At 42.3% G+C, this 72,089-nt stretch overlaps 1 protein-coding gene across 1 annotated transcript; it reads left to right on the forward strand.

Annotated features, from left to right (window-relative positions):
- The first annotated feature begins 417 nt into the window (after nt 1-417).
- On the forward strand, nt 418-22,945 carry ptp4a2b (protein tyrosine phosphatase 4A2b). The gene is made up of 7 exons (XM_085792181.1): nt 418-516; nt 17,646-17,946; nt 18,274-18,382; nt 18,473-18,565; nt 18,658-18,788; nt 20,849-20,923; nt 21,677-22,945. Exons 2-7 carry the CDS (start codon nt 17,942-17,944, stop codon nt 21,786-21,788), a joined length of 525 nt encoding a protein of 174 aa, XP_085648307.1. The 5' UTR covers nt 418-516; nt 17,646-17,941; the 3' UTR covers nt 21,789-22,945.
- The last annotated feature ends 49,144 nt before the right edge of the window (nt 22,946-72,089 follow it).

The raw sequence follows: 72,089 nt of genomic DNA on the forward strand, positions 1-72,089 counted from the left end.
CTTGAGAATAGAAGTTAACGCGCCTCCATATGCTTTTGTAGGCAGAGACAACAGCAAGCGTAAACAACGTCACGCCCGTCACTCTGTTGGGGACAATGTAGTCGGAAAAGTCAGGAGAATGTTACCTATTTCTTCATTTTACTAGAAATATATTGTCGGAGGTCATTGTAGCCTGGAATTCGCTGCGCGTGCGTAGTAAAAATATACAAATGAACAAATATACATTTAAATAAATTAAAATTACGCGGACGGAAGCAATTTCCCCAGTACTATCTCTGTAGTTGCCTACGGTGTAAACCCGCTGACAACTTGGACCGCCTTGAAAGTCACATTTCCGACAGTGCCTGAGGGTGTCGACAAACTGAGGAGGCTCCTCCTCAACAACAGTCCCGAGCTCCGACGAGAACTCAAGCTGCCACATTGAAGAGGAACAAAAAGGCGACCTGACAGCGCTTTCTGCACTCCCTCCACTTTCTCCGGAGAAGTCACGGGATTTCAATGTTCAGCTTGCTCTTTGTAAGTAGCTAAGAACCCGGATAACTTAAAAACTGACCTGTAGAAACTAGTCTCTGATGTGATCGTAGACGCTAGCGACACCACACACCCGCAAGAGCCCGATTAAAAAAGTTGGGGTTACATATGGTTGGATGTATGTTGATTAGCACAACACAAGGCAGCTAAAGTAAATTTCACCAGTGGTTGTCTGAGTGTATAACCACGTTAACGCTGAGCTCACTGAGCAAAGCTTTGGACGGTTGAGTGTTGGCTTTCGTACACTGTCCAAAATTGTGTAAACGTTTATCAATACTGATCATCATTGTTTTTTTATTTTGCTAATTGCTGCTATCACCCACCTCCATGCTAACTCAGTCTAATTTAGGAAGTGTTGACGTCTGGGCTGGTTACCAAAACGTTGCTTGGAAATGCAAAACTACGGAGCTGAGCTAACTAGCAAGCTAATGTAGCTACGTTAGCTTGCTGTCGGGGCTAAGGCTATTTCCTAGAAGGAGAGGAGGCACAAGAAAAATCTGTAACATAGCGACTCTTAGGCCATATATATCACCATGCTCCCACTATCTTGGTTATTATTCAGCAGCACAGAATGTTCGACGTCTTGTTGTACCATGTTATTGTCCAAACTGTGGACGTCGACTGCATTTTCATAAAATAAGAGGCGGCGTTACCCTTAGCTGTACAATGAGCTCAGGGTATGTCAATGGAGGTAGCATTTTGTCTTGTAGCTTGACTTGAACAGATACTTTGGTTTACGTTTTTACCAGCAGCCTCGGACTAGCGTTCACGGCTGTGGCATCACGTGGGTGTTTTAAGATATAACCCGTGCTGGTAATTTTTAAAGTATTTTCCATCTTATTTTGGTTTTGGGCGGTGTGGTGGTGTCGACAGTTAGTCAGTAGCTTGGAAAAGCTTGGCTAAAGGTAGATGGCGACTGAGCAATCTGCCTTCCGCCCTTTGTGACAAATCTTGACCCACAGCGTGGTTGACCCAATTATTTGAAGCCATATGCCATGGTAACGTTTTAACAACAGAGCAAAGTGGTCGACAAGGCGATATTTCCTGTCTGTTGATTATGCTGTCTTGGGTTCCCGTTTCTGTGTGATCATCATCAAACTGCTGCCTTTGTTGTTAACTAGCCGGCTTGACTTGGTGAATTCGATACGCTTCCATGTGGAAATGTAGCTAACACTGGGTTTAGGTAGGTCTATAATTTAGCCTTGTCTGGTTTCCTAAAACAGAAAGCACCCAACCATTTAGCCATGTGGGCTGAAGTGAAATGAGGAAATGCACTTGGGGAGGAAGTTGACTAGAGCAGCTGTGACACAAAAGGCCGCAGCACATTCCCATGCCTCTCAGTTTTCAATTTATGACCTTCCAATGGTTTCAGCCTCGACTAGTAAATTCTAGTGGCTAACTAATACAAAAGATTAGCTTTGAACACACCTACTAACATGGGCGTATGAGTCAATGATTAACTGGTGTAACAGGTAAGCTAATTACGCATTCCTACTTATGAGTCACTGCAAGGTGACCTAATTTGCTTGCAGTGTACAAGGGATGAGATGCCTAATGTAAATAGTTATCAAAACAATCAGAAGCCATAACAATATATAATAGAAGTGAAGGAAGAGATTTCATTTGTATTTCTTAAAAACATTTTTTAATACAGATCTTAATAATTGTATATTGCTTTCGGGTAATGAAGAGAATAATGCAGTACTCTCGCTTCTGAAGACGAGAGTTTTGCAACTCGTAGAAGACTGCTTGAAGTCTTTATGCTCTATTCACATTTTATTGTGGAAGTAGGTCACCCGTACTGGTGACCTGCTTTATATTATAGCTAATTGACACATGATGCACAGCCCGATCTAGAAATAGCATAGCTCCACTCTGTCCACTTGGAGCACGGCCTGCAGTAAAAAGGCAGGCCTATACACTGGCAGGACCTCATTCATGAGATACCGCACCTCAAGACAAACTCCCAGTACCTGTGGGTCCAGCCTCTGTATGTCATGTTTATTTTTGTTGAGTATACTGCAAGTCTAATCCATCATTTATTTCTGTTACACCACTAGATAAGTATAAACTTAGTATCTTTTCAGAAAATGTAGAATACACAATCTGTTGTAAGTAATATTGGCTTTGTATGCTTTGTGTTTGCAACAAGTAAAGAATCTTAAAGACCTGACCGACAGCATGTGGTACATCTATCTGTTCATCGCCCTGCTCTGCTTGTGAGTAAAGTGGCGATAGTAGGCATAAATATAGCTAGATGCTGACATGATATTTCACACCAACAAAAGGGTGGTTCCTCTGTCTACAGGCAGCATAAAAAAGGCAATGTGACAAGTGAGGAAGTTCTCAGCCTTGGTTACCGTAACCGTGAAAGGTGAGCCCAGTGTACAGTAACATGACGCCAACTTACCAAGGAGGGTAACTGGGGGAGAAGAACACCTATGTTGTAGCCTGCTGGCATTCAGCCCATCTAACCACAGGGTGGCTGTGAGTGTTGAAAGGTAGGGTTGGAGAGGTCTGTTCCACAGTGACTGGCTTAACAGATTTGGCCAATTTAAACTCCAGTTATGCCGCTGGGTGTCTGGCCGTGGTCTGAATGGAACACAAGTTTTGGTTTTACTGTGTTAGCTTGCTAAGACCCCGGGCTCCAAAGCAATTTTGTTGTTTTGAAACCGGCCCAAAGTGGAAAGCTAGGATTAGATGCCCACACTTTTTCCCCCTTTTTATTTGAAGCCATTAAGTGAAAACCCATATATAATTATGCATTAGTCGCCATGGGCACCTTGTGTGTTTCGTGTGCTGTGCGTTGGTTAATGAATCATGTCCTGGTCGGCACGGTGTTCGTTTACTGTTGTTGCCACAGCGCTAGGATAAAGCAAAGGCACAAGCTCTGTGGCACTGGCAGTATCTGACAGATTGACGCCTCTTCTAGATGCTGCTGCAAGGCTGCCTACTGAAACTATAGCAACAGGTAGGAATAGGATCTTCCTTTTGTTCTTAGTGTTTTCAGCTACCTTGTCTAACTACAGCTGCCAGAGCTGCAGTTAGCAGGAAAACACTGTCCTCTGCCAAAACACGCTATAGTGAAGGGTTTTGTTATTGTTATTAGAGCTGTTGTTTGGAGGTGTATGTACCTTTGCTGATCCAGAAGGTGTTCTGGTTTTGAAGCAACTGTAGTCTAGAAAATGCTGGCTTCTTGTTCATAAACAAGCTTGTCGTGTTTTCCTAAATTGCCTAGGCACTGCGTTGTTTCTCGGTGGAGCTTGACTTTTCCTTCATTTCCTTAAGCAGCTTATAAAACGCATGAAATGTGTGACTACCACTCACAACATGACCTCAAACTAATGTGTTCATTGTGGCCATAATCTTAAAAAAAGATGGATTTTCCACTCGGAGCTAATCTGAGATCACAGAGTATACCTAATGCTTCTGGGAAGGAGGTTGCCTTTCATAGGTTAAAAAGTTCCTAGATCAGTGTATAAGTGCAGCCGTCCAGTCCGAACCCTGACCCTTCTCAATACTGCACCTCCTACTGCTTCTTCAGCTTTGCCCCGGTGAATGTTTAAAGAGAGCACCATTGCTCTTCTGATCTCCTCACCGGGAACAGCAAAATTCCCTATAGGAGCACTTGTTGCTACTGCTGAGAGAATTGTTGATATGGCAACAGGCGTCCCCTGATGCTGCTGTCAGAGGGCCATGTTAGTTTTCAAATGTCAGAAGAATTGATGTCGCAGTGGGACTCTGCACCTCTCGGCAAAAATGTGAGCAGACATTCTCCTGTCACTTGATGAGTGTCGGCCTCTTGTATTGAAACTTATTTTTATCTTAGACGCTCATAGGGTGTTTGCATATCTTTTTCAAGTTGTTTTCTGTCTGAGTAAATCCGTTCTAAATTGTAGTGCATAATTTTGCCATTTGTAGAGTTAGTTTAATCCATAATCCAGACACACCTTGATACCTGTAGTTTATATGGAACTAGTTTAGCCTCGGTTGAAGTCCCTGTCAGTTATTTGCTAGAGGGGAAGTAATGATGAGGTGGAATGCGGAAGGAGCACCTTGAATTGTGATTATCAGCACTTGCAGGTCTTTGCTTTAGCTGCTAATTTATAGTGAAGGGTCAATTTCATTGACATGCTGGCCAACAGGTAGCGGTGACGTCCCCTGCTGTGATCCATGTGTCTGCTAGGCTAGGAGACGTCTCCCTGGAGCCGATTTTGACATGAGATTATCACTTATCAAAGGAGCTCAGAGACGGCTGAATATAGTCCCTTGACCCATATTCCAAATCAAAGTAGAAAACTTTACTGTCATGTCTGCAGTGATGCACTGGTACCGATAAGCCATAGACAATTTTTGGTAGACATTAATACGCACATATGTCAATGCAGTGCACATGGTTGCTACTAGTACTTGTGGGCTGGTGAAAATGTGTGATCTTCTTGTCAGATGCCCTGCTTTAAAATTTTAAATACATTATGACACCGTGTCCATGGTTGTTTTGAATGGATGAGTTTTAACAGCCATTTAGTGATCCATTATAAGAGCAGAAAAGTAACTTGGGTTCAAACAGGTTAATGTTTCGATCATATAGGCTCTAACTATGGATGTTTAAATTAAGTTCCTTTTTTAATAGGTAACCCCAACTGTAAACAAGTTGTTTCATAATAGTTGAAATGTATGTGTATGGCGTAAAATAATTAACCTTCCTCTACAGTTGCAAGACATAACCAAAAGAACTGGTCCAATTTTCCAGAAAGTGTGTATCAGATTTAAACTAGATAGTATCCATCACTAATACAGTTAATATTTGATATTGTTTATCCTTTGTCGAAGCACACTTTTGGCAAGAACACTTGTTCGTGTAGAGAGTCTATCTAATCTCATCTGACTCCATTGTCGGCAGATAATCGGTTTTCCTGTGTTCTCATGTTCAATCCTTATTCAAATCATAGTCAAATGTCAGTGTAATATCTGGCTTTGTTTCTCTTTCAAATGTCATCTTTCAAGTGCTTGTGTTTAATTTGGTGTTAAGTGTGATTAAAAAGTGCAATTAGGCCACAGCAAGGAAAGAACAGGCCTTTGTTCAGATATGTTTTCCCTTTTTCATTTCTATTTCTAAGGTACTGGGCCCTGGTCTCTTTTAGTCCTTTCCAGAGACAGATCAGTCCTTGTCCCCCTCTCCTCCCTCCCACTAAGCGCTATCGTAGGCCTTTGATCGTCACACTGTTTATCTGTGCTCACTCAAAGGCTGCAAAGCAGTGTGATAAGTGGGCTTCGCCGTGTGCGACTGCATGTGTAGGGGATGTTCGTCTGTTCGTGGAAATAGGGGGAGGTACATATTCTCTCACCTCCCTTCTCCAGCCTGGTTTACACGGACACCAGAGGCCAGAACAACAAGTACTCTACAGGAAGATTAGCTCCTGTCCTCTGGGAGCACAGAGAGGTAACCTGTTGTGCTGAATAGGGGCTAGAATTAAGATGCCCACTCATCAGGATGTCAACAACACTGAGCTGGACAATAAAAAAAAAAATAGATATTAGCATTAGGACTTTTTGATACAAACAACATAACGTGGACTACAAATAAACAATGACGTATTAACGATGGGTTTGGCACAGCAACAGAAGAAGTCCAATATGATATACGTATGTGACCAGTTAAGGTGGACACACAGTCACAATATTACATACTGTGCTCGCATCAGTGATAGGTGGATGTAATCAAGAAGAGCATTACAACATTCACATCCTCTGCAGTGTAGACATGGTTTTGCAAACTCAGTTCTGACAAACCACAGAACAAAACTATGTGTCATATGCTGATAGCAAGTTTAAGTATTTTACAGGTTCTGCATTGTTGGTATCCAAGGGCCACAAGCATTTCTGCAAAGACTAACTGTAAAAGTGAAACAGACCTAACAGTCTGTCATGGTAGTTTTAGTTAATTAGCTTTTAATACGATCCCTTGCTTAAAGTTCCGTGACCCATCTGTGTTTGGCTGGGAGTTCAACTATAAGGCAGCACAGTATCTTAAAATCTTCAATTTGATTTTGGTGAATAGATGCAAAGCCATAATTTTCAGCTGGCAGTTGCTTTTACTAGCAGATTTTATCAGCTGCACTAATTGGCTCTAAATGAAGTTGGGCAGAGGACAAAAAGAGTTTTGGCTGAGGTCTGATTAGGGTGCTGTCTGTGAGGCGGTGTCTGTGCTACAGTATCTATATGACCAAATGGTTTCCAGAGAAACAAACACCACTGTCTACTGTTTTGATCTTTCAAACGAAAGCTAGCAGCCTGTTGCTGGTGGGGAGAGCCGCAAGTCTTTTAGCAGTAAAAGTTACAGTTAACTTGAAAGCGCAGTAATATTTTGAGCTCGTCACATTAAACGCTCTGTATTGCTACTGCATAGCCAGGTTATTACCATCTCTGTCTTTATTTACAGCCATTCATGTGCTGTGAACCTTTATCTCAACCAGCTGGCTTTAATTTGAATGTATGCCCTTTTAAACACAAATTATCCCTCCACTTTTGTTGAGGATTTAGTTGGAGCAGAATGTGCATGATGGGAAACTGGGCACCGATCAGTTTTGCCCCACAACAGCTTTCGTTGTTTACAGACTCATTCACTCCTCAATACAGCATTCCTGTAAGACATATGTCAGATCATTGACCTTTTGATGTTTCTCTCCTTTAACTCTGTTCCTACTTAATAGATGTTTACTGTTGTTTTGAACAGAGAAAAAGCATGTGAACAAAGCTAGGTGATACATTGTGGTTAACCTGGAAACCCTTCAAACAGGTTTGCTGTGGCAGGAAGAATCCAACCTGTAGGCAGCCCTGAGGATTTTTGTGCATCTGTTGGGTTGGACTGTTACATACAGTATATAGAGGGTCATTATGTACCAACATATTTCTAGGCTTGATCACAGTCCACCCACACATATGCTATAACAAGAGGAATGTTTGTCTCTTTACAAGCAAGTGCAAAAAAAGCAAGCCTTTATCAAGTTTTTTATATGTCCTCTGAGTGTTTTCATTTCAGTTTACATTTTGTCAGAAATACAAGATCTTTGTGTGATTAAGCGGAAGTCTATCACCAAACCGTTTGCTTCAAGAGTTTTAAAGGTATTTCCCAAGCACACTGCTAAATGTTTGTGGTTCTATCACCACATTTGAATTTTGGACGGAGTGTACTATTCTCTCTTCCCCCATAGAGATGTCTTACCCTGTGGTTTTCTTTTGAGTCCGACTACCCACAGTGGGGAGTCTGTATATCTGAGGGGTCTGTGGCAATAAGTCTGAAAAATAAGGGTTTATTATATTTCAAACTGAGACACCGCAAGCCTGAGTCACAGTCTGCGCTTGGTTCTACCTTAAAACAGGTAAACACAGACATGACCAGTTGTGACTCATGTCCCAATTATGAAGCCCTGATTAGGTGACCAAGTCTAATGGGTGTGTAGTGTTTTTTATTTTTTGCTTGTATTCACTGATTCATGTTTGTCTGGCTATACATGTACAAAGGCACTGAAATGGCTTAGTGTACATTTCTCATTAAGAGAGGCTGCACAAACACATTCAATGTACATCACACTGGGGCAACCTTTTATCATTCATGTAATTTAATCTTTGGATTTTCATTTTAAAAAGTCTCATGTCAACAACTGTCTTTACAAGAATGAAGAATACAGACAACTTGAGCTTCAAATAATAGTCACAACATTAAATGTTTAAATATACGCAATTTATTCCCCATGTATGTGGTAATGCCTTCTGGTAGGACTTACCAATTAAAAAATGTATAGCAATTAAAATTCATGGTGTAGGCCTATATACAGGGTTTGAAATTAACTTTTTGACTTTTAAAACAAGTTACTCGTTTTTTAATTTTTTACTAGCCAAAACCAACAAGTTGCTTCACTATTGTATTTCGACATCACTAGTTATATAGCAGTCACAGCATAACCATATAACAGTCATCCTGTTCTTCTCAATCAATTGTGCTGTGTAGATGATGACTTTTTAACTTTTCTGGAATAACAGTATAAATCCCTATGCAGCAATAAGAAGACACATGAAGCAGATTATATTACCATTATCATGTCTTATTATAAGACATTTATGTAACAAGTCTCACATATTGCACTCTTGAAATGCTGTTCAATCAACCACAAAAATAAATAAATCATAAAAATATTATTTAAATAAATAATATCAACTGTCTGCACTAAAAATTAAAAAACAACTGCCTGATGTCTCCATTGTTAAAGTATAGTGTTATTTCTCAGAGATTTTTACAATCTGTAAACGTGATGTAACATGCGTCTTTTTCCTGTCAGTCGTCATGGAAACAAGACAGTCACGATCTACCAAAGATACTCTATCTACTGTTTGGACCAGAGTGAAAACAAACATGTGTAAACGCGAACCTTACGAGCTGAAAAATGAAACAATGGATCATTTTCACATCTGGTAAAAGCGTCTCGGCTCAAAGGAGTTCGGAGCTCTGACGCTGCAGGGGACGACGTGCTAACAGCTACCAGCTACCAGCCGCTACAGCAGCTGACTGAGCCTTTTGGAGCCGCGGCTCGGCTCACGCTAACGTGGACTCTGTGTGTTCATCTCGGTCAGCTGGTCTGATGAGCCTGATGTCCGTGACGTGTCCCGTTATGCGTGACGAAGTTGTGACGTTATAAGGTGATGAAAAAGACACCTAAGCTTATAATACACTGGGGGAAACCCTGAAAACAGTATTGGGAGTCTCTAGCTCGCCCTCGCCACAGAGGAATCTGGGTCGCAAATGGCGAGTGGCAACTGCTAATTTCAAGCCCTGTGTATACAACAAAGAAAGGCAGCAAATCCACATGTGTGAGATGCTGACAAAGAGTAATTTTGATTTAGTGGTTTGGTCAGGATGCCAGAAGTAGCAGCAGCATTCCCCACATACAGTAGCTATAATTACGCTTTTGCACAACCATCCCTCTTCCCCTGCCTGTATCGCAGGTGAAGTAAAGATGCTGCTCTCAAGAAAGTTTTGAATGTTTATGAACCAGTTCTTCCCTGATCCATGTCCTTCTTAGAAACCCAAAGGCATGTTATCAGAATTCAGTCGGAAAAGCATGAGGCCACACAGAATCTTTCTACCAACTAGAAGTATCACTTTCAGCCCGAGGCTCTTGTTTGCAAATCCCCGGAGTGTGCAGCTCATGGGAGGCACAGCAACAGTTAGTGATCACCGCTGGAGTTCGGTTTTGCATACAAGCCTCCTTCTTCTCCATCTCTCAATGCTGTCTTGTCCAGGCATGCCTCGGGATTTTGGTGTCTTATTGGTACACTAGATAAACTGGTGAGGCTCAGAAAAAGGAGTAGAAGCTTAACTAGTGTGGCTCTTTGTAGGTTTGTTTGCGTGTGTATGTCTTTGCTTTCATGTGCGTCTGTTTGTTTTTGTGTGTTTTCAAGTATGACTGATGGCAAGGGAGGACTGTGTACACTACTTCCTTTATGTGTACTGTTTGCTGAATGCTGTGGTGACCTGTCACCATACCCTACATTGATAGGCCCCTTCAGTCTTGGACTATGCTATGTGAATCTGCCCCAGGCATCTGTCTGCCACTTTCCTATGTCATTTTAAACCAAAATGTATTGCTTGGTAGATATTACTGAGGGTTTACTTTTGAACATGACCTGTGGGACTGATTGTGTAATAGGTGTCCAGGACAACGGAGTAGTGCCATCTTTGTCACACTAGCAAACACTGAAAATGTAAAACACACGTGTGTGGTGGGTGTGTGGGATTTCCCAATGCAGCTGCACCATCACTCATTTCTTTTGTTTATCATACCAGTGCAGGCTTTTACATAGCACATGTTTTGTTCTGTGGTCGTTCTGCATGGATGCATACTGTGAAAGTAAACTCTTTGCATTGTGGTCTTGGGTTTTCTTGATAGTTTCATGCTGAATCTGCACTGTAGAGCAGATGACTGCAGTGTGACACTTAAAACCAGTTATGATAATTAGCTTTCAGTGTGTGAAACGGTTGTCCTTCATATTTGTAAGTGGACACCGGTGGAGTTCACTGTCCATCTTGGTCACCCATGCCATTCTTTTGAAGTGGACCAGAGACTGCTTGTGTGGCCAACACCCAAGTTTTACACCAACTTTCACACTTCACTTAATGTTCCTTGGTCTGCATAATTACTCTAGACCCTTAAGAACCTCCTCAGTTGGCTCATGTGTGAAAACACCCTAGAAGTCCGGGTGTGTGTGTGTCAACAGGGCTTTTCTTATAAAGTTAGCGGCCTCTGCTCAACTTTTCTGTCCCTGAGCTCTCTCTGCCAGCCGCTGCTTTTTCTCCTTGTTTGAAGTGAATAAAACGTTTCTTCATCTCTTGTTGCTGTGAGCACAGTTAGGTCGAGGACAGCTCTAATTTGAGGTGAAATCCACCCACCCAGCCATCAACAGTCTTGACGTCACTGCAAATAACCAGCTGGATCCATGTTTTATCTCAGACGTAGTCACTGCCAAGCTCTTGGCTTGACTGTTGTTTTTTTTTCTTTTACTGCCTCTTACTTTTTAGCTTTCCTTTTCACATGTTTAATTTTGCTTATCCATTATGTCCTCTTGAAGGTTTTTCTCTCAGCAGCTTTTCTTTATGTTTCTATTCCTTTGTCCCTGACCTCCTTGACATTTGCAAGCCTCTCAGTTATCTCGTATTTGGCACTCTCAGAAGCCAAAGGAATGGAGGCAAGCCTCTGTGACACCTGGCCCCATTTCATTTCCCTCTGAGTTATGGTTTCTGTAAGTTTAAATGCAGCTGTCCATGTTTTTACACTAACTCCTTGTAGAATTTTAGATCAAGCACTTGAAAGAAAAAAACATTTATCTGGCACCTTGTATTTATGCATGTGTGTATTTTTGTTTGCGGAAGCATGGTGGTGGTGTAAATAGTCTAATTGAGACTGAAAGATGTGTGTGCTGCGTGTGTAGCAAGCAGGTGGTATTTTGGGCCAGTATATCAGCGCCCTTTATTTTCCTTGCGCCATCCGTACTGCTCTCAGTGCAAGCAGTACAGTGGCTTCCTCCTCCTCCTCCTCCTCCTCCTCCTCCTCCTCCCCACTGTCCATCCTGCCATGGATGACAGGCGCTCCCCCTTGACTCGGCTCTCACACAGCAAATTAGCCCTCCAGCTGCTTCAAGGCAGTACAGTCTGGTCATGCCCAGTCTGGCTCCAGACAAAACATCAGCGAGACTCAGGCACAACCTCAGACCACCAGACAGGGTTGGATGTAACACTAACATCTTTCACAAGGGGGGAAGTAGATGGACTAAGACATTCCACACTTTGCGTAAAGGTCTGACGTTTTACCACTATGCCCTTCGAGTCTGTATATGCCATGTCCAGATATTTGAGCTCATATTCCTTCTAATTTTAGAACAACCCCTTAGCATTTGTGGAGAATATATTGCCCCAGCCAGCTCAGGACTGTTTAGGCTTTCTATATACTGTAGTGTGAATAGTGACTATGTGCTGGAGGTGGTGGGAGAGTGATGGAGATAAGACACCTGACAGCTATCAGGTTTCCACACAAGCTGCCCTCTACAATTATAGAGTCCCATGGCAGTAAAATCCTTAATACAGTGAGGCTTTCAATAAGCGCGCCCACTATAGCAGATCAGTTTCTCCCCATGCACATTACCTGCAGTAACTATACTAAACTTCCACAGTGTTTCAATCTTTTGCTGCTATTATGACCTTAAACACTGACACACTGAATCAAGCCTAAAATGATGAGTTAGCAGTTGTAGGACACCTATGTCCTAGTTCTCATTATTTTGCTGCTTTATCACCTGTTTAGGTTTGCGTGCCCTTTTCTGAGCCGATACCAGAGTCCTTATCAGCCCGCACTGCTACTCTCTGCTCTCTCACTTCTCACTACCCATCTCTCCCTCTCTTATTCTGTTCTTTCTCCTCAGTCACTCTAGGAGAATTCTGGGAGGGAGCAGCTGATTTGGGAAGTTCTCCGTGTAAAGTCAGTCGGTCCCCACTCCCACTCGCTCCCTCCACTTGCAGCTCAACATTAGAACATGTGATGAAGAACAGGGCACCAAGGGAGTTTTCTCTGGGTCACTGTGTGGGCCTCTGCCTTTATTTCATGACCTTTCTCCCAGTTTAGTGCATATACTATATGTATACTTGTACGTAGACACACAAGGCCGGATGTAGCCCAGTTATGTTTTAACAGAAGCACATCAGTGTTTTTGTTTTTTTTACATGCACAGCTGGGAAATGAACCCCACAACAACACAAGCTGCTGTAAAGGCACCTGTCACTGTGAACTCCACCACTGTCAACTCTACTATAATAGGATGCTGCTGATTCGTTCTCACATTTCATTACTGCATTTGATGTTACATTGTTACTCATTTGGTTATTAATTTATCTAAAACTTGGAATAATCTATTTGTCTGTTTAGGGTGGAATTGCACAGCGTCAGGTGAGCAGAACCTGCCTCTGTGCTGTTGTGACTTCACGGGGCAACACCACCGACCTGTAGATCAGCAGCTCTGTCAAACACTGTGTATGATCGCTGTGTGGCTAAAACACTGATGACCAGTGTCTTCCGATCATTCATCTCTGCATAGCGCTGTTTCTTAATGGCATTCTCACACACACAGACAGAGAGAAGTGCACATGCATAACAGCAGTGCGCGGTGGAAGCGAAACTTATACGGTCCGATCCCCCCCGTCGGATGAACCGGTCTCTCAACGTTTACATCAGGCTTATCTGTCAGTGCTTTGTTATGTTGTCATGACATGATAATTAATACATGCAACAAGCCCAAACAATGTTTAATGAATCAAATATTGTGTTGGTCATAATATAGAACAGTTATTGTTTCTGTCTGTTGAATAAGGAAAATGATCGCATATTAAATCGCAATCGCAATATTGGTCCAAAAAATCGCAATTACATTAATTTCCCAAATCGTTCAGCCCTAATTTGAATTGTAAACTACTAATTTATGAATGTCAGTGAGTCTGATGGAAATCTCACAATTTGCGGACATCTAAGACCACCTAAAGGGATATTAATTGTTCAAACAAATTTCACTTACAGATAGGGCTGCCACAAACGATTATTTTGATAGTCGACTAGTCACCGACTATTTTTTTCGATTAGTCGACTAATCGGATCATACGTAAATTGAATGTAAAACATACAGCTTATCGCACCAGCATGCAGCTGCTCTTATATACCATCATTAGCTTTCAGCTTGAAGTGTTTAAGGTATATGCTAACTAAAAATAAAGACAATTAAGATGATAGTTCATTAAACTTTTAATGAAATATGCAGCTTTAACTGTAGCATAAAGTGCAAACAGCTCAGTAAAATAAAGATAAGGCACTGGCCTAAACAACACCAAAATAAATACTTAAAGGTTTTATAGGTTTTTCTTTCCTTCATTTGTCTCTGGCATTAAACATAGCTACATTTAAATAAAATGAGGTAGACACCTGAAACTAAGGAATTATTCACAATAATAAAGTTTTGGTAGGCCTATAGGCCTATTCAAATATAACTTGTGCTCAGTGTAAATAATAGGCTAGTCGTTCTGTTAAAAAAAAATTTGAATAGTTTATAAGACAATCGTCTTGTCTGAAAAAATGTAAATGTGCCTTTTTACTGTCACAGAAGGAGAAACATGGAAAGACTCAACAGAAAGTTCTGTGTGAAACTGTCAAATGAAAACAAGTGAAACTGAGGTGCAGCTCAAACTCTGCAAGGTGCAGACTGTGATGAGAAGCTACCGGAAAATATTGACGTAGATTTATACCGGTAGAGAAGACTTGCTCGTTAAGATGAGCGCTCATTACGTGACCAGGACGCTGTGACCAGACGCGGTAACATTCCAGTATACTCCAACACCGACTCTCAAAGTCCGCGATTTTATTTTTAAATGACGAACGGCTGTTTTTCAGTCCGTGATTTAAAACGATGGAGCGGCGGTACCGCTCCTAGTATCGCTTCTCATTTAAAATGACAGGAGAGAGAGAGAGAGAGAGGGAGAGAGGCAGAGGGAGAGGGAGAGAGAGGCAGAGGGAGAGGAGCGGCGGCAGCGGCGGCGGCGACGGCGGCGGGGGAGGGAGGGGGGCTACACCGGTGCCGCTTGATGAGGGACAAGACAGGTAGAGGGAGAAAAGAGAGAGAACACCTATGTGTACTCGCCTTGAATGAGTGAGTGCACGTGTGTGTGATGCGCGGCTGTGGGGGCGGGTGCGTGTGTGGACGGTGCTGCAGCAGTTTTGAGAGAAAAACAAAGTAAAAAAAACAAAACAACGACGCATCGACTATTAAATTAGTTGTCGACGATTTTAATAGTCGACGTAGTCGTGACTAGTCGACTAATCGTGGCAGCCCTACTTACAGATGACAGTTGCATGGCATATCACCCATTCATGTTTAAGTGGAGTTTTTAAGGCTTTTGAATGTAGTGACTCTTGTTTCCTGTGTGGTTTAACATGTACGCACCAACAGACTTGGTTGTGCATGTACGCATGTTTGTTTTGTCCTTCCTGCATCTGTGCAGTGTAACTGCAGAGCGAGTTTGCAAATTTCAGAGTGATTTGCATGTGTTCCCGACAGCGCTGTGATGGCAGGCTGGCAGACTGTGGCAGGCCAGAGTTTACTCACTTCTCTATTGACGAGCTCACTTGAGACACGGAGGACTGGTTTTAAGTCATCTACCGTATATGTCTCAATCTACCTGCTTTCAGTTAACTAATACATCAGTAAGTCAAAGTGCTGTTGTTGGTATTTCCATCAGGTTGGACCAGTATGTTTGAGTTTTAACAGTTAAACAACATGGGGAGGGAGGCTGGAAACAATAGAGATGTTCCAGTGCACACTGCAGGCACTAAAACTGTTGTTTTTCAGCCACTTCTCAGGTTTCCCACCTAACCCTCATGTGCTGTGGTTCATACATGCCTGTGTTAACTTTGAAATGGTGTTTTTACATGCAATTTTGCCTCACTGTAACTCTACCCATGGCTACATTTAAAACGCAGACTGTATGAAGTCACTCTGGGCATCTGGGCAACCCTCTGCAATTCTAGTTACTTTTCATCTTTTAACATAAGCTGTCATTGTGGTGGCCTTGGCGTGTCTGTTGGATCTTTTGTTCTTCAGTTTTTCCTCCACGTTTCAGTCTGTCTCTACAGTCTGCTCTACTTTCCGCTGTCCAGTTTCACAGGTGAGAAGCACATGTTGACTCCCCTCCCTCGCCCCTTGTCCATCCTTTTCATCTCTGGGGGATTAGAAGCTGATTGAAACAAGCCTTGAAAGTCTGTCCGGGCTCTGGTTGTGTGCATGCAGCAATGCCACGCTGTGTTCAGTCCTGCTCTGGGGTGGTAATTAAAGGCGTCACAAAGGATCTCAGCCGTCACACAAGAAAAAAAAGAAAAATCGAGGCTGTTGTGCGTGCACTTGTGGGATTTGCCGAATATAAAAGATGGAGGGGAGGAACAAAATTTAGAGAGGACAGTGTGTTGATACATCTCTTTGTCAGTGGCTCTGAGGTCAGCAGTTAACTGAGAGGGTAAGTGACAGCGGTGAGTGGGAGCAAGAGGCAAAATGAAAGGGTTGGCTCCGTTTTGGGTGACTTCTCAAAATGAAAAAAAGCACATATTGTCATACAGTTAAGTTAAATATCCTGGGTAAATTGACTGAGTGAAATAGGAATGGAGAGAGTACAGAGAGTCTAGTGTCAATCTCATGGAGGTGAAAAGAGGGAGCGTGGGACTCAAATACTTGGGCTGTTTGAAGCTTTGCCCACCCTGTAATCCTCACCTTGTGACTACTGCCTGTGACACGGTGCTAAAGTCCAAGCCCTTTCTCTCCGTTTCCTGCCCACTATCTTTTCTATGTGTTCGGCGTAGTGACGGGCAGCTTTCGTCATCCACCCCCCCCCCTTCCCCCTTCCCTTTCCTACCTCCCTCCTATGTTGCTCTGAGACGGTTCCAGCCAGTCTGTGGCGGCTCAGTTTAGACTGCAAAGGACTTGGCAGAGTTTGACTGCTCCCTGGCTGGTTACAGACCAGACATTACCTGTTCTGTAAGACACCCTTGTGTGCTTATGTGTGCACTCCATACTGCGCATATTATTAGTTTCCATTTTGGCGACAGGTTGTGAATTGACAGAGTGATGTAATCCAAAGGTGTAGTCAGTTCACGGCACTGTGGCAACAAGGTAGAAATGGTCATGGTCGTATTATTTTTAAGTTCCTGCTTTTCACAGCTTTATATTTACAAAGTTGACCAGTCAAATGGTCTAATTAAACTTGTAAGTTTAAAATGCAGCTGTCTACTCACATTTTGACCACAGCCTTGAGCATTCTGCAGATTATGTTTCAGTTTAGTCAACACTTGAGTACTTGAGTAAATAAAGGTTGTTAAAAGTTATGTTGAAAGATTAGCAGACTTTATTTATTATGTGTGGAATAATAATGTGAGGAAAAACCTGACATCTTATTCATAATTAATGCAAAAGAATTGGTGGTACGACAAGGTACTGGAAGGTCACATCACACTCCTGACTGCTGCTGTTAATGGCTCTGTACTGTAACTGCTTAAACTGATGCTGTAATTTCTTAGAACACTGTTCATTAGCCATCTTGACCATTAACATGACAACCATAAAGTGGCAACCTAACTGGAAGTGACATACGTCAAGCACCTGAAGTGCTTATGATTGAAAAGGCGTCCTAATCTATTTTCTGAGGAGCAAAAAGACAAATGTTGCTGTTCCCATTAACTTAACTACCAGAATGCAGATGGCATATCAACCAGACTACAGGCTACACCTCTCATGGTTTTGTTTGTATTTGTTAGCGCTCAAAATAACATTGGTGAACTACAATTTACCAGTTGTTGCTTTAGCACGTGAAATAACCGGTTTAAACTTGTTCATTTAAGACGCTGGCTATTATGTAATTAGGATAACACTTCCGATTTGAATGTTGTTAAAAGGCATAATAATTCAGGCGTGGGTGTGTATTATCCCAGTTATAATAGCATAGACTCATTCTGGCCTTTCTCTTTCTCCTCTCTTCACAGGGTTTCTGTGTTGACTTGAGCCGTACCTATATGGCGTGTGTGAGCGGAGAATTTTGCCAGGCACAGCACCTCACCTGCGTGGAGAAGTGAATCGGCCGCCCCCCGAGGGACTACGCTACCCAGAAGCCCCCCTGACTGCCAGCACATTAGGAACTGCAGACTCTACTTCCGAAGGCCCCCCCTCTGGGATATTGCGTAGTCCTTGGCCCGACTGCCCTGCCCTGTCCCAACCAATACGAAAACCCTTTGCCTCTCTACTTTCTCCTTGAACAGCCAATCACAAACAGCTCTCCTGAATGGGGTAAACTGATTGGATGACTCCTGGATAGTCTCTCCATCCTTTATCTTTTTTTTTATCCTTTTAAATTTTTGGTTTTGTATTAATTCATTTTTATTTTTTACATCTCGGAGTACTGTGTGGACTAGTTTATCCTTTTTGTTACCCTTCTGTGTACATCATCCCATAGTTGACACCTGTTGTCCTCCTGACCCATCTTCCTTCACGTGTTGTCAATTTTATTTATTCTACCTTTCCTCAATACATAAATCTCCCTGCAGTCTTTGCTGACTTCTGAGCCAAAAGTCGCTTTTGTTTTGTAAGAGTATTGTATTGTAATTGTTTTTTAAGCCGTCTCGCCAACATGAACCGCCCCGCTGCAGTCGAGATTGCCTACGAGTGCATGAGGTTCCTCATCACCCACAACCCCACCAATGCCACGCTTAACAAGTTCACCGAGGTAGGCCTTCATCTGTGTGTTTCTATCCGTGTGCGCCCTTTTCCCAAGTCCTCTGCCTAAAAGTACACTCTCTCTTTCAACGTCTGCCAGGAGCTGAAAAAGTTTGAGGTGAACACACTGGTGAGAGTTTGTGACGCCACCTACGACAAGGCTCCTGTAGAGAAGGAGGGGATACAGGTCCTGGTAAGAGATGACACACATGGACATTTGTGGCAGCCTGTCTTATTGTATGACCATTCCTCCCAAGTTATATATTCTGTTTTTGTCTCCTGTAGGACTGGCCCTTTGATGATGGAGCCCCTCCTCCCACTCAGATTGTGGACGACTGGCTCAAGCTGCTCAACACCAAGTTTCGAGAGGAGCCTGGCTGCTGCATCGCTGTGCACTGTGTGGCAGGGCTTGGCCGGTGAGTGGCCGGTTGTGTTTGCCTGTCTGGGGATGTGACGAAAACTTAGATGGTATAGCTGACTTTTTTCTTATGATTGTTGTCTGGTCTACCAATGTTAAAGGGCATTTCCAGTCGTAATCAATGTTTACCTCAGATATCAGGCCACCTCTGATCAGTTAATTTCATGCCATCCATACTCCCAGCTGCAGCGTTTGGACGTTTATATTCATTTTTGTTCAAGAATCAATTGTTTTTTCAATGTTCATTAATGGGCTCTGGACTCATTTTAAAATTGTTCTGGGGGCAGTGCGTGACGCAGTGGTTAAGGCGGCCGCCCCATGTAGAGGCTACATTCCTCAACGTAGGCGTCCCCGGTTCGAATCCCGCGTCTGGCAGACCTTTCCTGCATGTCATTCCCCCTCTCTCTGCCTCCCCCTTTCCTGTCTATCTCACTATGTACAATCAAATAAAGGCAAAAATGCCAAAAAAATATACTTAAAAAAAAAAAATAATAAAAATAATTGTTCTGTGGTCACAAGTAATGCCCTTTTGACCATCATTTAAATTTTAAAATTTTGCTTTACAATTAAATTAAATCAAAATTCTGACTTACCGCAGCTTCAGCATTGTTCCTTTCCAGGTCAGAGAACAAAGAGTCCCTCGACTGTTGTGTTCTCTGACCCGGAAAGGAACAATGCGGAAGAGAATTTTAAAATTTAAATGATGGTCAAAAGGACGTTACTTGCGACCAACAGCCAACCAACAGTACCGAGTCTTGAGAGAAGCGTACACTGTAATATGGATGTATTTTTCTTCATCCCCCTTTAACACGTGCTGCTTCTTCAGCATTGGTTACACAGTAAATGCTGGCTTGACTAAATGTGCTGCACTGTACCTGTATTTCCTGTTCTTGAGTTCTTGAGTATCTAATCTTAAAAACACACCGGTGATTCATCTAGTATCTTGAATGGTCATCTTCTCTTCCTGCTCCTGTTATTGCTCTGTAAATAGACAATCAGCTGGTTCGCTCCGTGTATTCATCATCAGCAACAACAGTGTATTGCATTGCATTGCCTCCGCAGGCTTGGAAAGTGAAGGCAATTACATTTGCATGTGATGTGGCTGTCGGTCATGAGGTTGTACAGGCGATCTAGAGATATGCAGTGTCATATTCACAGGCCAATGTGACAGGTTGTTTATTCTGCATAACTTGTTCGTAAAATTCACTAAGTGTGAAAACAGAAGACAGAAGCGCATGACGTGGGCGAGCCACTGTGAAAACGGCTTTGCTGACCACAGACGCACAATAAGCCAATCAGTTCTCAATGGCTCTCAGCGTTTAGCATTGCTGTGGCATTCGGGAGGTTGAATAATTACAAGGGGTGGTCAGACTGGCATTTTCTGAATTCATCTCCTCTTCTTTCCTGTCCGTCGTTTGCTGCAGTCATCTTGGGTTTTCCATCTCCTCACGGTCTGATCTGCGTTACACCAGTCGGTATCCTCTTAAACCATCATGGTGGGAGGCTGCAGCTCTTTGCGTTGTTGTTGTTGTTGTTGTTGTTGTTGTTGTTGTTGTTGTTGTGTTTGTTTCCCCCTTTCACACGATTGCACTGTTTCTCTTTTTCACATTTTCACTCTATTCTTTCTTTCACACATACTCTCCCTCCTGAATTTTGTGTGAGGTAGCGTGCTCAAAGAAATGCTCCGTCAGCGCTGGATATGACCTGCCAAGTTGTCTACAGAGTTTTTATATTTATTTTTTTCCCCCTCACTCTATCTCTTCTGGTGATAAAGGAGAAGGTTGTCTTACTGTAACTTATCAGAGTTATGTGTGTGAGGCTCAGGGTGTGAGCACAGGGCCCCAGCAGGGCAACGCTGAACTTGTGCACCCCTGTTGATTTCCCAGGCCTGTTTCCCAGGTTTAGGCACCCCCCACCCCCCACCCCCATCCTCGCCCCTCCACAATATTACTATGGAACCATGTGAACCTTGGCATTTAATCTTCTCTTCTCCCTCTCTCTTCTTTGATTCTCTCACTGTCTCCTTGAACTGGTCTACTGGATTTCTTTACCTCTCAGAGCTCCAGTCTTGGTGGCCTTAGCCCTCATTGAGTGTGGGATGAAGTATGAAGATGCTGTGCAGTTCATAAGGCAGTAAGTATCCTCCTTTCCTTTCAGATTTATGGTTTTAATAAACGTCAGTACCTAAGTTAAAAAAAAAAAAGAAAAAAGAATGTGTGAAAAATCTACTTATTATCTTTATTAGCTGGACTGTAATTTTAAATAGTTTGAGGTAAATAAGTCATGCAACACCACGTGCATTTTGGCATTTTTCTCTCTTTAGTTTGCAAATACCAAGACTTCTTAACTGTAATTCCAAAGTCTACTTCTTAACAGTCTAGTAGCCCCATTAGAAACAAACCGTACCTTGCAAGATGTCCGGAGTTAAATGAATCCTTGCAGAGACTCCAGGAAGTTACTGCACGAAGCCAAGAAATAGTCAGGCACATAAACCTCTGTAAAAACAGCACATCGTTGTTTAGTTACTAAAACATTTTAGTACAAATTAAAAGAACAAGCCATAACCTGTTAATTAGTGAGCTTTAAAGGTGCTGTCAGGTGGATTGGAGAGATCCAGGTTAGCCGTTTCCCCTTGGTGCCAGTCTTTGTTTTGAGCTAAGCATACTGGCTGCTTATTATAGCTTTGTATTTAAAAAAGATAAGAGTGGTATTGATCATCTCATCTAATTCTCTGCCAGCAAATGCGAGTGCATTTCCCAAAATGTCGAACTATTCCTTTGATCATTACAGTAAAGGCATAGTGTGTGGAGTATTCTGTGGTGTTGTGTGGATGGCATTGTTTTTAATCTTCTGTCCTCCTTTTTTTCCCTACTCTGCTTTTTAAAGGAAGAGACGTGGAGCCTTCAACTCCAAACAGCTTCTTTACCTCGAGAAATACAGACCCAAAATGCGTCTGCGGTTCAAGGATACCAACGGCCACAACTGCTGTGTGCAGTAGGCTGCCTGTCAGTGCATCTTTCTTATGCGCATCTAGTGGGGAATCTTCCAAGGGGAGATTTAAAAAAAAAAAAAAAAAAAAATGGAGAGTGCTATCAGTAATTATTGTGATGATTTGTTAACACTGAGTCATGGTTAATTGATCGGAGAGCAAGCGAGTGATGGAATGAATGAATCCAGATCTGGGGATCCACCAGCTGAACCAATGAATGGAAGGTCAAAGCACACAGATAGGCCCGCCTCCCGGTTATACTGTACAACCACGGGCCAGAATTCTTTCAACTTGAGTCCATCCTGTGTTTCTTTTTTTTTCAGTTGTAATCATGGGATAACATTTTCCATTTTGTGAATTTTTATTTTTACACAAACAGTGGTGATGAAAGACAAGTTCCAATGTCAAATGAGTTTTATTTCCACTAATTATTGATATTATGATTAGGCCAGAATAATGTACCTTTTTAAAAACATTTTTAAACTTTGAACACATTGTGATTGTCCCGTTTGGTATTGGGTGTGTGTTTTTTTTTTTTTTCCTTTTTTTTTTTTTTTGCACAAAAACTCAAAGGTTCACCTGAAAATGCAGTAATGTTTTTCTTTTACCCTTCACTTGCTTAAAGTCACTTTCAGTTTAGGGGCTCACTGAGTTTGAATATGTCTGCAATATTTATTCACAAGATATGCTATGTGTGACAGTTATGCATTTGGCAGGGGCAAGGACACTTTGTTATCCAATAGTTTTTTTTTTTTATTATTATTATTTTTTATTTTTAGCCTTTCAAGAGCCATGTTTTTTTTGTTTTTTTTAATCTTGTTGGAGTGCAATAATCAGTCCACCTCAGATAAGCCCATTGAACCCTGCTGAGCATCCTACACACATGCACACATACACATACACACACTCTCATCCAGGCAGTTAAACAGGAAAAAAAAAACTTAACTCCTACAACAGGTACTTCTCCTGCGCTCATTAATTCTCCCTAAGGGGGCAACAATAGGACTTCCCTTGATATGCATATTTTAACTCAAACACAAAGATCGAATCTGAAAGACAAGGTGGAGAAGAGTGAAAATGGTCAGTTTTTTATCATTGTACCCATTTTGAAAACATCCCCAATTCGTATTGGTTCTTACAAGATAAATAAATTGAAATAAAAAGCATTCATGTTTTTTGTGCCTCATTTGTATACAAGTAGTTGGATTTGCCAACCAAACAATAACATTGCTGAATGTATATCTATGAACCCCTTTTGCCTATGCCAGCTGGTGCTTTGTTTTTGTAGTTGAAATGTTTTTGTTGATCTTCTTCCTATTCACCATCATTCATAAAGTTTAAAAGGCCTCACAACAACATATCATTTTCACCCTGCTTTTGAAACTGAGCTAAAATGATCTCACCTTTCACGAGGTGATAAACATGCTAAGTGTTTCCCAGACACTGTGTCAATGGATGCCCTACATGTCCTTTCCCCGGTGGAGAGTGAGTCACAGCATGTGGAATGCACAGGACAACGTGGTACTGAGAAATTACTCACAACCTCAGCTGGTGATCACAACTCCAGCCATTATCTAAACCAAATGAAGGTGCCCCCTCTGCTGTTCAAATCCTGTCATGGCAAGTCAGAATGCAACATGTTGACAACAATGTCCCAATAAAGTGATAAGGCAAGTAGAAATGGAGATCAGACACAATAGTTCAGATCGGGGGTTTGCAACAAAAACATGTCTGGGGTCAAAGGCATCTGCTATTTTAGACCCCAGAAGATGTACAACATAGATCTAACATTATCATTCTGTTTTTCACCAACTGAAAGTATTTGAGGAAAAAAAAAAAAAAAAGGGAAGTTGCTGATTAATAAATTAAAATGACAATGAGTTTTGGGTTTACTGAATACACTCAGACTATGAAACAGTATTTCTGTTACTGTCACTGTCTATGTCAATGCAGCTGAGCCACAAACTCAGCCTGGCTTTGATAATAAATATCATCTACTTTGAAATATATGACAGCCGGAGGCTCTGATTTAAATCTCACTTTTTATCCAGTGTGCCAGTTGTGATGCTGTGTAGAAGCTTTATTGTAGTGTGACAGGATGAATTATAACATAATGGCACGAGAAGGTGGTGTACAAGAGTACAGGAGGCTGATTGTTTCATCTACATTGCTATTAAAGAAGCCTTAAATTTATAGAGTAGGTGGCTTTTATCTTGGGTTGTTGAAAAACAAATGTCATTGCTGGGTAATGGAATTGGTGGAGTATCTCCAGGTGTCAGTAAGGGCTAAAAGAATCTCCGTGCCTTGGTGTAATTGAAAGAGCCCCTAGATGAATAACTCAACATGTTATCATTGCTGGGTTAAATAACGATCAAAACTACAACATTTTCTGAAATGGGTTACCAGCACAAGACAAAGCAATGGCAAGTTGGCAACTTGGTGCTTTTGCCTGGTATTGTCCACCATCTTGGCCTTCGACTGAGTCATTCCAATATGAGAGACTGAAATAATATTTGCAGTTAGGATGACTTCACTGAAAGATCAGTCACCACACTTTTTAGGGTAGCCTTATGTTCCATGACTTAGTGAGGCTGGTTGCCATGGATACCTTTAAGCAAAGTAACAATTAACACATTAGGCTATTACTGAGCAAAAACAATAAACTTGGGTTACCTTGACTTGAAGCACACACTGATGCTCAAACTCCATACATATCTATCATAAATGGAATGAAGGCACAAAACCAACTGGAATGGCCAGGGTTTGAGTCAACCCATTTGTGCCATATGCCTGTTCTCTTTCCTGACTTGCCTGTCTCTCTTTTTCATTTACTCCCTTGACTGTGAATGACATTTTTTTTTTTTAAAAGAGGTCATTTTTAGAGTCTCCTGAAAAGACTCCTGTTGTGTTATGTGGATTTTTATTGATAAACATAGCTACAGATGTTCTCAGGACCACCATAAGGCCCACTAGTATTTTCAATAGGCTACTGTTCACTGAGACAAATGATTGTGATAAAAACAACTAACAACATAACACAGAAATAAACATTGTTAATTATAACTAGGAGAATAAAATAGTGTTTTGTGAGAGAGAATTATAAACATAGACACATACGTTATACAACATGTGACGTTTTTCACAAATGAAACTGGTGAAAATCCAGTGAATAATTCTATTTTTTTTTTTTTTAATTATTTAACCTTTTACCTCATTAAATGTAGGCTACATGCACCGACATGCACTGACTCTGCTCATGTATGTATTATATTCTTCTTCTTTGTTGTTAGGGGGTTTAATATGACTCTGCTAGCCCTTTACCAGGATGGCTGCACGGCCCTGCGGCGTCTACGCTACGCTCGAACGTCTCTCTGACGCTAGTCACTTCTGGTAGCCATCTTGGAAAAGTACTTATTCGCGCCATTTGCGCCATCCCTTTTGAGCGGGACGGTAGCTACTCACCTGTATGTGCTCTTCCAGGCGGACGTTAGACTAGGAAACCCACAGTTCTGTTACCTGCCACCGATTTAAGACTAGCATAGGTTGTCGGGGTTTTCTACAACAAAAATATATCTTTACGGACTTGTGAAGACTTCGAGGATTTGATACCACCACCTGTACGTCAACGTCGAGGGACTGGGACCTGGTTTGGTGAACATTTTTGACACAAAGGGTGTAACCGTAAAGTTTCCCGAGTTCAAGGAGGATGGAAACCCATGCCAGGCCACAGTAGACGTGTGTCGGCGCATGGGCAACTTGGTTTTCAAGAGAAGTTATCGACAAACAGTAAGTGTAACTGCGTTTTTTTTTTATTTTTTTTTATCAGTTGTGGTGTTGTACGGTCTTGTTTGCCGAGTCTCAGCCTATTTTTGAATGTGTGCCCACTCCCCAATGTAGCAGACTAGTTGCCCAGTGTGTCTGTATGCATCTAAATATGGGTTATTGTTAGTGTCTCTTGGCACGTTTGCGTTTGGTTGTGCAACTCTGTGGTATTTATTCGTTTTTCTGTATAATTGTTCATTATGCCATGGTCTGTGTGAAAACTCAATTCAGATTGGCTGCGAGTGTTTTACGGACTTCATGTCTGACGTGCGCGTAATCCATTACCTCAGTTGTTCTGTTTTTTTTGGCTACAAGTAGGCCTATGATAAAAGATAATATATAATACAGATAATGAGATCTGTGGAATTTTTTCGTATCTGCCTGTTTAATTGGTAGCTAGTCTTCACTTAGCTGAGACAAATTGAATTAACACCTCACTAAAAGTACACTTTTATTTCAGGTCTATTTTTTTTAGCATTGGTGGCTATAGTAAGTCCTCAGTCTCGTAGGTATTTGTTTAGATCTATTAACTCATGCTTAAACTCAGGGTTTTTCCTGCGTTCAAAATTGCGTGGCGGCCGCCTCCACCTTATTTTGTGCCGCCCCCAGCGATATGCAGGGTTTTTTCTGCATTATAAATTTTGAGGCGGCCGCGAGCCTGAATCTTGATTGAAAATCAATGTAGTTCTGTGGAAGCTCAGTAGCTGGGTCTCCATCCAAGTCGTATCGAATTTAAAAGCGGATTTTGTGAAAATGCGCAAAAAGCAAATGCGAATTTATGACCGTTACCATTCATTATTGTTTTGCGATTATTGGGAGAGGAGGAGTGCACCGTGAGATTACGTCATAAGAGAGCGTGAATGTATCCAACAGTTGACACTCAGCTGACACTCAACATCATGGACAATTTACGTACTTTCTGGACTATAGACGCACCTGTATAAGCCGCACCAGCTACATTTTAAAAGAAAATACATATAGCCTATAGGCCGCACTTGAATATAAGCCTCAGGTTTTCATGTTGTAACATGAGATATTTACACAGAAAGACAGTAGGGAACTGTGACAGTCTGCTCGCTTTTCCGCTGTTTTGGTTATGCTCCTCTCCTCCATGTGCATCTGTTTACATACAAAGCCGGTGAAAAATCAATAAGTTACATAACGATGTTACGGCTTGTGTTTGTGTAGTCTTAACCGTCATAAACAAAAGATTACGGGTTTACGGAGCACGTTTGTGTTGCGGTGTGCAGAGACGAGAGCTGGGAGACCGGGGCGTCGTTCCCCATTTGTTTGAACGTCGCTGGGTGAAGTCCAGCAGCGCTTCACCCACAAACTCTGCCTCAATTCGCATAATCTGTTTCCATCACAAAAACTTGCATTTCCTTTAATCGATACGCTGACAAATCCACCCCCTCCAAGCGTATAAACTTTTATGCGCATTTACTGCCTTTATTCGAATTTCTGGCGTTTCCATTCAAGTAGATTCGCAATTTTTGAAAATGCGAATAAAAAAAGGTGGATGGAAACGCAACTAGTGGCGCTGTTTTCAACTCGGTTCAACTCGACCGCAGCAGAAGGGGTGCGTTTGATTTCAACTCTGGGCCGGGCCGCAAGGTGACGTTGACGCGCTGCTTGTGTGCCCGCGGGGGCGGGGCTCATTGGGGCTCTGCTCTGTTCACACGTTGTGCTGAGCGTGAACCAACGCACCCCACCGGCGCCGAGCGAGAGAGAGAAGGAGATGCAGGGGTGTCTTTTGCAGCTTGGTGACAGGACTTCGGGTACCCGTAAAAGCCGACTCCCAATTTACTGCCGGTCCCAAACATCCGAGGTTACCGTATGAAGTTGAACAGCGTGTGTGTCAAAGACACCAGAGGCTACGAAGCAGGATTTGAGCTTATCCAGGTAATTTAAGGGTTAACTCTGGGTCTTCCATACTACGACGGTGGTTCACTTCTTACCGGGATAAATCTCCATGGTAAGATGCTGAACGACTAACCTGGTCCGGAGCAGGTTATGTTCAAGGGGGCAGTTGTCGGTCTGAGAAGTGAAGCTCACTTCCGCGTTCAAAAAACTGCAATCCCCTCGAATTCCTCTGGGGGCTGGTGTCAGAAGGGAGCATTCCCCATAGACCCCCATGTTAAAATCGCCGACTTTACATCCTCAGTAAACATGTTAAAAGCCTGGTGTCAGAACGTTTTTTTTCGTCTCAATCGATAGTTTCTACCCCCGCACACACTCTGAGGGGGGTGAATTTTTTTTTAACTCTACAGTTTTACTGTTATTAGGTTAAAATTCTGGCCAATCAGGGCGCGGAAACGTTGAGTGACAGGTCTGAGCAGCTCCGTGGACAGCTGCTTCGAGGCCAGTGGGCGGGTTCTCGGCCGGCCAATCCAACATGGCGCTGTTCAGGCCGCCATATTTGAGTCACAAAAACGACTCCCCAAAACCAATGGGTGACGTCACGGACGCTACGTCCATTCTTTTTACAGTCTATGGTTATGTTCTCTTGGAAAATGACGGGACAGTGAGCGCACGACATGGTTCAATCATCTGACACAGGTTTGTCAGTTTGTCGCTCCCTGAACACTCAGGATCCTCTCACGATCAGCGCTCCGAGTTTTTTTTTTTTTTTGACACTAGTGTGTCGCCGCAGCCGAAATTTTGGCCAGGAAAAACCATGGCTGAGAGTGACAATGTGTAGGCTAATACTACTAAACCTGCTTGATAAGCCTGGGATGATTTCATTGTCATTAAACTGGCAAATAAATTTGTCCATGAGATTTCTTAGCACAGTCTGCGATTCCTGCAGCCATAAACATATCACCTGGATCATCCCGTCTAGTTCTCTAAAGTAACATCCTCATAGCAATATTAGAAGCTACTTGAAGTCTGTGTAAACTCACTTTTCTGTGGTTTGACCACAAGTCTGCAGTATGCAGCACTGAACAGTGACATCTTCACTCCATCTTTACACAGATGAACCCTGAGAGAATGTTTAATTGTGCAGCAATGAAGCAGCATTTCCTGTAAATATCTTTCTCATCTGTCAATTGTAATTCAAGGAAATGTCCAAAATGGGTTACCTTATTATAAACATATGGTTGTCTTTCATTTTTGCATATTCTTTCTCTGTGGTGCAACAGATCATAACTAGACTTCTTGTACTGAATTTGATATATATATATATATATATATATATATATATATCAGAGGTTGCGCTAGACTTTTTCGTCGCCGGTCATTTTGACTGACGGGGTCATAAAAATTCCATCATAATCTATTTTTACCGGTCACTTTAATTTTTTAAAAATGATAATAATGCCATATTCAATAGCATTCAATTTTAATTCATGTTTAATTCATATCAAGTCCAAACAAATCGAACAGAGGATGCTCCGGAGCAGAGTCGGCGTCAGAGCACATCTAACTGTGGGGTCAGTCAGTGAATGCGGGGGTCACTTTCTGTCAACATCTAAATACAACGTTAGATGACATCATTTTTCTGTCAACAATCAACATGCTAATCCATGTGTTATACCAAAACATCCAAAGGAGCACGTTTTCACATAGGCACCGCATAGCGCACTGGCGTTAGTTCTCTCTCTCTCTCTCTCTCTCTCTCTGTGCCTCTCATTTCTCTTTTACGCACGCAGGCACGCAGCCACGCAGCCACTGCGCATCACTGAAACAACTGAAGCTATAGACCACACAGCCAGATGCAGCACAAATTCAGACAGGACAAAACCCACTCAGCTTTACGTGTTATAAACAATGCCACGGCGGGCAGAATACATTAAAAGAAGGCTTAGCGTTACCTTTGGAAGAGTTGTGCGCGGCGAGTGTGTGAAACGGTGATGTCCTGCCCCCACCGCTCTACCTGTACCGAGACACACCTGTAGCCTACAGCTTCAGTCTATGGACGTAACTTAACAGCTGACTACTGTCGGTCCCTCGGACACTGCAGCTGAATCTCGCCCGTTAAATCATTATCGACCGTCATATTTGCACTGACACGACTCCCATCAACATTTAATCCACTTGAAGGAGTTTGAATACTGCGGGAAGCTTTCTGTCTTCTTCTCTGTTGTTAGTGTTTCTGTGTGGCAGCGCTACAGCGCCACACACGCTCCACACAGGCCTGGGGTATGTACTACAGCGTTCTACTGAGCGCACCAGCCAGCTGTGAGGTTTTTTTTTTTTTTTTAATCTAATTCTCACCGTAGTGACTTTGTGACATTGTATATGTTTTATATCGTTATCCACCGCTCCATTTATTGATTATCCGCCGGCTTCATTGTAAACAAATGCACATGGCCAGACGGCCATGGCTGTGAATTGCAATCTGTCAAAATGACGGATGGCCTCAAAATCTTTCCGTCACCGTTTTAAAAAAACGGTCAATGACGGAAAATATCCGGTTAACGCGACCCCTGATATATATATATATATATATATATATATATATATATATATATATATATATATATATAGATATATAGATATATAGATATAGATATATATAGATATAGATATAGATATATATATATATATATATATATATATATATATATATATATATATATATATATATATATATATATATATATATATATATATATATATATATATATATATAAAAAACAGGTTAATTAAAAAGGAAAAAGTTCTGGTGGGAGTTAAGTGTTTAGAAGTCGGATTGAGGTGGGAATGAAACTGGATGATGCTCTCTTTGTCCGGAGTGGGAGTGACCTGTATCTGCGTGCTGATGGTAGTAGGCTGTAGTTGCTGTGTAGTGCGTGTGTTGTGTCTGTGGCAATCTGTGTGTCTTTGCCTACACGCATGTCTGTGCACGGTGTGCATGTCTGTAAGGCAAAATTCTCATAATGTATTTGTACCCTGCACTTTGACAGCTGGTTGCCTGTAGAGGGAATGGACTCGTATCTATTCAGCAGAATAGAATTTACAGTATACACCCATCAGTAAAGGTGGCTGACTTGGTAAGTCTGTTAACAAGTGAGGAAGAGCTATTCTCATACAGACGCGCGGGACTCGAACCAGGGACGCCTGCGTTGAGGACCGCAGCCTCTACATGGGGCGGCCGCTTTAACCACTGCGCCAAGCACCGCCCCAGTTGAATCATTTTTGACAGTATTGTTTGCAGACACATCTGAACACAGGTCAATGATGCCATAACTCTGCAATATTGTCTTTGGTGGAGGTTCCACCTACAGTGTATGGTGGAGATATTTAGCAGTTTTTGTTTCGAGCTCTTGCTTCTTTCCCAAAATCAATAGCACTGTTACTTAGTAGTGTCTTAGATGAAGCAAACAGCACACTTATGTCTTGCATTAGGGAGCTTCCTGTTCTCAAGCACAGACCCCTATCTCGATCTGTCTACTATAACATGGTTTACTGCCTTCATGGGCTTCAATGGATACTCGGCTACATACTTATTCCAGCCGGGCCTGATGGTCTGTCTCATTTTGATGGTTGTATGAGGGCTTACTGCCTCATACGAAGCACTTGTCATTGAAGTATGTATCTCTGCCATGCATTACACCTGTATAATTAGCATCATTATATGTAATTTCATCTCTAAGAAGATGAATATCCTTAAGGATTTATCTTAGTGACTGTAAGATGACTTTCTGTGTAAGGATTAAAAACAGTGGTGTAGTCTAGGGCTGTCAATCTTCCCCCCAAATCAGGTTCGAATTTCTAACCCATTTTATGTTAAATATTTGAATAATATTCAAATTTTTAATGTTTTTTTTTTTTATACCTCATTATGGGGGGGGCAGGGATGACAGTGGCGACAATGACACAGCAGAACAATCCTGCATAGTAGTGTTGCACCGATACCGATACTAGTATCGGTAGGGGGCCCGATACCGCACTAAAATGCTGGCATCGGTATCGACGAGTAAAACAAATGACGCACCGATGCCATTTACTGATATGAACGCTGCGCCTTGTGTCTTCTCTCGCCCGACACTCACTGCTGTGTGCAGGGCTGTAAACTAACGGTCGCCACTCGCCAAATGCGACTAAAATATTCCCCTGGCGACTTAAATTTGGAGGGCTACACGCCACGGGGGCCGGTAGATATTTGTCCCGCTTGTCCCGTGTCCGCGCACCGAGCCGGAGCCCTCCCTTTCACACCACTAGTGCATTTCTCCGCGCCGGTTGACAGCGTGTGTGTGTGTGTGTCCCCCTCGCGCTCACGGAGCTATAGACCAGAGATGAGGACTCAGTTTGCGAATCGAACTCGAGTTGCACTAAGTTGCATACACAGAGACTTCAGACTTGACTAGTTGGACTCGTGTTTTGGGACTCGTGAACAATTATTATTATTTTTGGCTGGTGCCAGAGTACAGCCAAACACAAGAGAGAGGGACAGCAGCTCCTCTGACAGCTCAGTCAGCTGCGGGTGAGTGACAGGTGACTGTGAACAGGCTTTTTTTTTTTTTTTTTTAATAGCCTATAGCCACACCGTCCGTACAGGTGAGGCACAACGTTTGTTGTCTGGCCCTCCTTCACGGGGACTAGCTGCTGCATAACTGGTCTGGCACATATCAGGCTACAGGATAAGTTGTTGTTGTTTTTTTTGCTGCGAAATATGACTGAAGGCCCGTATGGAAGTCTGCACGGGTCGACACGCCCCCATGAGTTGACTGAGCTAATTAAAAAAAATAAAATAACAGCAGTTCTTCTGTCAGCAGAGGGACAGAGCAGCCTTGATTCTTTCTTGACTCAGAATACAGTTTTTCTTTAAAGGAAAGCTTTTATTGTGTGTTTTCTTCATATTGCATTGCAATAGCTTATTTAAAGTGATCATAAACAACTAATCAATAGGTACTGTTTGCTAATAAAGGAGTGATAATAATACAGTAAATTCTTTGATATAGCTGTGCAGTATCCTTAGTAGACCGGATAGCAGCAGATGATAGAAGGGTCATTAACCAGAAGAGACAGGAGACTTTTATTTTTTAGAGACTTGAGACTTGACTTGAACTCGTGACCAAAGACTTGAGACTTGACGAAGTTTCACCCCACAAAGACTTGAGACTTGACTTGGACTTGCAAAAAAAGAATACAGAATAGAATAGAATAGAAGGAGTGTTTCGTTTGTTAGTTTTGCAATGTTAAGGTTTCCCAATTTGGAATGTTTTGATTATTCAATAAGATTACAATTTATTTGGCTTTGGCTTCTTTTCTAAGCATGTATTGCTATAAAATACTGTTACTGTATCTCAATGAAAAGTGCTGAAACTGATGTATATGTAACGAAAAGAGGCAACTTATTATTTGGCCGGTAAAAAATGTCCTTGGCCGGTAGATTTTTTCATCTACCGGTCCCCTTGGCAGGTGAGCCAAAAAGTTAGTTTACAGCCCTGGCTGTGTGATCACACGTGTTCAGTGCACGCCAAGCCAAGTAAGGATGTAAACAATTCAATTAATTGCAGTTAATCCTTTTCAAGGAGTTTTTTGTGAAATGTAAACAAGCAAAGCCGACATAAAGTAGCGGGATCTCTATTTAAATGTGTGCGCACCGCACTGAGCAGCGCACTGAGCACACACAGGGGAGAGAGGAGGTGAGAAGAGACAATAACACTGTTACCTGCTGTATACTGGCCTCAGCCTGTACCATCGCTAAAACACAGAGACCAGTGTGTAACGAGTCAAAAAGCCGCCGTCACTGAGCTGCCAAACCGACGCGGGTCCGGTGTGTTTATCAAAGCTTGTTCGCCGTGCTCAGACACCGTCGATTTGAGCTGCGTTCAGGCTGCAGTGACGGCGGCTTTTTCACTCGTTACACACTGGTCTGTGGCCAGTAGCCTATACAGCAGGTAACAGTGTTGTCTCTTTTCACCTCCTCTCTCCGTGTGCGGTGCGCACACATGTAAATAGAGATCCCGCTACGTTATGTCGGCGCGGTCGCTACCGGAGCTTAATTAAAAAAATAAAAAAAAAGCGCTCGTTGCGGTGCAGCTGAGAGCAGCGGAGTTTCCTCTGCTGCAGCTGATCAGCTGACATGTGGTCAAGACGAAGCTACAGAGTAGACCTGTCAGTAGCTGGGTTTCCATCCAAGTCGTATCGAATTTAAAAGCGGATTTTGTGAAAATGCGCAAAAAGCAAAGCGAATTTATGCCCGTTTCCATTCATTAGTGTTTTGCGATTAGGAGGAGTGCACCGTGAGATTACGTCATAAGAGAGCGTGACTGTATCCAACAGTTGACACTCAGCTGACACTCAACATCATGGACAATTTACGTACTTTCCGGACTATAGACGCACCTGTATAATCCGCACCAGCTACATTTTAAAAGAAAATACTGTACTATATAGGCCGCACTTGAAGACGCAGGTTTTCATGTTGTAACATGAGATATTTACACAGAAAGACAGTAGGGAACTGTAGCTGGGTTTCCATCCAAATCGTATCGAATTTAAAAGCGGATTTTGTGAAAATGCGCAAAAAGCAAAGCGAATTTATGCCCGTTTCCATTCATTAGTGTTTTGCGATTAGGAGGAGTGCACCGTGAGATTACGTCATAAGAGAGCGTGACTGTATCCAACAGTTGACACTCAGCTGACAGCTGACACTCAACATCATGGACAATTTACGTAATTTACGTACTTTCCGGACTATAGACGCACCTGTATAATCCGCACCAGCTACATTTTAAAAGAAAATACATATAGCCTATAGGCCGCACTTGAATATAAACTGCAGGTTTTCATGTTGTAACATGAGATATTTACACAGAAAGACAGTAGGAACTGTGACAGTCCGCTCGCTTTTCCGCTGTTTTGGTTATGCTCCTCTCCTCCATGTGCATCTGTTTACATACGAAGCCGGTGAAAAATCAATAAGTTACATAACGATGTTACGGCGTGTGTTTGTGTAGTCTTAACCGTCATAAACAAAAGATTATGGGTTACGGAGTGCGTTTGTGTTGCGGTGCAGAGAGGAGAGCTGGGACACCGGGGCGTCGCTGGGTGAAGTCCAGCAGCTTCACCCACAAACTCTGCCTCAATTCGCATAATCTGTTTCCATCACAAAAACTCGCATTTCCTTTATTCGATACGCTGACAAATCCACCCCCTCCAAGCGTATAAACTTTTATGCGCATTTACTGCCTTTATTCGAATTTCTGGCGTTTCCATTCAAGTATTTATGCGCATTTTCAGAAAATGCGCATAAGAAAAGGTGGATGGAAACCCAACTACTGTCACAGGTGTCTCTCATCTCATCTCATTATGATAGGACTTCAACCTCAGAGCTTTGTCTTCAGACCTGTCCCTGAACATCACACATAGACAGCATGGAGTTGCCTGTGTGATTGGTTACTGAGTTTATTAATGTTTACATCAGGCTGCGTTCAACCAACCAGTTTATGCTACTGTTATTTATGTATATACAGTAATCATTAGTGTAGTGGCAGTAAAGACCATTTCATGTATCAAATCTATTGTGTTGGTCAAGTCAGAGGAAAAATGTTTGGGGTGTGTTTACTGTTCCTAAATGTGAAAATGCGTTACATTTAGGGCTGAAACGATTCCTCGAGTAACTCGAGTACCTCGATTACAAAAAATGGTCCGAGGATTTTTTTCTGCCTCGAGGAATCGTTAATTTAATTGTAGTTCAAGCGGCCGCACGGACTTTCAATGTGGCACAACGTGCGCCGTAACGTAACCTATGAACGTAACCGTGCACGCCCCCCCCCCCGCGCGGCCGTTCGCCGCGGATGACGGCGGAGATGGGGAGGGGGGCGGCGGCGGCGGCGAGGCGATGGCCGTGATGACGGGGGGACGGTGGCGAGTGGCGACAACACAGCAGAACAATCCTGCCTAGGAGCTATCCATGGTTAGGCTACTTAACCAAAGTCTCTTGAAATATCAAACAAAGAAAAGGACTATGGACTGTGGAAGTTTGAATGGCCAAAATACTTAAGTTATCATGACGTGAACCATCTGTTGCGGTGAGACCGTTGATTAGGTAGAAACCTTAACGGGGGGGCGGACGTGGGTGTTTGACTGAGGGAGAAAAAGGCGACAAAAAGACAGAAAATGTCTCTCTATAGGCACTCTAGTTGTAACACGGCCCTTGCATACCACAGCAGCACGTCTTCCATGTTGCAGCATCTCCACAGAAAACATTTTTGATATCTTGAAAGTAATTTAATTTTATTTATTTTTGATATCTTGAAAGTAATTTAATTTAATTTATTTTTATTTGTGTTTTATTTATTCTTATTTATGTTAGCAGCAGTCGCCTCTTTAGTAATGTTTCAAGACCAGAAAATACTTGCTTGTGAATTTAAGAAATAAAAACAGTTGATTCTACAAAAGGAAACCAATTGGTCATTCATTATTGAGTGAAATATGTTATTTTCTCTTGTGTATTCATAATTGCTCTTTAACCAAGCAAAAATACGTTTTATCCGATTACTCGATTAATCGATGTAATTTTCAGTAGAGTACTCGATTACTAAAATATTCGATAGCTGCAGCCCTAGTTACATTGGACCCTCAACATTATTTAAAGGTTAAATAACGTGTTACTTAAACATTTTTACCAGGTAGGCAATAAAAAAGTTCTACTGGATTATAGTATTAGAAGAAAAAAAGCTCTTATATATTTTTTTTTCCAAACTGTGTGGTATCGGAACGGTATCGGTATCGGCAGATACTGCACAGCCGGGAATCGGAATCGGTATCGGGGGCCAAAAAATGGTATCGGTGCAACACTACTGCATAGGAGCTGTCCATGGTTACTTAACCAAAAGTCTCTTGAAGTGTTGAACAAAGAGAACTATGGACTGTGGAAGTTTGAATAGCAAAAATACAGAAGTTATTTTGACGTGAACCATATGTTGCGGTATAAAAAAAAAAGAAAAAAAAAAAGAGGATCATTGATTCGGTGGAAACACGGCTTCACAGGCGGGGGCGGCGTCCCCCCACTCCCCCCCCTCGCGGGGGCGGGGTTAGGGCACAGAGTAAGGCTGAACGATTTTAGGAAAAGATCTAATTGCGATTTTTCTGGCAGATTTTTCGATTTCGATTTGTTTCACGATTTTCTTCAAATCATGTTTCAGTGCAATATACATGATGTACAGTAACATTAACAGATATTACATCATTCCATTCAAAATAAATGCCATTACTCTAATGCAAGAATGAAAACTAAAGTTAAGCATTGATTAGAAAATTATTTATTAAGAAACATGCACAAGTTAAAGACACTACTCTTTCATTTGTGGCTCAGCAGCACACAAATATTTCCTTTTATAGCATTAAACAAAAAAATTCAAACAAAGCAAAAATAGTGAACACAGAAACTCTTAAAGGCTGGTACAAGTCAGGGTGAGGTGCATAACAAATAAAATCTCCAAAGTGCTAAAACAATGCTACTTGCTTCCCTGACGCCTCTATATCTTTACAGATTTTTGGTTAAGAAAACCAGCATGTCAACTTTTGACGGTTTAAGACATGAACGTTGGCATGTCACAACATTGCCACTTGCACTGAACAGTCTCTCCGATGGTGAACTGGTAGCAGGTACACAAAGGAATTTACGAGCCAGTTTGCTCAGCCATGGAAAGTTCACATTGTGCAGTCTCCACCAGGCCAGTGGATCTTCCTCTCCATCAATGGTAGGAGTCATCAGGTAGCTGTCCAGTTCAGCTTTAATGGCATCCTCTAACTGTGTAGTGGAAGCTCGAGGGACAGCCTTACCCTTGAAGAAGCTGCCCAGTGACCGCTTTCCCTTCACTGTGGTGGATGGCTCTGCCTGTGCTGCATCATGAGGCTTGGGATCTGTGGTGCTGACACGAGCTCTCTTTTCCTGCAAAACACAGAGATAAGAGCTGTCAAAAGTTTTGTAGTCGGTGTGATTTAGTGTGATTGGGCATTCTATTTAAACCTTAAAAATGTCAGTGTAATAAAAATATCACTTGTATTGATGTGGCATTTTGTATTACCAAACTACACAGAGCAAGTTACCTTTCGTGCCACCTGTTCCATTTCCGTCTTCACTCTCTCTTTGATGTCTGGGACATTTTCTGCACTGATGTAGTCAGTCTTGAATCTAGGATCGAGGAAGGAAGTAATGTCCAGTAGCTCCTGTGTGGCTGGGTCACTGTATTTATCTTCAATGTAGCCAAGCGCTCTTGACTTGATCTCCTTGGTAAGATCTGTGTCCTCATCATTTTCAGCCAGGGTTGATGTTCTCAGGAGATGGAGAACTGGCTTCAGGTATGACACACTTACATAGGCTTCACCGGACAGGGCATCTGTAAACTCCTGAAGTGGACCAAGGGCATTGTTCATTGATTCAAGGACATCTATGTCCTGCCAAGTGGGGACCAGGTGACGTGTCTTCTTGTCTTCAGACAGAACCTGAGACAACGCCTTGCTCTGCTCCAACATCCTCCCAATCATTTTTTGCCTTGAGCCCCATCTTGTTGGACACTCAGTTATCAGTGAGTGCTCAGGTAAATTTAATTCTTGCTGTGCCTTTTTCAGTGCCGTCTTCTTTTTCCAGCTATGAGAGAAGACACCAACTATCTGTTTGCACAGTCCGGTGGCCCTTTTAACTCTTGCATCATCTTTAACAGCATTTTCTGGACAATAAAGAAGAACATAGACAGTTAATTAGAATTAAAATGTAAGGATGATAATGGTGAACTTTGCAGGCAGATTTTCTAGCAAGAGAATAAAGTAAATCCAATAAAGCCATATTACAAACAGTAAGAAAATCAATGATCAAAAGCACATAACAGTATCCATCATCTACCATTGATGATGAATGATCTGTTCCCACAATATTAATTATACAAACTAGATATTTGTAAGGGCTTTCAAGAAAAACATTAAGAGAAAAACTGTACTAGACATAGGCACACATGAATAAGTGAATAAATAAATAAAACACACACTTAAAACACTTTTTACACTTACCAATTGCAAGATGCAATCTGTGTCCAAAACACTGAAGTCTGGTCCACTGATTAAGTTCCATAGCTTTGATGACGTTTGCCGCATTGTCGGTTGTGATGCACGTCTGCTCCTCTTCGTTCAGACCCCAGCTTGACAGACACTCTCGCAATCCCACGGCAATATTCTCTCCGGTGTGGTCAGTGGGAAAGTACGCTGTTTGCAGGCAGCGACTTTTCAACTCAAAGTTGTCATTTACAAAATGCACAGTCAGGCTGAGATAGGGCTCGGTTGTTCTGCTTGACCACATATCAGTAGTTGTAGCATAACATTCAAGGTTTTTCAGCTCTGTTACCACCTTTTCTTTACACTCCGCGTAGAGCTGTGGGATGGCAACCTGGTTGAAGTAGGTCCGGGAGGGAATCGCGTATCTTCTGTCGAGCGTGCGGAGGAGATTTTTAAATCCGTCTTTGGTGACCGTGTTAACAGACACCATGTCCTTGCCAATGTAGTGTGTTATGGCCGTCGTTATCTCCCGGTGTCTTCGGCTGCTCTTGTCATAAGGAGTTACACTGGCAAAAGATGCTGTAATTGTAGTCTGTTTGCTACTATGGGCTTGAGCATCAGCGCCGCTTTGACTTTTCACCGGACTTTTTCTTCATACACTCGTCGTGTAGATTGCCGTGGTGGTTCTTCAAGTGCCGAAATAGATTGGTAGTATTTCCACTCGATGTGGCCACTTTACCGCGACATGTTTTACACAACACCTGAGACTGCTGGACGTCTGTGGCGTCGAACCCGAAATAGTCCCAAATCACCGACGTGCTGCTTCTCTTGGAGATTAAATCCCCGAGGTCGGCGTCTGCCCCGGCTGCAGCCATTTCTGAAATTAACGAGCAGGTGGTGCAGGTTTCACTGATTGGTTAGCCTGACCTGTCCACGAGCAGCATGCCGCTTCTGATTGGTGAGCTTGGCAGGATGGCACGGAGACGGCATGCATGTGTGAAATAGTCGAAAACAGATCCTAGGTCAGTCAGGAGCACTGAAAAAAATCGCAGCTTTGACGATCACGTGATCGCGCTGTTTGAAATCATGATTTCGATCAGAAAACGATAAATCGTTCAGCCCTAGCACAGAGTGTGGTGTAGTGGTGCAACAGATCACAGCTGATCTGTGATCGGCACACAAGTGGTCCGCGGATCTATCAATTAAAAAAAAAAAAAAAGGTGTGCGTGTAGTGTGGGGACACATACGCGCACCATGGCAGCCGAATGAACAGGCAATTTAAAAAAACTCTGCTCGTATATTTGAAGCTGCAGCTTTACCTTGTGCACAACAACAACTGCATTTTGTTTTATCAACATGTGTACTACTCCGAACGTCGCAACGCACTAGGCTACGTTAATTTGCCTCGTTACGGAAGGCAAACGTTTGTCAGTTTCCACCTTCGAATGTTCTCATTTTGACTAACATCCGAATTGTATTCGAATAGCGAAGTTCGTTCTGACAGCCCTAGTGTAGTCTAGTTTTTTGTTGTGGGTATACTGTCTATCCACCTTTTTTTTCCGCTGCTCATCTCCGTGGCGGAGTGTTTTTTTTTCTTTTTTTCCCCCCGTCACCGGGACCTGTCAGCGGGACATCGGGCCAGTGTTTCACATCCCTCCATCAGCCGAACCATGCCAGCGGTACTGATGGTCATAAAGTAGCGTTCGCAGCAGTAATATGCCTATGATTTCTCCTCAGTCACTTGTGTTTAGTAAACTGCAGGAGCATTTCATGAGATCGCTGGTTTTCCTGACGTGGTCGGTGACACGTGCGTCTGCAGCCTCCATCCACCGGGATGACGCTTATCAATCACAAAATCTATCAATCTATCAATGTCCAGATATTTAATGTTGCCGCCCTCTCCCTGTTCAACGCGGTAATGTCAGTAAAGTCCCTCTTCTTGGCCGTCTTCCATGTCTCCATGTCGTAAAAGGGGCAGGGCGACGCCTCTAAAGCAGGAATATATCGGGGCGTGACATTTAAATTACGTTAGTTTTCAGCCGCCGGCTTTATCAACACCACACCGGTTCTACGCCGAAATCAGCAGCGTACACACTTTTAGTAAATCACACGTGACACTTGGTGTACACTGATATTTACACCAGAATCTACACCAGATCCTGCGCAAGTTTGATAAATGAGGGCCTATTGAACCTAAAAGTAACCAAGCCTGTAAGTTATTGCATATAAAACAACATTAATCACTAAAGCAGAAGCAAGCGATCCGGTCGTTTTGGCTAACTTCTTGTTAGCATTCCCCGCCCTCGTCCCTACGTCACCACATGCACGTGCATCCCTTGGCTGCACACACAGAGTGGACCGCCCCTTTATGCCGTTCTCTCTCCTCATTGGATAAAGGTTGTAGGATACAAGGAAAGTTTTCTCCTCGGCTCACAGCAGAGCAGAGTGACTGACAGACCCGTGTTTCAGACCAAACATTCTATATAAGTGATTGCCGTCGGAAGATATAACTATTTAAGACTTATATTAACACAAATATTCCGCTTACTTCTGCTTTAAATAAATAAGAAACATTTCTAATGGCTCTATCTGCAGCTTTCGATAGTCATTTCTAATTAGGGATGCACATGATTTACCATTAACCAATATCAAGAACTTTGACTGATTAATACTATCATTAGCCTAATATTTTTTTTAGCTCATTATGTCGGCAACTTATGAGGGCTTGCCGACATGTGCAGACTTACACTCGTGCCTTCAGTCATATCAGTCACCTTGCAACAATAAGTTACACAGGAGGACTGACAGCCTGTGCCAGTTATGCAGTGCAGTCCAATGACAGATGGTCGCATGACAAACGTACAGGGACGTCTGCGTGTGCATCACCTGTAACAACTGCGCTGCTAAAAAAAAAAAAAAAAGTACGTATTGTGCTCTGCAGCTCACCTACAGCTCCACAGACGAGCCGTCAGAGGAGCTCTGCTGTTCCTCTCTTCAGCCTGGTGTTCGGCTGCACTCAGGCTGTGTGTTTCATAACAGCAAGAAAGAAAGAAAAACACATCGTCGATCGTCTTCTCAATCGACAACAGAGGATCAGGTTGCCAGTGCTGATGAACAAGTGGGACAAGGACTCGCGCGTGCGACCCCCCAACGCACTGGCAGTACACTGTGGGGTTTGTAGTAGATTTGTAGTGTGTTAGTGGTACGTGCAACATACCGGTGGGCCAGCTCTGTTAGTAATTAGATATTATCACGCGGGCCAAAGATAATAGGGCGGTGTGTGGTGCAGTGGTTAGAGCGGCCGCCCCATGTAGAGGCTACAGTCCTCAATGCAGGTGTCCTCTCTCTGCCTCCCCCTTTACTGTCTATCTCACTGTGCTATCAAAGAAAAAAAAAAGAAAAAAAAAAAGCCAAAGATAATTCCATCGCAGGCCGGTTTTGGCCTTGAGTTTGACATATGTGCCCTAGCCTAACTTTCACTCCACAAGGCTGGCCGGGAACTCTCATATCTCTCAACATAATGTTTACCGGTATATCTCCTTGTTTCAGATGATATGATAGACAAACACAAAGTTATCACTCCTTTTTTTATTTTTTTTATTTTTTTAGATATCGTATAACAGATCATAGTTCTGTGATTTCCCTGATGTTCATGAACGTGACCAGTGTTGAGACTAACGCCGTTAGAATAAACGCGATTACGTAACGCCGTTACATTCCTCTGTAATTTGTAATCTAATTAATTACTTTATCCAGCGTTACTAATGCCGTTTCCGTTACTAACATGACTTGTGTTGCCGTTACTAAAATCGGGGCCCCAGCGCGATCATGGTAAAAAAAAAAAAAAAAAGCCTGCAGCCAGCATGAGTTCTAGGCTATTGTTTTTTCTTTTCTTCCTTTCCTCCTCCTCACTTCATAAGCGGGCTGCAGAGTAGAGAGCACACTAGTACAACACGGTTTCGATAAATACCAAGGATAAGACAGGTCATGTTTTGCGGATATGGAACAAGGAAGTAACTGACTTGACGATGTATAGCTGCGTGACATCATTGACGAATCCTTGTAGGAGTTTATTTTACACACAAACCGACGTAGCTTCTGTGCGGCGCACACACACAACTTTCGACCGGTAAAACCAAAGTGATAGACAGAGAAGAAATGGAACAGAAGAGGAGGATAAAGTGGGAAAGTCGGCGTTTAGCAAGTGGAAATATAAACACTACTTCACCATCGTTGAGAGAAAGGGGAAGAACTTGTATTTGAAGTGCACGTTATGCCCGGGAGGAAAGCGTTTGTCCACATTTGATATCAGGTCTGAAAGGGATTGTTATGCCAGTTGCTGATGTGTCAGTTTCAATAAATATTATGTTGATGAGCAATAAATTGAATTATTGAAGTTCATATCCCCCCCCATGGCAAAGGATATTTGTTTAAGGTTAATTATCTCTCTATGCTGTTCTACTCTATGAAACTGGCGTGTGAAACATGCTTCTAAAAAGCCGAATTCTTTGACATATTACTTTGTTTTAGTAACGCAAAAATTACTTTTCCTAGTAATTAGTTACTTTTATAATAGAGTAATTGAGTTACTAACTCAATTACTTTTTTAAGAAGTAATTTGTAATTGTAATTAGTTACTTTTTCAAAGTAATTTGCCCATCACTGAACGTGACATACATTTAGGGGCTGAGAAGCCTGTCAGTCATTGTCATTCCCATGAAATGGGTTGTTTGGAGGTGGGTGGGAGCTGGGGATGAGTGTGTAAGCCGGCGAGTGAGAGAACCGAGCTAAAAGTTTGTCAGCTGAGTTTGCTTGTTTTGGTGTTAGCTACGGCCCACAGAAGCCTGATTGTTCACGAATAAAGCATTGAGAAACCAGCTGATGGTATGGTTGATGTACCAAGACACTGCAACATATTTAAAGATACCTACAATCCCCTGCTATGCTAATTTCACTGGCCTTGTGGTAGTATTGGGCTCCTTCTCTGGGGTATCTAAAGAAGTCTTGGCTTCATCCTCATCTGGCTGTTTTGTTTTTTCTCCAACCTCTTCTGCTGAACCTGCAGTGTCACCCGAAGTGGCTGTGGGTTCAGTCGCACGCTTCGGAAAACAATGAAAAAGTGTTGATTTTGTTTCATCTCTTTGTAATTTTCAATACTGCCGCGAATGCCCGCGAATGAAATGTGTTGCTGTTGTTGTCACGGGCGACGGAAGCCTCAGAGGTCCATAAGTCATGTAAACACAAACTGGATTAATTTAATGAATTAATCAACATGTGAAAGCTTTCACAAAATTATGTTGTTACATATGCTTGCGCATCAAGTGGGAAAAAAAAGGTTTTCTAGCAAGTATAGGGAGTATCCATTGTTGGAGAACATGGGTATGTTCAAGATTTTATAGACATAGCAGATAAATGATCAGTGGTTGCTGTCCCACACATAATTCTTTCACACTTGAAAGAAGCATGCACGTATAGCCTACAGCATGTTCACTGACCTGAGAACACTGTTGAAGATCTACAAAAGGCACCAGAGTGGGGATGATAGTTTGAATAACCCCTACAGATTTATTGGGCCAAGGCTTCTTTTAACTCTTTTTAAGAGCTACCGGTACGTTAGTTCTCACCCTAACCTCCTAACTGGACATCAAGAGCCCAAGGACTACTTGGAGGGAAAGAAGACCTTGATCTCATGCAACACTCAGCCTTCTGCATAACTGATCTAGGCCACACTACTAAGCAGCCAACTCTGTGATATGCCATTGTGAATCGTGGCCCTTTAAAAATGCATGTTCGCTCTTGGCTCTGTATCTTTAATGAGGTGTGTCTGAAATATTTGATAGCCTTGTGCTCATTTGAAAAACAAATACGTTTATTTTCATTAATATTTGATACGGAAATGAATATATGTAAAACACATACATTAATTAGTCTGTTTTGATCAATTGTCTCTGTCTAATGCAGACCGAATATTTCCGCACAGTAACTCCCCACAGGCAACACTGGTGCATATCATTCTCTGGTGCTTCAGAGCAAAACCATTTAATTTTAAAAGTGGGATTTAGCATCTTTTAAGACTATGCACACTCAATGAAATTATCAATTTTCACCGAGCAGTGAGGCAAAATTGTAAAATGGATGTTTGTCACATTAGAATGTTTTGCTTGAAGGATGAAATAATAGTAATGTGAGAATCACAAATATGGCATTACAGATTGTAACTGACAGCTAAGAACCGATATAACCATAGAGGTCCAGGGCTGTAGTGTCAAATGAGGTTACTGAAGTTAGGTTATCTTCAACCATTAGGTCATATTTTATATGTTCTATGAAATAACACATGCTGGATGTTTTATAGGCCAGTGGGAGACTCCTGTATATTTAAATCTGACCACGTTCATGATGACAAATAGTCAGTACGTTTACATGCAGAGCTTAATCGAGCTATGCTCAAAATTCGATTTTGGCGTCAAGTCGGACTTCTGTCCTTGTCTCAATATACATGCAACTGAGAAAACCGAATAACTGACGGGGTCCGCCACCTCATGCGGCGTCACCCGTTGCTTCAGCGGGTTAATAGGCCCCCTGGCCTGTTGACGTTTCTGTCACCTCCTAAAAAACTGAATATAAACAACTTACTAGCTTAATAATAAATTCTCAACTGCAGTTCCCGACCAGACGCGTCAGTCTGGGCTGGATGCGCGGAGAATAGGATACGGGCCTCTCTCTCTCTCTCTCTCTCTCTCTCTCTCTCTCTCTCTCTCTCTCTCTCTCTCTCTCTCTCTCTCCTCTCTCTCTCTCTCTCTCTCTCTCTCTCTCTCTCTCTCTCTCTCTCTCTCTCTCTCTCTCTCTCTCTCTCTCTCTCTCTCTCTCTCTCTCTCTCTCTCTCTCTCTCTCTCTCTCTCTCTCTCTCTCTCTCAAAAAAAACACTCTTGCTGGTCGCACTGTGTGAAATGCATTGACTCGGCGCTGATGTTGGGTTTTTTTCTTTACTTTGCCGGTTTTGGGCGGCTTCTCTGCTCCACTTGGTGCCGTCTCTACTGTTGTGGAGCATGCGCACATGCATTGTCCAGTTATACTCCGACTAAGGTGTATACATGACGGAGAAAATCGAATTCCAATCGCATTATCTGGGTGTCTTAATCGGAGTTCTCAACTCCGATTTCAGTCGGACTAAGGTGTTCACATGCACTTCAGTTGTCCAGTTATAGTCGGATTAAGGCAATAATTCGTTTTTTTCAAGTGTCATGTAAACGTACTGACTGATACCATTTACACCTTCACATTAGAGTGAAAATCGTAAAGGAAAGTTTAACCAACAGGATTATGAATGGATGCTATAAGTTTGAGTTGGTTGCAGAAATAACACCAAATGCACTGCGTAATTGCCAGGAGTTATAAAATGTCACCTTCATTTCCTTGAAAATAAACTGTCAGCAAGACTAAAGATGGCGAAGAGTTCACTACTCAACAGTGGCTCGAAAGAGTAAGTTGCCCTTTGTTGTAAATTGCGCTGAAATAATCTTTCTAGGAAATACTTTTGATTGTTGTCCTAAATCTCATTTTGGACAGTTTTTTACAATCCTAGATATGTTTATCACATTGCCAGAAGTAGAAGAAGTGAAGTATTTTTCTAGAAACATGACCGGGGAATGTGATACCATGGAGCATGTGAACTGTGGATGTATTGGGACATTATTAGTATGCTCTCTTTCACTGATGCAAATTCAGGCTCTGTTTAGCAACAACAAAGAAAGCACTCACCTTCCACTGTGCACACACCGCTCACTCTTGACTGCTTTCAGTGCTTACTTCAGCCAACACTTAAAGAAGTGACATCTTTTAGTTTGTACACTTGAACTTGCACTAATTTCCCTCAGGACCTCAACTGTCACCTGAGCTTAAACTCTTGTAAGTGCTTTGACTTCGAACTGAATCTTCAGGTGACCTTTCATTCAGACCTTTTATTCAGCCTCAGTGTTACTCAAACAGCAACTACAACTTTTTTTGTTGGGCTTTTCACGTCTTAGAGTGACAATTTAAGATTGTCAGGAAATCGTGGTGGTTGGGAGGGTGGGGTGAATTGTTGGGGTCGGGTGTGCACTCTAGGGTGAGCCACTGGGGTGCTCTGGTAACTGCAAATTTAACTCTTCCAGTATTTCTTCAAATGTTTTAGCTGCAAATGTTTCAGCTGTGGATAGCCCCCAGCTTCATGCTGTGATTGTCCATCATTCCACTGATTTCTGTGGACCACTGACCCACATTAAAGACATCACTGTGTATAGTATCAGATCTTGGTGTCATTAACTTAATATACTTCTTGGCTCTCCTCACCTCAGTAAACGCAGATTGCAGTACAGTGTCTGTGTAAATAGTTACACGTCACCCCTGTCTCTACATTCAAGTACAGAAGGGCTTTGAGATAGAAATGTGTAATGTCTCTGATCCCCACCAGATGGTGATGGAGACCTATATCAACAGTGCAGTAATCCACGCAATGGCCACTAGAGCACAGTGCTAAAACATCCAACCCTCTGCTGCCACCGGTGGGCTGCATTGTTGAGAAGTGTGATGTATTCTCTCTGGCAGCACCTTGGACAGCGCCAATCTGGTGAGTCATTCTGCCACTGTATTCAGGATGTTTGGATTCAGCAGCAGAGGCTGTGCTGTAATTAATAGCCACATATTTACTGTTTGTGGATCAAGGAGAGAAGGAAAATGGAGCGTGTTTAACTTCTCTGTGACTCACTCTTACCTAGACTGCAACAAGAAAAATGTGTGTCTGATCTTGTGAACTGAAGCTTGTTGCAGGTTGACTTGGCACGTGGAAATATTTACTTTTTACAAGTTAGAGAAATTGCAAATTACTCGCAGAAGCCCTCTCTAAGATGACAGCAAATGTAATGTTTTGTTTGGATCAGAAGTGGTTGACACAGTTCGTTTTCAGATGTCTTGCCAAAATAACATGTATGCTTATTGAAAAAGAGCTGAGCACGGGCAAGGAGTTGCATATTTTAAAAGCTGCTTTTATATGCAGCGCAGCCGTTTGGCATGGAACAGCATTATGAGGGTGAATCTTATTGTGCAATGCTGCTTTCTGCCCTTGGCTCTGTCGCAGGGAGCCCAGCCAGTGTTGATGAGTGTGAGTGGATGGTGAATGACAGGCCGCGACACTGCCAGTCAATCAGCAGGGTTGTCTGGACCCTCTCCTTCACTCTCCAGGGGATAAGATATGTGTCATCTTCCCACGAGGCATCTCACTATGGCACTGCCTCTATCTTCCCTCTATACTGTGCCAAGTCCTCCCACCCCACTCTGCTTCTCCCTGCTAGTCCATCTACACTATTCATTCCCTCTTTTATGGGTCTCTTCCCCCCCTCTTCTCACCTGCCTAGCTCTCATCTTCAACTGCAACTGCTTATCTCCATCTTCTCCGTTACCTGTGGATTTGCCTTTAAGCTGTATCCATTTCTGCACCGTGTCATTCATCTCTTTCTCTCAAAGCTGGTAACAGACTGAAATAATGAAGCTGAAAATACCTTTGTGCTGTTTATTTAGATAACCTTCACTATTTCCCACATTTTGTTATGTTGCAGCCTTTTGCAAATAAAATTATTTTCCCCTCATCAATCTACATTCCCTCTCTACTTTATCATGTCTTAAATGTTTCTACACACCTTGGTCGTATCCCCACCCACAGTCTCTTCAATTAATTGATTTTAAAGGGGCACACACTTGTCCTATGGCTGACAGTACATATCAGAGCAAAAACCAAGCCATGAGACGGAAGAACCCACCTGCAGAGGTCACAGACAGGATCAGTGAATGAAACATCAGCCATTAGGCTGCAATATAACAAAGTGGAAGGTTTTGAACACCTTGCAGTGCACTGTATATTTCCTTTTTGGAAGTCACAAGAGAAGGCCACAGTAGAGAAAGGGTCCGAGTTAGGCCCAGAGACCCCCCCCCCCTCTTTTAATGCACTCGTCAGGAGCTATATCAATAGCCCCAAAGCAGCCATGAAAGGCCAATCTATCCTGACACAGCATGCGTTAAGTGGCCGGTTTAACAAGCACCACTACTAATTGGCTGTATTTGAGCTCTCTATTCATTAGCAGTGAGGGTCATGCCATTCCAGTAGGCAGGTGTGTGCGTTTCTTTTGTTTTTAATCTCTGTCTTATCTGTCTCTGTCTCTCTCTCCACTGCTTTCTGTGATAAGCAGGAGTTGCCTTGCGTCACCCTGAGCATGGCCTCTACTTCAGCACACATCTGATTAGCCTTGGAAAGAAACAATGTGCAAAAAGTGTCATGTGGCTCCACGCTTACACACAGATGATATGCTGTCTAATTAGCAGCCATTCGTTATTTCTTCCCCACCTGTGAAAAAGTAAGATGGTGGGAAGCCAGTGTTGACCTCTGCTTCAAACAAGCAAGTGACTGTATGGTAGCAAACATTTCACACAGAGCTGAAATGAAACCACCGCACATAATTTATTTAAATCATAAAAAGATTATTCGTTACCATTATTTATCCAAGATATTTTCTTGATAAATTGAATAATCATTTTTTCTATAACACATAAGAAAATCAGTAAAATAAATGTGAATTGTAATGTTGTAGGACAAATGATGTCTGAGGACCTCTTGTTTTTCTCTTATTAGTAACAGTCCAAGCCACCAAAATATTTTGTTTACCCAAACTGAAGATAAAGAAAAACACTGGATTTCCACAATGAATCACAAACATCAAACATTGGACAGTTTTTCTTGAACATCAACGTAATCAATGAATTGTTTATCAAAATAGTTGCCAACTAATCGATTAACATTTGCAGCTCTAATATATCTAGCAGAGGACAGCATCTTAAAGCCCCTGTACGGAGCTTTTAACTGGATACGCAAAAGTCTCTGGTTTCTGCTGATGTGTCTCTGTTACCTACAACAGCAAGTCTAATTCTATACCTGTGGAAGGCATGGTCGGGTCGGACCACTGACGAAACAATACGAATAGACACATTACGCAGCAAAAATAATAAAAAAGAAGCAAGTCCCGCCTTCTTTCCGACTTTTACAAAATAAATCTACACTCGCCGGCCAGACAAACGTCTTCATGACAGTGGGAAATGCAGTCTTCGTTCCGCCGCTTGCGTCCACAGGGGCCGCCAAAATCAGCACTAAATGAAAAGTCTGTACAGGGGCTTTAAGTGGATATCCTACAGTTAATTTACTGATATGTTTATATGTTAAGAAGCCAAGATCTGATAGAATCAACCGGTGGGTTTGGTTTATATAGAGAGAGATTATCAGTCTACGTCACTGACATTCTACTGCGCATGTCGCCTGCAGAAAGAGAGCAGTAAGAGCCGCGATCATGTCTTATTGTGCTGTTGGTTGCAGATAAAAATAACAAAACGCGCAAATTTTACAGAATACCGTCAACTCGCACCCCTTTCAAGGCAAACGAGAGAGAAAATAGTACGTACATTGGAGATTAGTTTCAAGCAAAATAATGTAGACACATTGGTTTGAATGGTGATAAAGCTAGATATTCCCGCAGGCACAGCTGTGTAATTGCAGCAAATGAGTTGTTAAATGTTTACTACGATAACAACAGTGACTGAAGGTGAGGTTACATAGTAACGGAAAGCAAGCTAATATTAATTAACGCTAGGCTATATTATTTTAAATTACATACTCAGCCATGCAGGTGCAGTTCGCGGCCCGGATGCGGTTGTTCTCCTTGTTCACAATGACCCAGACTTTATACATGTTTGTCCTCTTCCCTTGTCTCTGACTAGGCAGCACCTCTGTCCTCAGACAGGGGTAGACAATAAGGGAAATTTTGAAGATCACTGGCCCCACCATTCTAACCACTGGCCCAGGACAAAAGGTATCGATCCCCATATTAACGAAAAACAACATATCCTAGCCAATTCCTGCGGTCTCGCCATCGAGGCTGGAACTTTCTTATATACCGATACCAATACTAGTAAATTTCCATGATTCTTGACAATTATTCGATACCACGGTTTAAGAAGGACAAAAAAAGTGCTTCTAAATTCATCAGGCTACTTTATTTATTAAATAAATAACTGTTTCACATTAGACTTGTACAGTCAGTATTTAGCCTCCACTGTGGTTTAACAATTAAGTAAAAACAGAGTTAAAATGGTAAATATGCCTCAACACAAACATGAAGTTATGTAGCCATTACTTTTATCCTCCAAGTAGTTCAGTGATATAACTGGTGTTCTCATTCATTCACGTTTTTTTTCACGTGTTTCCACAAATTGGTGCAAAACTGACTCATTGTTTCATTTTCAGCTCAGTTTTGCGTTTACACGACGACGTGTTCAGGGTTTCCCGCAGCGCTTTCCTGTTAAGGCGGCCGCCTTAACAACAAAGAGCTGCCGCCTAAACAAACGTCTTAAAAAAAAAAAAAAATGTAGCGATATTCGCCGCTGCCGCCGCCCCCCCCGTCGGACGATGGCCGCATCCTCTCACACACATACACACCACCACAGAGAAGCGCGCATGCATAACAGCAGCGCGTGTTGAAAGCGAAACTTAATACGGCGCGGTGCGTCCCCCCCCACCCCCGACGATCGATCCGCTCCCCCCCCCCCCGACAGATCCGCGCCGCCACACACCCCCCCCCCCCCCGACAGGTCAGACACCACCTTAACTAACTAATTTTCTGGGGGAAACACTGGTGTTGTAGTACACTGACAGCATAGCTAGCTAAACTTCAAGTTAACCATGACAACTGGTTCTTTCTGCAGTCAGGTTCCAGGCCTAAACCGATGCCTTCATATCCAATCGTCACACATCAACCAATGATAAATAATAATATTAATAATATATACTGATATTAACTCTTCCCCTTTTTTCCGCACTGGTGTTTTCCATGAAAGATCACCTTTTTAGTTTCAGCTGTCAAAACTCTCCGGAAGTGGCGTCAGTATCCCCAGTATCCCCAGTGTAATCTGTTCTGGCAGACAGCTGATCCCTGCTGAGTGAAACGGCTGCCAAGGAATCCGATCTGAATGCCAACCCTCCCCTCCAGTCTCTCACTGACAACAAGTAAGCCAAGTCCATCTCTTGGGTCAAACTGCTAATCAAAACAAAGGCATTAGTTATTCTTTTGCAGCTTACAACAAACACTCCTCCTGCTGACTTACAACCTTGCCTCACAAGAGTGTGTCTCTGGGATAGTCCTTATTTAGACTGCACATTGAACCACGTAATTTAAGTCAAGTTAATCTCTCATTAATGGTCAAATCGTTGACTCAATAATACTCTCTTTTCAGTGCTGCCCTTTTCCACTATTGACTCGTAGTACAATGCTGTGCTCATTGACTACTGCCAAAGCGATATACCAGGGAGTGGATGGAGAGGTGATCATACCATTATCCCTAAGCTACTCCCTCTGTTGTGGGCAGATCAAAGTTGTATTAATGCAAGGTCTCTGTATATGTGCATGCCATGTGGCTGTGGAGAAGATGGATACTGAAGTGTACTATCAAGCTTCTTGATTAAATGGATGGAAGACCTAACTCATCCGATGGATGCTCAAAGGAGCGAATTAGACCCTGATCAATCTCATGAAATGTTATCAGCAACACAAGAACACTCTGTTGCTAAAGAAGTAGTTGGGCATTTTGGGAGTCTCGTTTTTCCTCTTGCTGATCTCTCTCTTGACAAGAAAACTACTTTAACATCTGTGTTAGGGATATGGCCTAAAAAACAAAAAAATCATATTTTTTTCACAAAAAATACGATTCACGATTTTAAATCCCACTCTGAACTATAGGAGTCCAGCAGGGGAGCGTTGGTGGTGCCGTGGCGGGTGTTAAACAGAAACTTGATTTTCATGAAAACTAATCGACCTGAACTACACATTCCAGTTAGTTGACTAATCGCCATAAGTGACGACTACTGGTCGACCAACAAAATCTTTGGTCGGGGGCAGCCCTAATTCCAACTAATCGATAAAATAAATGTATCGCCCAGCCCTAATCTGTGTGGTAAATGCAACTACAGCCAGCTGTGTGTGACCATACTTAAGCACAAAGGCAGCAAGCAGGGTCACCAACACCTGTAAAGCTTGCTAATTAACACGTTATGGTAAATCCATACAGAAATCTAGGTGCAAAAATTTCACTTCTCCTTTCATGGCAATGGTTATAGAGATGGCATATTTCACCACCTCACTGGTTGTTAGGCAACCAGAATCTGGCCTAGAAATGTTGCATATGTAGATCAACTTGGTTTATTTGCTGGGAACTTGGAAACGGTAATCTTGGTGAGTTAACATATTAGGTTTTGCTTGTTTAATTTTACCAAACTTGTCTAAATAAAACCAAAAATTTAGACATACGGGCACATGGACAGGTTGCGCTGTAACGGCAATAAATGTTAAATGAGCGAATGTGTTAAAATTACACCGTGATCGTAGCCCCCCCCCCCGCCATAGTCTCCTGAAAACCTGTGGGAAACTACTGATGTACTTTTTGGCTCAAGACATATTATGCACACTGTTCTCACACTTGTTCAGCAAAATGGAGAATTCACCTTTCAAAGTTTAAAGTTATGGATCAAAGAATTGAGTCAATGCATTTGTTCAGATTGCTTTCATCTTGAGCACTTTGCTATTGAAGAGAAACACATGTAGTAAATGAATTGCTTAAATAACAGTACACTATACCAACCTAAGTACACTAATCCACTCAACTGTGAAACTTTGCTTCAAAGTTATTTAAATTGAGGTTTGACTGTAGCCTGAGCAGTTGGAGGTACACGTTGAGCCCATCAGTGTATGAGATTGAGGCTCCTGTACGAACTCAACAGCTTCTTCTGGCAGCTGTGATCACTCTTGATGCCTGCCTCTTTCACAAGATAAAAGTGTAGGTGTTAATGTTTTCATTAAGTGACAGGCAGCATGCATCTGCCTGAAAAATACCTTTAATCTTTGCAGAACCGTTCCTTGAAAGAGTTTTAGACTGCAGTCTTGTGAACCTGTCAAGAAACACAGCTTTCCTGCAAAGATTCATAGAATAAAAATGTTAAATTTCAATAATTTTCAATAATTAAAAGTATTATGTTTAAATTTTTATATCCCAGGTTTGGCTAAATCAAACGTTCAAGAGTGCAGACCCCCGTGATTTGAGATTTGTAAATTGGAGTCTTGTATTTAAACTTTATTTTTACCTCAATGTTATTACAGGGCTGTGGTTGTGTAGTGAGATGATAGCGTTTTTTTAAATTTTTGTTAACCATCTGAGTTGCACAATGGCAAGAGCGTATGCCTTTAATTACATGCTTCCCTGTCTGCCTGCTTTCATTGACAATCATTGCTTTATATATACCCCCGCCCCATCAGTGTTCAGTTTTCCATCTGTTTGCATGTGTTAGATTTTTTTCATCTGCTCTGTAGGAAAAAGGAAAGAGAAGGTGGCATTTGCTGATTGCTGATAGCGAATGCACCGCATGCAGCAGGGCTTGCATACTTAATGCCAGAAGGCTGGAAACTCTGACTGTAATCAGGGGGACTGAGCAAAGAGAGGTGGCAGGAGGGAACAAATAATACATCCAAATTCAACAAGTGCAGTTGACAGAGGGAACCAGAGACAGGGATAGGAGTGGGTGAATTGGGGGCCAGCATAATTGACAGCTGATTCTACATAGTGGACCTCCGACCTTCTTGTGCTTTGTTTTTCTCTTCCTCTTTCCCTCTCCACACACATTTGCAGTGATCTCCAAATGCATGTATAATTCAACCCTGTTTTTGCAGCAGAGCCCATATAGAAGCATTGTACAACCCTATTTAGCATTCCAATCGTTTACTGTGCTGGCACGCAGGCAAACACCCGTCACTGTCAAGATGTATAACAGGTTTTCTGCTGGTGGTGGTAATAGGAGTGGCCAGGAAGGAAATCAGAGGGTGACGAGAGGTTGAGGAACTGATGAACTTGTCTTTATGCAAATGCGCTAGTCCACTATTCTGTGTGTTTCCTCAAATGTGTTTGTGGAGCTCCACCTTGATGGTAATATGCACAGCCCATGTTAGTCTTGGAGGCAGTTTTCCCAGCAAGCAAACTGCAGGATGTAGAAATAAACTGAAGAGGTCAGGAAAGGCATGTGGGACTGTTTGTGTGTATAGAGTGTATACGCACACACGTGCACACCCACGTATTAGGGATGGGCAGTATGACCTTAAAGGGATAGTTCACCCAAAATTCAAATTCCACTCATTATCTACTCACCCTCATGTCGACTACGGGCTGGGAGAATTTTCAACACAGTCCTCCGTGCCTTCTCAGAGTTACATGGGGGTCCGTGCAGCAGTATTTGTCCATATAATGGTTGTGAATGGTGCTCACTTTTCTTCGTCCAAAAAGACACACCAAAAAACATCCAAATACCTCCATACTGCTCGTCTGTAATGTCCCTCAACAAGCTTAAATTTTTTAAGAGGACTGCCCCTTTATGCCGTTCTCTCTCCTCATTGGATAAAGATTGTAGGATACAAGGAAAGTTTTCTTCTCGGCTTACAGCAGAGCAGCGTGACTAACAGACCCCTGTTTCGGACCAAACACTCTAAGTGATTGCTGTTGGAAGATATAACTATTTAAGACTTATTAACACAAACCTTCCGCTTACTTCTGCTTTAACTTGTCTTGTGCAATTATAAACAAGCCAAAAAGAACATTGTAAACAACAGTGAAAATGTAACTTTTCAATAAGCTTTCTCTAGTTTCAAATTGACAGTGACACACCACTGTTACTCTCTCTTTAGCCTGTTGCTGGCTGCACTTTGTATTGAAAAAAATAAAGTAAAAAATTGGAAGATCTAAATGTACAGCTCTAGCAGCTTGTGTGTATGTGTTTTATAACATTGGCAAGAAAAAAAAACTACCATTGATCATCCCCTCCATTGCTACCGGTAATTGCCGTTCACAGCACAAGCCCCGGCAACAGTGGCGATCAGGGCTGTTGCCCCCTGCCGGCCGTGCAGCCCACCACAAGGCGCTGTGTTTGGGTGAGAGGAGCAGGGAGACTGGGCATTAGCTGACTGGGCAATGGCAACAAATTCACATGCTACTCGATACGCATCTCGATACGCTGCCACCAGTGGAGGCTGGTCCATAGAGTCAGAGGAGGTTGGTCCTCCTCTATTTTTGAGAGGCAAAAGGAAGATCAACATATTTTTAAGAAAGAGTAACTGGTTGAAATAAACCATTACCAAATCATTTATAATATATTTTTAAATCTCTTTTATGGAAGAAAAGCCACTAAATCCACTTAAAACGGTTCAACAGCGCCGACTGCAGGCGGAGGAGACAGAGTAGTCTGTGTGAGGAGCAGTGAGCAGGAAGGTGGGGGCTTAGGGGAGGACAGAGGGCTTCTGTCCTCCTCTAGACGCCTCGGGGCGGGATCTCCTTCCATTCACTCAATGCATTTAGGATTTTTTCATGCTGATCTATGATTGGCTAAGACACGTAAAATGACGCGCTAAGGGAGGACGTCCTCCCTTACCAATCAGCAACCAGAACACAAGATTGACATCAGGTCGGTCCAATGACAGTTCTCCAACCCCCCTTGGTTACTGTTGCTATGTGCGCCAAACTTTTACTCCCAGCCGTGCTGCTCATGGTGCTCCTAACCCAAGAAATACGGAGGTTTCAGCGATATTGGCATCGATTTTAAAGGAAATATCAGCAGATTTCTGGATAAACTGTTCTGAGATACCAGAGAGAAGCAGTCAGAGGGATTGTTCATAGTTTTCAGATACGTGACCTGGGCAGCTGGAGGGTAAACAAAGACACGACTGGACTTTTTTTTTTTTTTTTTTCTCCGCTGTAACGTTATGTCAGCTCAGGTAAAAGCCAAATAGCCTATGTAATTTGAGTGGAACACTTTGCTTTGTTATTAATAATTACAGATTTTCATGTTTTTTGTAGGCCTACTTCCTTTTTAAATCAGAGGGTGTGAAATCCCCACTGACATTTACAGGTGTTGAACACTGGCCTGCTTTTTTTTTTATATATATATCCCACATCCATGATAAATGCTCTGTCTTTTTCATTAGGCCTGTATTAATCTTGCTTTTAAGAAATCTTGTAAGACATTGTTTTACTGTTTAATTTTCATTGAATATAAGAAAGTAGGGATAAGTAAGTTAGTCAACTAGTATAAAATAACATGACGCCATGTACTGGTGTTCTGTCCTCCCCAATTTTTTCAGTCACCAGCCGCCACTGGCTGCCACTGATATCATCGATGCGATGCGATTCAAATGCGATTTGATAACGATATGACTTAATTACAAAGAGATTTGGTTCGATATGATGTTTGATACAGATGTGATATGAGAGTTTCTTCCCACATCAAGTTTATTACCTCAATACCACTATTCTGCTTTACTGTCTGTATCAATTTGAGGGATGTTGCCTATATTTGGTTAATTTTTACAGGGCAAACCAATAAATCATATACAGTCTAGAGGAAATAAATAGTAGACTTATACAAATGAAATCCAGCTTAATCATATGGGCTAGTCTTGTGTGGTGGCACCTCTGCATTTTGGTCTTTTGCTGTTATAATCTAATAATAACTTTATATAGCACCTTTAAAAACACAAGTTTACAAAGTGCTTCACAAAACAACTTAAAAGAGACAACTCACAGATGTTTTGTTGTGCACAGGACATTTCTGGGTGAAGAGTCGGTGTTTTCTCTCCAGCCAGTGACAGAGCTCAGGTGAAGCTCTGTGCAGCAGAGTCATCTCCAACAGTAGGAGGACTACAGTACTAGCCAATATAATACATCCATGCTACTAGCCCTGCTACTGTAGCTGTCCCGGATGCTAACCGCTACCGCTAACTAGCGCTTAGCATCCGCGGCTACCACCGCTTCCCAGCTCACTACAACCAGAGCCACTACCACGGCCCTTCTCCTAGTTACAGCCGCTGACGGTCGAGTATTGACCTGCCGCTTCACTCGGACTGTTTACTTTTCGTGGCGGCTCTGACTACAGCTGCTGCTGCTGCTGCTACCTGTCAGGGGTAGGAGGCTGCGCACAGCTTCCACAATGGTGCATTCAGGTTGCCTCGGAAAATGAAATGATCGATTTAACCATGGAATTTACCGATGTAGAAGGCTAGAAGATATTCATCGCAAATTCAACCATAAATTATATCCGATGTACCCTGAATCTACCGGTGCAGTCGCATCGTATACGTTTATATCGGACCACCGATATGAATCGGTGAATCTTCGTAACTTTGCTTTGCTAACAGTGAAGGGCTCCAGACTAACAATTTTCACTAGAAGCACAGTGGCCCCTAACTTAAAATTTTAGGAGAGCAAGCAGAAAATTTAGGGGCACTGTAAATCGACTTGTAAAGCAAGTATTCACAATACTCACACACATTGACCTGCCACCTGTAATAATTAACATCAGATTTTTTGAGTCTCCCCTTTCATGTTTCACCAGCATTACAAAACAAACGACAAACAAATTCGCTGGTTGCACATGTGCACAAGTAGATGAAAAATGTAAGCACTGTCCCAAATTTTAGGGGCAAAATGCCCCCATTTAGGGGCAGTCTCGTCTGGAGCCCAGTTTAACAGTGAAACACAATAATCAATAGAGTTATTTAAAAAATACTTTGTATGAGTGTTTATTTTGCACAATTAACCTATGTTATAGGCATATTTAATTTGAATGTTTAGTTTTGGCCTGCGACCCTCCACCCCGATTCATTTTTGGCCCTTCACTGAGAAGAATTTGGGCACCCCTGCTCTACAGTATCCCACACTTAAGATTACTGTACAGTTAGGGCTAGGCACCTAAGGCTTTTTCTTCAGCTGTCGCTAGAAGCCAGTGAAGGAAGACAGGAAAAGGTCTCTGAAAGGTCTGCTAAGGGCTCGACTTCTTGTAGATAATCAGACTCTCTCTCTCCAGGCTGCTTGTCCATTCAAGGTCCTTGCCTCAATCTAACTACATACAAAGACTTGTTAGGACATGAACTCCTGTTGACAAACTGTGCCGTTATGCCCGGCACATGCACATGAGAGGTTGTGCATAGTTTGCACATAGTACACTCAGTCAAGCAGAACGACAACAGGATAACCAGTGGACGTGTTTTTTCTTTTTTCTCACGCTACCTTTTATTCTTGCCTACCCTTGAAGCATCCCTATCTCTGCCTGAAAAGACTACATTTCCCATTCTTTCTCTTTACCCATCTTTCCTTCAGCCTGCATTCTATCCTCTTGCCCCATGTCTTGTGTAGCCGGAGTGATGTGGACTAATCTTGAGTGACAGGATTCAGAGTCTTATGTCCTGAAATGCCCTTTGCTGAACCTTCACAAAGGGGTGCCACAGTGTGTGTTGACTTGATTGAGTGCGGCTCTGACAACTGTAATTATACCAGTGACAAGTTGCCTATCAGTCTTTTTAAAGGACAGCCTTTTGAGGAGAATGTTCCATTCAAGCTTGAGACATGATTACATGTTAATGATTACATATAATTGCAAAGAGATTTGGTATTGTGAAGATTAGTGATGTGTTGTGGGGATGTCTCACAAGGGCCATCTGCATTTCATCAAGCTATGTGAAGTGAGTCCAAATTAGGAAATCTGCAACACAAAGCACAAAAGTTTCCATTTGCTTCTTGCAAAACCACCATGGCTTCTCCAAGAGCAGCAGTTAATAAATATCTGAGACAATCTCCCAGTTCTTCCTTCCTTATATCAGGCAGACTCTAAATCCAGTCTGGGTTGTATTCTCTGCTATCTGATCCCTTCTGTCACATTCCCAGCAACACAAACTTGCACACACATACACATGCACATCTCGGTGCCAACACAGTACCTATACCCTGCTTGCATGCTTGCCACTATATTTCATAATGCGTCATGTACCAGTGTGAGATATGGTCCCTGATTTAATTTATGTGGAGCAATGGTGGCTCTCTTATCTGTGCTGGAGAGAAATAGCTTTGGATCAATGTCGTTAATATGTCAGTCTCAAACTGATTGAGTGTTTACATGCCGGAGAGAGCTATGGTGAAGCATTTGCAAGCTGCGACAATTCAGGAAAGTGTCAGATAAATGCAGCCGTTTCTTTGCTTTTCCACACTGATGTTCACTCTGAACCTGAGTTTCACCCAAGTCCTTGGTTCAACCGAAAGCTGGGACTTCTGGGTTTGATTCGTTTGATATCAAACTGAGATTATGAGGGGATTTAACCAGTGGTTGATTTTCACATACTCGTGGAAGTCCATTTACATTCTCCTTGACCAATTGCAAGTCTGACACCAGCCAGACACCTGAATGTCACCAAAGACTGAAACTTTGTTTTTACACTAAGACTGCCCTTATATTTAGATTATTAATTAATTTGGTAACACTTTATTAATCATAAACAATAATTAATTTGTCTATTATAAAAAGTTATAAATGATGATGGGTTATACACTTGATAGACTCACCCATTTTACCAGTAGTGGTCGAATAATGAGCTTGCACCTATGAAAACTGTGTGTTACTAATTGTTTTATGATTTACAAAGTTTTCACCATTGAATATGTACAATTTGGGTTTACCATTTATAAACCCAATACAAGTGGTGTCTCATAGTAAAGTGGTGCCGTATATTTTGTTTAAGTATAAAGAAATGTTTTTCAAATTTACATGACTCTCTAATAACACAAACCTTTCATGTGTTGAGTCAAAATTTTTGTTCTGTTTCGATGTATAGATCCGCGGTATTTAGCCCCTGTTACTAAGGCTTTTACTGGACCAGCTCTCCGTTTAAAGGGTAAGTTCTCAAGTTCTAACGGTCACGGACCAGAGTAGAATTTCTAGAGAATGTTTAAAAGAATAGTTCACCCAAAATTGAAATTGCACTCATTATCTACTCACCCTCATGTCGACTAAGGGCTGGGATAAGTTTCAGAGTTATCTGTGAGTTACAGGGGGTCTCGGCGTAGCAGTCCAAATCTCGCGCGATTTGCGCCGGCGTCAGTAATCGCACTGGCACCGGAGCAAATCTCGTGAGATTTGGACAGACCAGGAAGAGGAGCTTCCGTTACAATATAGACTTATTTAATTTTTTTCGGAACAATTTCGCATTTCGGGGCTTCAATACAAGACGGACATTACATACAAGCACTATGGAGGTATTTGGATGTTTTTTGGTGTGTCTTTTTGTTACGAAGACAGTTGGTATCCATTTGCAACCGTTATATTGACATGCACTGCTACGCCGAGACCCCCTGTAACTCAGAGAAGCCATGACGAATAACTCTGAAACTTCTCCCAGCCCTTAGTCAACATGAGGGTGAGTAGATAATGAGTGCAATTTCAATTTTGAGTGAACTATTCCTTTAAGCTGGTGATGAGGAAATTCGCCTAGCTTCTAGGCAGTCAGAAAGGTCACAACCAGCCATAAACAAGGCCAATGACGGCTTCTACTTTTCATTCCAATTTTTATTTTCCCTGATTAGAGTTGTGTCCATTTTCAGCAGATTCACAGGGACAAAATTATATTTGGCTCTGGCTGTGAGTAAGAGCCTGTCTTTTTACTTGTTCATTTATTTTTCAGATCTTCACATTGCTACAAATCATATAGAAATAAAAATAGGATAGATAGAAAGATAGATAGAAAGATAGATAGAAAGCGTTCATGATATTTTTCAATCAAAATACCTCACGAGGCATTTCCAATATCTCTGAGTTTTCTTTTGTATTATGAAATCATTATTTATTTTCATCCATTATTGAATGCTGTGGCTCTGTGCTGCTGTGGGCTTTGTGCTCAGTAATTGAATCTGATGGTCTGGTCCAGATGGAAACTTTGCATTCTGAGGAACAACAAGCAGAGCTGTTGGCTTGGGTAGATAGCGAAAAAGAAAGCACAGACATCCAATGAGCCAGCCAGCCTTCCCAACCCCACAAGTGTAACTAATAACCACACAGCCTACTGCCTCCCATCAAAGTAGCAGAAACATGTAGGGATTTTAAAGCTGACTGTAGTTGAAGTGTTTCTCTGTGAGATGTGTAAGCATCAGTGTGAATTCCCAAATATAGAGTGGAGCTTGGTACACTTGCACTAAATCAGTCAGCTAAAATCTTGGTTCCAGTCTGAGCTACAGAACCCTGCTGTGGATATAAACATCATCCAGATAAACATCCAGACATGTGCCTATCTGTCAGGATCGGCAGCAAGCTTACAGCTGGATCAAACTCCTTACAGTGTCATACAGTGAAATATGACAACCTGTCAATGTGCATGTTGCGCTAGAAATCACTTTTGCTTCAAATGGACACTGAGTATTCATAGCATTCCATCCTAGTTCGACTCAAAAGACCTCTTTCTTTTTCTGCCACTTTTTGGTTTCTTGCCATAAAAACCTCCACTACATTCACTAGTTGTCCTTCTTGTTCTACAAAAGCAGTCCACTCATTCCCTAAGGTTCAAGCAAACCATATAATAATGAATACCAGATATGGAGTTTTAACATTTGAAATTATTCCATAATTTCTGACTAATGCGTGACTAATAGCTTTCTCGCTCTTTCCGTCTTCTAGACTATCTTGTCCCCTCCCCTCCCTCCTTCCTCCCTCACTTGGCTCTCAGATTCTAATAGCCTTCTTTCACTGCATCTTTCCTGCAGTTTGTTAAGAGATGTGGCAAAAAAAAAAAAAAAAACATCGCAAGGGATAAAAAGCTGCCATTTTGCCAAAGGAAGTTTTAATTGGGGCCCAAGGGAAAAGAGCTCCTCCTGTTTTTTGCAAATTCTCTCTGCACTTTATGGAGGAGATGAGCAGCAATCTGATGCCCAATAGGGATGCAGTAACATTGACCAAAAAAAAAATTTTCAAAAAGGATGCCGCTGTGCATGTTCAGACTGTGCCTGCTTGTGTTTGTATTTATAAAACAGCAGGGCTTTCTTTCCCTTCCTAAATGATGCAGTGCTTTTGAAATGAGCCATGGTGTTCCACTGCCACTCAAGATTTCATCATGCAGTCGCAGTCTCTCTGAGGACTTGGATGGGGCTAACTGTGGAATAAGATGTAGCATGTAAATAGAAATTAAAAGACACTGGCATGAATAAGCTGTGGCTGAATTTCACTACAACCTTAGAACAATTTTTTTTCCCTTCAACTTTATGGGAGTCTTTTTTTAAAAGCTGTCTCCCTCTGTGTCACTTCTAAAGCTGTTGTCTCACTCCCTCGCCCTCTGTTGCTTTCTTTCCTCCTCCCTTCGTCTCCCTCTCCAAGTTCATTCATACAAGTACTGGCCTGTATTGAGTTTCTGTCCAGGCGCAGCCACAAACTGCCAGCAACGCTCGGTCTAAACTCTAAAGAAATGTCTATCAAAAGTCGGCCGAACGGGAGGAGCAGTGCATAACAACAATGGCGGCGGGAGTGACCCCTTGACAGACTGACATCACCAAGAGTAATTGCCTGTCATGTGCCGTACTGTTTCACATTTCACATAAAAGCCCCCTCTGTTATTCATTTAAAGTTAAGCTGGGGTGGCCAAGGTCACCACACTTGTCCTGTAAAGAGAGGGATAATTGAACACCACACCTTCTCTCCGGACTGCCACAGGATGGAGTGACAGCCGTGTCGAGAATGACCAAAGGTTAAGAAGAAGCATTTGAGTCGGAATAAAGCTTGCGAGATGTGTTGGTGTTGCTGGAGTGTTTACACAGATATGTGAAGACTCGGATGACTTTTTCTGTAACTCTATTTCTCATTCCCTCATTTTCCATGCAGCCCTGCAAGTAGCAAAACCAAAACAAGTGAAGGAATTTTGACCATTTTCTTAATTAAGAATTTCATCATTTCACATGGGAGGAGATGCATTTCTTCCTGTACCTGTACCTGCCATGCCTCTCTCTATTTCTTCTGTCTTAGCCACAACGATAGACATGCCATCTTGTAGGGGTGTCAACAATAATCGATTCGGCGATGCATTGCAATGCGGGACATGCACGATTCAGCATCGATGCGGCAACGTGCCATAATCGATTATGTCACTGTTTATTTTCTGGCCTCAAATAAAGTTGTGAAGTTTCAATTACCTCCGGGGGCGTTTCCGGAGCAACGACATGCGCAGCCTGTAGCTACATGCTAAGCGGCAGGCGGCAGCACCAGCAGTAGCAGTGTTGCCGCTGGCTTTCTTTTTCCTTTTTTTTTTTTTCACCCGCGGTCGGGTTGAGAATTAATTAATTAACGCTCGTGAGTCCGGCCGTGTTGGGTCCGAGACTCAACAAGCCGGTCGGGTTTTACCGTTACTACAGGCAGTATGCCCGTTTATCACCAATAAACACAGTAGAGGAGGGGGAGTGACTGAGCTCAGGCTGTGTATGGGGGTCTCTGATGCAGAGAGAGAGAGACCTGCCGTGCCATGTAAAAACAACCACAACAGAAAGTGTCATGACTTCCTGTATCTGGCCCTTCAAAATAAAAGCCCCGTAGTCTTTCATATAGTTAAGTCATATTGATTTTGAGTTAATATTGACAAGACACGGCTCCAAAGGTTTGTTTGTTTTTTCCTGCGACCAATCGACCAATGAAATTTGGCTAATTTTTGGGGGCAGCCCTAGAAGTGATTTATGTTTTCTTTTTTTTGAAAATCCCATATCCTATACCCTGTACCATTCAATTTTATTTTATGACATTTATGTCAAAGATACAGGAGAGTGATAATACATAGCAGCCGATAAAATCTGTTGTTCAATATTTCATGACTGATGAAAAATTTGCCATGTTGTGTGCAGTAGAATTTTGATGCATTGCAATGCATCGTAGAATCTAATCAAATCGAATCGTTACCTGCTGAATCGTAATCGAATCGTGAGGGCAGTGCCAATGCACACCCCTACCATCTTGTAATTTTAAAGTTGTATCGGTTGCTCAAGCACATAGCTCTGTCATCTGTGTCACTGGAGTTCCTGCAACCTTTTTTGCTGTGTGAACTTGATTTGTTTAAAATTGTACATTGCCGATCAAAAGTTGCTTTGATTGCGCTGAATATCCCTGTGATCTTTCAGTTAGACACATTCCTTATTCATCCCCTCGACCGAAGCATTACAGACTTGAGAATTCCAGTGTGAAATACCACATGGTCCATTAAAATGTATCTATTTGACATGCAGTGTGCCAAATATCCATACACCTGCACAGAAAAGTCCACTATAATTATGTGAATAAAAATCAAGTCGTTAAGCATCATGTGTATTTTTCATATTCTAAAATTGATATCGTACCCAAGACATTTGTCTCATCTTGGTGATTAAGTTTTCTCATAACAGAACTGGTGCCCTGCTCAAAGCCTCCATATTGCAGTGATATCTTTTTTGATTATAGAATTTAACTTGCAGTATATTTACCTCTCATAACATTTAAAGGGGAGAACATAGTTGTTTTTTTTTTAACTTGCGCTTCATTTATGTGGTCAGGCAGTGAATGTAGGAGTGTTAAAGGACAATTCCAGGCGAATTCAACTCGGGGGTGTATTTTCCTATCATTTTAGGTCTAAAAGAAGGAATCTGAAGATTTTCAGTTTAATCGCTCCTGTTTTGCGGTAGTTGCGTCTGTCCCCGCATCGCCACGGCAGCAACGAATGGGAGTGGATGCAAGTTCCGCTGTTTAGGCTGTTTACAGCCCTCAAAGCCGCATTTTTTTTCCCACAGACAGCGTCAGATAGCTACTCAAACATGCACCGAGAAGTTTATTTACTTCAAGCAAGCCGACATGTTTGTAAAACTAGATCTAATTCAAAGTCTCCCGGAGTCTCGCGCGAGACCCAGTTGCCGTGCTCGGTGTGTTCACATGCAGTGGGAAAAGCTACCGTTTGTGTCATAAACACAGTAATATCAACTCTTTCATCAACACTGACTCCGGGAGACTTTGAATTAGATCTAGTTTTACAAACATGTCGGCTTGCTTGAAGTAAATAAACTTCTCGGTGCATGTTTGAGTAGCTATCTGACGCTGTCTGTGGAAAAAAAATGCGGCTTTGAGGGCTGTAAACAGCCTAAACAGCGGAACTTACATCCACTCCCATTCATCGCTGCCGTGGCGATACGGGGACAGACGCAACTACCGCAAAACAGGAGCGATTAAACTGAAAATCTTCAGATTCCTTCTTTTAAAACCTAAAATGATAGGGAAATACACCCCTGAGTTGAATTCGCCTGGAATTGTCCTTTAAGGTCCCTGCATACTCGGGCATACTTGACTCTGTGGACATCTGCGTATACTTGAGGCAGACTCAATGTGGACCCAAAGCGGACATCTGCCTGATCCGTCTGCTCAATTTTTACAACCGCGTGGACACCGCATACTCGGTAAACTCGCAGGAAATCTTCACATCGACCTGTTTTAAATGCGACACCGTACGCTCAACTATGAAACCTCAGATGTCCATGGACAGTGCGCATGGAGTCCGCGCAGCTTACAGTACGCACATAGTACACCTATGGTAGCCTTTAGTCCATCCAGGATGCATTCAGTTTTGGCAGTGAAGTCAATGTGCAATTGATAGTCTCTGTACAAGCTGGAAGACAGTGGACTTGAGTGTTTACCCTCACTCAGGTTGTACTTGACGGCCCGCTGAGATAGGGTAAAAGACACAAAAGTAAGTTGTCAACCCATGGGAAAAACTGGATGGACAAGCAAGAGCAATGTAAGCCTTCCTGTGGGGGGCTTTTTCGCCTTTTTTCCTGGGCGGACCCGCCCATGGAGTCAGCTGTGCCCCCCCTGGACTGGAAGCTGGCTGTTTTATTTGGGTTTTGGTTTTTACCTCGGAGTGGTCAACACTCTATTAATCTTATCTTGATTAGCGACGATGACCACAGGTGCTCATCCTGTAGGATCTCAACTCTCTGATGCACACAGCCCAAAGCGTACTAGCCCATCATCACCGCAGCACTGACTGAATCTCTGAGGTCCTGCTCATCAAGCCTGTAACAGGCCGACCCGCGGATGTTGAAAAAAAAAAAAGACTCATATTTTCCGCACGAACACGCGCGGCTCGAACCAGCGCGTCCACACCGGCCGGGTTGGGCCGTCCATGCTCACTTAGCCCAAAAGAACAGCTAGGCAGCCCAGTCCAGAGAGCAACAAAGAGGAGCAGAGAGAGAGACAGCAAAGTAACAGGTGTGTGTGTGTGTGTGTGTTGTAAATGATAGGCTAATTAATCATAGAAGGCTGAAAATCTCAGGACATGTCTGCTCCAACTATTCAGCAGTGTAAAGCTAAAGCATGTGTGGGCCTTCTGTCATATTGATATCTGACAGTAGCTCCAGCTATCAAGATAGAGATGAGAATAGAAGTGTGGAAGAAGACAGTGTGGCCTGAAAGAGCTTGTCACTGGCCGGTCCAGGGCCCTGTTGTTCGAAACCTAGATAAGGGATTAAGCCGGGATATGTTGGTTATCCTGGCCTAATTTAGCCTCAAGTCGGTTGTCTGAAAGCTGGATACCTTTATCCTGGTCAATTCTGTTGTCTTTATCTGTGAAGTCAGCAGCCACTCTGATCAGAAATCAATGTGTTTCATACATGTTCTTATGTACATATTGGCCTGAATTATAAACAAATAAAATGCATTAACAATAATCAAAAAACATGAAACATTTACAATATTTATTAGGCTTTTTTTTTCATAATTAGGCCTTCAAAATTATTTTCATAAAATATGTTACGATTATATTGGCCTAAATATTGGTTGAGGTAAGAAAATAAGAATAAAATTGAGTGAGTGTGAGCACCTTCCAAATAATTTATAGACCAAGTCATCATTGGCAATTTATTGAAGCACCAAACAGCATAATGTTCTAATATTTAATTAATTTTCACCTGTTGCACATTTCGCCATGTGCTGTAAACTTTACTTCAGATTTGTGCAATTAATCATCTTCCACTGCTCATCATTAAGGCAAAGTGCACAACTGTTAATTTGTGAAAGGAATTTGAGTTGTGATTATAATTTTGGATTATTAAATTAGTCCGCAGTTGTCCGCCGTGCTCTCTCTGAGCTTTACGACAGCAGCAGTGCTTTTTTTTTTTTTTAAACTCTTTCACTGCCAAAGACGAGTTATCTCGTCTTAGCGAATCCAAGCGTAGTCTGCCAAAGACGAGATAACTCGTCTTAGCGTTTTTTTAATGGCAACGCCATGTTGAATGTCTTGCCCTACTCCTCTGTGAAGATCAGACTTGTATCATCAAAATAAAGTGCAGAAAAACACCTGATGGCCTGATGAAGCCCACAGGGCGAAACGCGCTGCTGCGGTTTTAACAAATAAATTTATTGAATGTACCCCATTGAGTGCGGTGGAACCTTCTTTTCTTTTTTCGTGCAGAAAAACACATTTGGATTGAGAGATATAAAAAATATAGCGTGTTTTTCCCCCCTCACGGAGCGGAGCGGGTGTCTGACTGCAGCGGCGCCGCTCCGTGACACTCTGGCCGCCAGTGAGAGCTTAGGGGGCGGCGGCGGGGCTCATGGCGGCTCGGCAGCTCGTCGAAGCTCCGTGCAGCTCCGTGATACAAAGCACAAACGTTAGTAACAACAACCCCGTTGATCGCTCGTCGTTAGTCGTCAAGAGCGTTTGGAAAGTCGCCAGATTTTGCGAGAAATCACTCGGATAGCAGCTTGAAAATCCTGCGATCTAGTGTGGATGAGGAGCGGACGGCGCCGGCGAACGTGACGAGAGCTAAAGATGGTGGGAGTGTCTGTTGTGAGCGTCAGCTTACTGTCTGTGGTTGTGAGTTCAGGGGGCACGTCAGCCAGAGCTGTAGGGTGTGTGTGTGTGTGTGTGTGTGTGTGTGTGTGTGTAGATGTGTGTGTGTGAGACAGAGAGTGAGTGAGACCGCTGCCTGCTGACCAGAGGAAGCTGGATCTGATCTAAAGTGCCGTGTTTCGGCTACAAAAACCTGTCGAACTGATCCGCGCACGCAGACAGACAGACAGACAGACAGACAGACAGACAGACAGACAGACAGACAGACAGACAGACAGACAGACAGACAGACAGACAGACAGACAGACAGACAGACAGACAGACAGACAGACAGACAGACAGACAGACAGACAGACAGACAGACAGACAGACAGACAGACAGACAGACATGTCACGTACGCACACACACTAAAAAAAAGGAAAGAAAAAGTTGTAACTCAAAGAAAAGAGGCTGCAGTAGTGTGTGTCAGTAGCTAAATGTTTTGTCTTTTGTCATCAAAAGTCATTTGTCAGTGTTGATTTAGTTGTTGTTTACAAGAGAACAACTGTACAGATGCTGAGGCATCACTAAAGCAAAATATAAAGGAGCCAATTGTACTGGTTCACCTGAATATGACACCCGACACAAAAACCTCTTTTTCTCAAGATTTTGGTGACAAAATGGCATTTTGGGCTAAAGTAACCTATATTCAACCGCCAATTTCACAAGACTGAAACAAGATAGAAATAAACAGGCTTTTTTGCTGGAAAGTAGAGACCCTCATCTTTCCTTTGATGGGTTGAATGTGTATGTAGTAACAGTACATAATATATGGTGGGTCTACGGAAATCAGTCAAAAAGCTGGAAAATGCCTGGCAAGCTGGAGGAAGCTGCTGTGAGAATGGCTGGCAGTCAAAGAGTTAAAGAGAGGTGTGTCCCCTGACATCAGCATTAATGCTGCGTTCGATTGCACTCGGAACTCGGAAAGATCCCGGTCGGAAAGTCCGACTTCCGAGGTAAATGCGTTTCATTGCGCAACCTCGGAAAACATGGCCGGCCACAGTAAGCTCATATCTTTCGAGCATCAAAAGGTACTGCTAGGGAAGAACATTAGCTGCTTGGGGGAGAGAGAGAAATAGAAACGCCACTTCTGCAACACACAGTCTTGAACGCACCAGAGAGGGGAATCCTGCATGTGTCACAGCGAGCTGTGCAGATTCAACTCTTGCTGCAGTACGCATGGAACTAGGCTATATTCCCTTTTCCACAACTTCTCCCTTCTAGATTGGAAAATAAATAGCCTAAATAAATAAATACCTCTCGCGGTGTGCAACGCCATATTGCTGTGACGTAATTCCGACCGACTCGGGCTGCTTGGATCCAACCCGAGTTCCCGAGTCGAAGTTCCGACTTCAAGGGCCGTTCTATTGCATTTTTCCGAGTTGGAGAATCGAACGCAGCATAAGATCCGCTGTTGATTGGAGGAAAGTGGCCACACCTGTCCTCTTACCAGTGAATCTGTGATCAATCTCTGTGGTCTACTGACTTAAAAAATGAGTTTTGTTTTTGCTCTCCAGCCACAGCTCCACACTAGACCAGTTCTGAGTTCAGTTTCATACACTTCAAACATTCTTGCAATTACAATGATAGGAACTTCAGTCAGTAGGTAAATCTGCTTTAAAAAAAAAAAAAAAAAAAATCTGAAGCAATATTGTCATTTCCCTCTATTTTTACAACCAGAATGCCTCAAATGTGTTAAAGGGGGGGATCCATAATAATCCATATTTATGGGGATTCATAATAATTAACTAAACTACACTACATTAGACAGTAAATAGTTTGAAAAAGTGTGCCCCCCTGAAAAAATGTAATGCCCCCCCTTTAATTTGTTTCTGCAGCTGGGTCTGGGGTGCTCTGCCAACTGAGTTTAACACCGCCCCAACTGTCTCAAATTTTAGGGTCAAAATGCCCCCATTTAGGGGCAGACTGGAGCCTTGAAATGAAAATGTGTCCAAAATATAGGCAAATGCTGTAAGGTGTTAGGCCACAAACACATCTGTAAACATTTTTTTGGTGAATACAGCTCACTACACTACTACTCACTTTTACACAACTCTGAAGTCGAATTTCTAAAAACCACATTTAAAAGTCATAGGTAGAGTCTCTGGTGCTCTCTCCACCAGTCCACAGGGTCCTCCTCACTGTCAAGGTTTCCTACTTGTAGCACGAAGCTTTGAGACTCGTTGTTCCTGGAAGGGAGAGAGTCTTGCTGTGGTCCCTTCGGTGGTTTTGAAGAGGCTCCCCAATGTCTTCTTTTTCCTTTGAAGAAGGTGCATGCTCAGCAGTCCCATGGATATCAGTCAGATCCATGTCCTTGAAAAGAGTATGCTAGACAAATTATGAATACAAAATTCAATCCAACAAAAATGTATTTAACATCCATATCCAGTGAATAGGTAACAGCACATGTCAGCACTTGATTTCATAGCACATTTTAATCCATTCCATTTATGAATCTATAATAATTTCTGTATCTGTAATCACAGTGATTGGTTACATCAGTGCCTGTAGGTGTAATCCTTGCTGTCTTAGAAGTAAATCTTCCCTGGGTTGGTGCAAATTATTGTGACAATGTCATTATTCTTGATAGATAAAGTGAATATAATCTCAAAACTTATCGATCAACCTCTTCCAAACATATCGCTGTGAAAATTAAACCACAATTAACCTTTGTATATTAGGAATGAAAAGTGGAATGTCTGGAGTCATCTTGAATCTTGTCATTTCACAATCCACCCTTCTCCCCCCACTTTAGAAAAAAAAAATTGAACAAATGATGCCAGAAAACCTCTTTCTATCCGTATATGGTTATAATTTATAATTGTCACTTGCTTCATTCCTTATTTTAAAATTTTTATTTTAAAGGCTCAAACTTTTTGAAAATCTGGAACTGTTTTGATATATTTGTATATTTTGTTGCTTCTCCTTTTTGAGGGTGTGATTCAGGTTTGTTTTGTTGGCATACAACATTGAGTTTGTTACCTATTTATCTTCTACTTGTTACTACTTGGTAGAAGAAATCCTAGACTTTATTTGACCATTTCCCGTCAAGGTCAAAGAACACTGATTAGGAAAAAAGATTTTTATTATTTTCAATTGCAGCGGGTGAATTTTTCATCCAGGTAGCTCAGGATTTTGGTTTTGATCGTGTGTGTGAAGTCTGGAACATCATAGTTCACTTTCAGGATAGGGGATTTGAAAAGGTGGAGGACTGGCTTTACAAAGGAAACACTCTCATACTTGTCACTATAAAGTGAATCAGTCAAGCAGAGGGATTTGTTGATGGCCTCCAGGATGTCATTGTCCTTCCATGTGGGGATGAAGTGTCGGCCTTTCTGTCAGTGGACAAGGCATGAGCAACGATGCACTGCTGCTCCAGGATCCTGTCCATCATGGCCTGCCTCGATCCCCAACTTGTGGGGCTGTCTGTCTTCAGTGCATGCTCTGGAAGCTTCACCTCCCCCTGTGCCTCTGCTAGTTCCCTTTCATGCCTTCAGCAGGAGCAACCGCTTACCAGCTTTTTTTCAGAGGTCTACTTGATGCTTTCACTGTAACATGGTGTTTATATAAAATTAAAGCACAGAATAAAACCCTCCTGCTTGCCTGCTTCTATACACATTTGATTAAGAACCTCTTGCATATCATTGCTGTATTACTTTTTGTTATAAACAAAATATTACTGCGTTTCTTCTTAAAACAAAATTATACTGGTACTCACCTGATAGCCAGACCTATTTC

Source organism: Trachurus japonicus, chromosome 11 (assembly GCF_045865225.1).
Source record: "Trachurus japonicus isolate A0001 chromosome 11, Traja_1.0".
In the NCBI taxonomy this organism is placed as follows: Eukaryota; Metazoa; Chordata; class Actinopteri; order Carangiformes; family Carangidae; genus Trachurus; species Trachurus japonicus.

Excerpts from the sequence above, each read along its gene's own strand:
- ptp4a2b (XM_085792181.1), top strand. Across the intron at positions 18,383-18,472 it reads CGCTTAACAAGTTCACCGAG|GAGCTGAAAAAGTTTGAGGT; the intron begins GTAGGCCTTCAT and ends AACGTCTGCCAG. Across the intron at positions 18,566-18,657 it reads AGGAGGGGATACAGGTCCTG|GACTGGCCCTTTGATGATGG; the intron begins GTAAGAGATGAC and ends TGTCTCCTGTAG.